At 37.3% G+C, this 72,089-nt stretch overlaps 2 protein-coding genes across 2 annotated transcripts in view; one reads left to right on the top strand and one right to left on the bottom strand.

Moving 5' to 3' along the window:
• Positions 1–12,807, bottom strand: part of GREB1L (GREB1 like retinoic acid receptor coactivator) — a 113,420-nt gene extending 100,613 nt beyond the window's left edge. Inside the window, 2 exon segments of the mRNA XM_053714969.1 lie at positions 11,840–12,046; positions 12,651–12,807. Coding sequence (XP_053570944.1) covers positions 11,840–12,046; positions 12,651–12,807 — 364 coding nt within the window.
• A 10,775-nt stretch (positions 12,808–23,582) lies between these two features.
• Positions 23,583–47,299, top strand: LOC128661635 (perilipin-2-like; the record flags this gene model as incomplete). The annotated part of the gene is made up of 3 exons (XM_053715867.1): positions 23,583–23,619; positions 39,790–40,886; positions 47,240–47,299. Coding segments are annotated over exons 1-3 (1,194 nt in total), but the record flags the coding sequence as incomplete, so codon positions are not given.
• Positions 47,300–72,089: the final 24,790 nt, after the last annotated feature.

Genomic DNA, 72,089 nt, shown 5'->3' with positions numbered 1-72,089 from the left:
ATGATTAACCCCTTAATGCAAAAAACAGATAAAAAAAACGACAGACGTTTTTAAAAACAGACACAACAAACTGCCACAGCCAACAGTGGGAAGCTTCAGTTAACTGTTTCTATGCAAAATTTAAGCCAGCCATGTGGAAAAAACTTAGGCCCCAATAAGTTTTATCACCAAACATATGTTAAAAAACGATTAAACATGCCAGCAAACGTTTTAAAACACATTTTTACAAGAGTATGTATCTCTATTAATAAGCCTGATACCAGTCGCTATCGCTGCATTTAAGGCTTTACTTACATTACTTCGGTATCAGCAGTATTTTCTTAGTCAATTCCATTCCTAGAAAAATATTTTACTGCACATACCTTATCTGCAGGAAAACCTGCACGCCATTCCCCCTCTGAAGTACCTCACTCCTCAGAATGTGTGAGAACAGCAAATGGATCTTAGTTACGTCTGCTAAGATCATAGAAAAACGCAGGCAGATTCTTCTTCCAAATACTGCCTGAGATAAACAGCACACTCCGGTGCCATTTAAAAATAACAAACTTTTGATTGAAGAATAAACTAAGTAGAAAGCACCACAGACTCTCACGATCTCCTATCTATGTTGAGGCTTGCAAGAGAATGACTGAATATGGCAGTTAGGGGAGGAGCTATATAGCAGCTTTGCTGTGGGTGGACTCTTGCAGCTTCCTGTTGGGAAGGAGAATATATTCCATAAGTAATGGATGATCCGTGGACTGGATACACTTAACAAGAGAAATGGATGACAGAACCTATTTGTAATAAGCTTTACACTATCTATTAAAGCTGCAGGAAATTCAGACATACTGATTACCTTGCACCAGTACTTCACTTTTTTCACAACTCCAGTAACTTATTTTCTATGCATAATGTAAATCTAAAGACACCAAGAATCTGTGGAAGCCAATAAAAAATATTCCTTATGCTATTTAATATAAAATATATATTTTAATACATTAACACAACATATTTGAATCCTTTTTAAACATATCATGTTGGGCTAAAGTGAAGCTATCACACCTTAAATGTTCTTACAAAAGAACTCTTTTTGCTGTACAATAAATAATTACTTTTCAAAGTGCTTCTAATTCCTGTGTTACATGGGTTATATAGACTATATAATGTTGTTTTGTTTTGTTTTTAACTTAGAAGCCAGTCATTAATAGAATGTTTTAAGATGCTGAAGAATAAATTGTATGTTGAAAATAAGAGTCCAAAAATTTGGAAACCAGAACTAGAAATAGATACCATGTCTCTGCATCTATTGGTATTTGCCAAGGCTTGCTACAGCATTATGATTCTTTATAAACACATGAAATGAAAAGTTATTTCTCTCTGGGAAGGGGGAATTATCTTAGATGTTGTTCAAAACATACTAGACAACATATACTAAGTGTAAAGACATCAGAAAAACTGTACACTGTACTCTTAGGTATAGTTTTGTGCATTACTGGAACAGGTAGAAACCTCCCAGAAGCCTTCATGGAGCCACTCATTCCTATACATAAGCTTCAACTTTTGTTCTGACAATAATATAGAGCACCCACTTAATAAATGTATATAGTTCTGGATACAACAACAAGCAAAATAGTCAGTTAAATAAAAAGGCAGTGTAAACGTGAACTCAAAGGGATTAAAAAGCAAATACAGAACAGTCAGAATCACATTTCCAAAAAATATCAAAATGTGCTAGGGCTTTTGTCTTTTTTCCCCTCCTATTAAAAGCAGCTAGGAGGTTTCTTAACAGTCATACTAAGTCATATTATGGGGAAGATTTATCAACAATGTGTATTAATGTGCCACAACGGGGCAGCTAATGTGTCCCACATCATAAATATGAAATTGCACAAGTATTCTAATATTTCTAAAAAAAAAATTTTTAGCAGCAATAAAGGCTGCATCGGAAAAGATGATAAAACGTGCGACTTGTTAGGAGCATATTATTTTATCTATTGAAAGTTACAGTGAATTATATAATAAATGCGGGATAACTTCTGTCTAGTTTTGTTGGGTGCAGATAAAAGAGATAGAAAAGTCGTAAATATTTTCTTAATAACATAATGAAAATATATCTCTCTAAAAATATAGATGGATATATTATGCAATTTTTAGGGCAGAACTATTGTAGCATTTCCCCCCCCCCCCCCACCCCATTTTTTTTTAATGTCCATTAGTTCTGTGTACATAATGCAACAATTATAATTGTAAAATTTAGTCTCAAACTTTTTTAGGGCAGAAATATTGTAGTTACATTTTCAAATAATCTACTGTATATTTATTAGCTAGGTGTCTGTGTCGCCAAATGCAACTTTATTGAAATTTACAAAAATAAGTCCTGCTTCTTTATTTCATTGAATAGCTTATGCCCTTTTTAGGAGACAAAAATTTATTGAGGAAACATCTATAAAGAAAAAGCTTTTCTGCCTAAAATCGGTCTCACCATCCAAACTGAGGAAAGTTGAATAGTTAGTTACTTTTATTTGTGAATAAGAGAGGGCATATTACGATAAATATTTGTGACATGCTATTTGTCACACACACACACAATCACAATGTACATTGAACTCAATACAGGCAGTAGGCATTTCCATTCAACAAATGTGCCGTTAGCGATTCCGCAAGAATGAACATAGAGTATGAGTTTATGTCCTTTTTTAGCAAAAAATATGTCCATAAAATCCAATGTAATTCCTGTCTGTTTTCAAGGCAGAAAAACTTGTGAGTTCTGTAAAAACAAATTGATAAATTGACCCCTATGGTTAATCTTTCGACATCTATTGGAAACTATAGTTGGGTTTTAAAAAGATAAATATCAAGGGAGCAGGGGATCCTGGTAGAGGATTTAATCTGTGCATATTTGGATAAAACATAGCAATTAAAAGGGACACTCAATCAAAATTAAATTTTCATTATTCAGATAGAGCATGCCATTTTAAACAACTTTCCAATTTACTTCCATTAACAAAATGTGCACAGTATTTTTATATTTAAACTTTTTGAGTTACCAGCTCCTACTGAGCATGTGCAAGAATAAGTGTGTATGCATTTGTGAATGGCTGATGGCTGTCACATGGTACATGTATGCATTTGTGATTGGCTGATGGCTGTCACATGGTACAGGGGGAGTGGAAAAAGACATAACTTTTAAAATTGTCAGAAAAAAAAATCTACTACTCATTTGAAGTTTAGACTAAGTGCTATTGCATTGTCCTTTTATCTTGCATTTGTTGATTATGCAAATCTACTGTGTTGACTGGTCCTTTAACTCCATAAATGTTTCAGCTCCATTAAAATTTTAATTCCCAAAATTCACTTTTAGATTGGCTTAAAGGGACATAAAAGGCCTTACAGAAGGCTTGCTCAATCTATCTACCCTCATATGTAGTATTCAGAATTCTGTCAAGTTTTTTGTTCATATAGCTGCAATGTCCATTTAAAGGGGCACTAAAATTACATTTTCATGATTTAGACAGTTTTAAGAAACTTTCTAAATGATTTTTTTTTTTTTTTTGCGCACACATTCTAAAGCACCAGCTCTTATTGAGCATGTTTAAGAGTTCACAGTGTATACTTAGGAGTCAGTTATTGGCCAATGGCTGTCATATGAAAAGGGGGACGGCAAATTTAAAAACATTTTGAAAATTTGTCAGACAAAAATCTACTGCACTTTTAAAATTCAGAGTAATTACTATTGCATTGTATTTTTATTATGCACTTACTGAGTATGCATTTCTACTGCATTTAAAATTGTCCTTTAAAGTTTGTTTATAAAAAAGAGGGGGGGGAAAGAATACAACTTAATTTAGACTAATATAATTAGTAAATGGGCCGTTTGTTTTCCACTTAAAAGGCTTGTGCACACTATTGTCCGACTGCTTTCGAGCAACAGAGAAAAAAAAAAACAGTTATAAAATAATTTCAAAACATTTAGGCAGTTTATCTAACAATTTTAAGTATTTATATTTAATCTGCCAGTCTTGCATTAAAACCCCATACAATAGGAAATAATGCTTGAAACTAAGCACTGGCTAAATTGGGTGCCGGACCCGTTGCACCTAAGAAATACCCATTAACCTATAGGAAAGTGCGCTCCTCCTGCATATTGGAAAGAGAGCAGACAGGACTGACAGGGGATTAAAACACTGGTTCCTCCTGCATACAGTTGTATCAAGTTTAGTCAACCGTAAACAAATAACATCTTTGTTACAACCTCTACAGTGAACAAACCTAGAAATATGTTAGCAAATCCTAATGCATATGTACTATGCATTTGCTGAATTCAACAGGAAAATAAAAATAAAACAGTAAATGTGGCCTGTGAAAAAGTTTGGGCACCCTTCCAGTTAATCCACAAGTAATCTCCTTTTAAGGTATTAGAACCTTAATTGTCCAAATTAACTCATTAGCCCCTGATCTAAATTTAGCTGCAACAGTTCCAAAGCTTAATAAATTACTTGATCCTTGGAACCTCTCAGGGTGTTGTGTTTACAGTCAACAATCATGGACTCCACTAAGCAGCTGACAGAGGATCAGAAAAAGATAACTGAATTGCAAATCAGAGGAAGATAATAAAAATATATACCTAAACTCTTCATATAGTAAAAAAAAAATCTGCACAACTGTCTAAAATGTCACAAGAACAAGATTACAATGTATTTTGAACATATTTAATATTGTTAGTGTGTGTTTTTTTTTCTAAACTAGACACATAGAGTGATGCAGATTGTTGCCACATTTTATAGTAATATAATTTAAAAAAAATTATAATGTGTCCCTACTGAATGAGAGGAAAAAAGTAAGTAGGGAGAAAACCAGCTTATGCTCAGTTTACAATGTAATACATCTGAAGCTACAGATACCATAAATAAATACTTTACCCAATCAGTTTATAAGAATTGAGTTTAAAGGCCTCATTTATCATCAGATTAAAGGACAAGGTTCCCATATAGGAAACCTGTCCTCTGATCTTCCACCCATTGTTTGCATTTACTATTGCGCAAGAAAGTTCTTACGCAGCAGTGCCTTCCTGCTCTTGCACAAGCAGGGCCTAGCAATAACCCTCATTTTGCATTTATCTCCACCACCTTTGAGGTGCATTTCCCTAAAAAGTCACATTAAAGGTAAACACATTTGAAAGTTTAAGTGACTGCCAGACTTTATTGTGTTTTACAGTGCTAAGCACCCTGGAAGGAGTATTAAAGGGACAGTCTACACCAGAATTTTTTAGAGATAGACAATCCCTTTATTACCCACTCCCTAGTTTTGCATAACCAACAGTTATATAAAACATAATTTATGTAAGAACTTACCTGATAAATTAATTTCTTTCATATTAGCAAGAGTCCATGAGCTAGTGACGTATGGGATATACATTCCTACCAGGAGGGGCAAAGTTTCCCAAACCTCAAAATGCCTACAAATACACCCCTCACCACACCCACAAATAAGTTTAACGAATAGCCAAGAAGTGGGGTGATAAGAAAAAAGTGTGAAGCATAAATAAGGAATTGGAATAATTGTGCTTTATACAAAAAAATCATAACCACCACAAAAAAGGGTGGGCCTCATGGACTCTTGCTAATATGAAAGAAATGAATTTATCAGGTAAGTTCTTACATAAATTATGTTTTCTTTCATGTAATTAGCAAGAGTCCATGAGCTAGTGACGTATGGGATAATGACTACCCAAGATGTGGATCTTCCACGCAAGAGTCACTAGAGAGGGAGGGATAAAATAAAGACAGCCAATTCCGCTGAAAAAAATCCACACCCAAAAATAAAGTTTAAATCTTATAAAGAAAAAAACTGAAAATATAAGCAGAAGATTCAAACTGAAACAGCTGCCTGAAGTACTTTTCTACCAAAGACAGCTTCAGAAGAAGAAAACACATCAAAATGGTAGAAGTTAGTAAAAGTATGCAAAGAAGACCAAGTTGCTGCTTTGCAAATCTGATCAACCGAAGCTTCATTCCTAAACGCCCAGGAAGTAGAAACTGACCTAGTAGAATGAGCTGTAATCCTTTGAGGCGGAGTTTTACCCGACTCGACATAAGCATGATGAATTAAAGATTTCAACCAAGATGCCAAAGAAATGGCAGAGGCCTTCTGACCTTTCCTAGAACCGGAAAAGATAACAAATAGACTAGAAGTCTTTCGGAAATTCTTAGTAGCTTCAACATAATATTTCAAAGCTCTAACTACATCCAAAGAATGCAATGATTTCTCCTTAGAATTCTTAGGATTAGGACATAATGAAGGAACCACAATTTCTCTACTAATGTTGTTGGAATTCACAACCTTAGGTAAAAATTTAAAAGAAGTTCGCAACACCGCCTTATCCTGGTGAAAAATCAGAAAAGGAGACTCACAAGAAAGAGCAGATAATTCAGAAACTCTTCTGGCAGAAGAGATGGCCAAAAGGAACAAAACTTTCCAAGAAAGTAATTTAATGTCCAATGAATGCATAGGTTCAAACGGAGGAGCTTGAAGAGCCCTCAGAACCAAATTCAAACTCCAAGGAGGAGAAATTGACTTAATGAACGGCTTGATATGAACCAAAGCTTGTACAAAACAATGAATATCAGGAAGATTAGCAATCTTTCTGTGAAAAAGAACAGAAAGAGCAGAGATTTGTCCTTTCAAGGAACTTGCAGACAAACCTTTATCCAAACCATCCTGAAGAAACTGTAAAATTCTCGGAATTCTAAAAGAATGCCAGGAAAAATGATGAGAAAGACACCAAGAAATATAAGTCTTCCAGACTCTATAATATATCTCCCTAGATACAGATTTACGAGCCTGTAACATAGTATTAATCACAGAGTCAGAGAAACCTCTTTGACTAAGAATCAAGCGTTCAATCTCCATACCTTTAAATTTAAGGATTTGAGATCCTGATGGAAAAAAGGACCTTGCGACAGAAGGTCTGGCCTTAACGGAAGAGTCCACGGTTGGCAAGAGGCCATCCGGACAAGATCCGCATACCAAAACCTGTGAGGCCATGCTGGAGCTACCAGCAGAACAAACGAGCATTCCTTCAGAATCTTGGACATTACTCTTGGAAGAAGAACTAGAGGCGGAAAGATATAGGCAGGATGATACTTCCAAGGAAGTGACAATGCATCCACTGCTACCGCTTGAGGATCCCTGGATCTGGACAGATACCTGGGAAGTTTCTTGTTTAGATGAGAGGCCATCAAATCTATTTCTGGAAGTCCCCACATTTGAACAATCTGAAGAAATACCTCTGTGTGAAGAGACCATTAGCCCGGATGTAACGTTTGGCGACTGAGATAATACGCTTCCCAATTGTCTATACCTGGGATATGAACCGCAGAAACTAGACAGGAGCTGGATTCCGCCCATACCAGAATTCGAGATACTTCTTTCATAGCCAGAGGACTGTGAGTCCCTCCTTGATGATTGATGTATGCCACAATTGTGACATTGTCTGTCTGAAAACAAATGAACGATTCTCTCTTCAGAAGAGGCCAAGACTGAAGAGCTCTGAAAATTGCACGGAGTTCCAAAATATTGATCGGTAATCTCACCTCCTGAGATTCCCAAACCCCTTGTGCTGTCAGAGACCCCCACACAGCTCCCCAACCTGTAAGACTTGCATCTGTTGAAATTACAGTCCAGGTCGGAAGAACAAAAGAAGCCCCCTGAACTAAACGATGGTGATCTGTCCACCACGTCAGAGAGTGTCGTACAATCGGTTTTAAAGATATTCTTTGTGTAATCCCTGCACCACTGGTTCAGCATACAGAGCTGAAGAGGCCGCATGTGAAAACGAGCAAAGGGGATCGCGTCCGATGCAGCAGTCATAAGACCTAGAATTTCCATGCATAAGGCTACCGAAGGGAATGATTGTGACTGAAGGTTTTGAAAGGTGATATCAATTTTAGACGTCTCTTGTCTGTCAGAGACAGAGTCATGGACACTGAATCTATCTGGAAACCTAAAAAGGTTACCTGTGTCTGAGGAATCAATGAACTTTTTGGTAAATTGATCCTCCAACCATGATGTTGAAGAAACAACACAAGTCGATTCGTATGAGATTCTGCTAAATGTGAAGACTGAGCAAGTACCAAGATATCGTCCAAATAAGGAAATACCACAATACCCTGTTCTCTGATTACAGACAGAAGGGCACCGAGAACCTTTGTAAAAATTCTTGGAGCTGTAGCTAGGCCAAACGGCAGAGCCACAAACTGGTAATGCTTGTCTAGGAAAGAGAATCTCAGAAACTGATAGTGATCTGGATGAATCGGAATATGCAGATATGCATCCTGTAAATCTATTGTAGACATATAATGCCCTTGCTGAACAAAAGGCAGAATAGTCCTTATAGTTACCATTTTGAATGTTGGTATCCTTACATAACGATTCAAAATTTTTAGATCCAGAACTGGTCTGAAGGAATTCTCCTTCTTTGGTATAATGAAGAGATTTGAATAAAACCCCAGTCCCTGTTCCAGAACTGGAACTGGCATAATTACTCCAGCCAACTCTAGATCTGAAACACATTTCAGAAATGCTTGAGCCTTCGCTGGGTTTACTGGGACACGGGAAAGAAAAAATCTCTTTGCAGGAGGCCTTATCTTGAAGCCAATTATGTACCCTTCTGAAACAATGTTCTGAATCCAAAGATTGTGAACGGAATTGATCCAAATTTCTTTGAAAAAACGTAATCTGCCCCCTACCAGCTGAGCTGGAATGAGGGCCGCACCTTCATGTGGACTTAGGAGCTGGCTTTGATTTTCTAAAAGGCTTGGATTTATTCCAGACTGGAGATGGTTTCCAAACTGATACCGCTCCTGAGGATGAAGGATCAGGTTTTTGTTCCTTGTTGTGACGAAAGGAACTAAAACGATTATTAGACCTAAATTTACCTTTATATTTTTTATCCTGTGGTAAAAAAGTTCCTTTCCCTCCAGTAACAGTTGAGATAATAGAATCCAACTGAGAACCAAACAATTTATTACCCTGGAAAGAAAGGGAAAGCAGAGTAGACTTAGAAGACATATCAGCATTCCAAGTTTTAAGCCATAAAGCTCTTCTAGCTAAAATAGCTAGAGACATATACCTGACATCAACTCTAATGATATCAAAGATGGCATCACAAATAAAATTATTAGCATGTTGAAGAAGAATAATAATGCTATGAGAATTATGATCTGTTACTTGTTGCGCTAAAGCTTCTAACCAGAAAGTTGAAGCTGCAGCAACATCCACTAAAGATATAGCAGGTCTAAGAAGATTACCTGAACACAAGTAAGCTTTTCTTAGAAAGGATTCAATTTTCCTATCTAAAGGATCCTTAAAGGAAGTACCATCTGCCGTAGGAATAGTAGTACGCTTAGCAAGAGTAGAGACAGCCCCATCAACCTTAGGGATTTTGTCCCAAAATTCTAATCTGTCAGATGGCACAGGATATAATTGCTTAAAACGTTTAGAAGGAGTAAATGAATTACCCAAATTATTCCATTCCCTGGAAATTACTTCAGAAATAGCACCAGGGACAGGAAAAACTTCTGAAATAACTACAGGAGATTTAAAAACCTTATCTAAACGTTTAGATTTAGTATCAAGAGGACCAGAAACCTCAATTTCTAATGCAATTAGGACTTCTTTAAGTAAAGAACAAATAAATTCCATTTTAAATAAATATGAAGATTTATCAGCATCAACCTCTGAGACAGAATCCTCTGAACTAGAAGAACCATTATCACAATCAGAATGATTATGTTCATTTAAAAATTCATCTGAAAAATGAGAAGTTTTAAAAGACTTTTTACGTTTACTAGAAGGAGGAATAACAGACATAGCCTTCTTAATGGATTTAGAAACAAAATCTCTTATGTTATCAGGAACACTCTGAGTATTAGATGTTGACGGAACAGCAACAGGTAATGTAACAGTACTAAAGGAAATATTATCTGCATTAACAAGTTTGTCATGACAAACAGTACAAACAACAGCTGGAGGAACAGATACCATAAGTTTACAGCAGATACACTTAGCTTTGGTAGCTCCAGCACCAGGCAGCGATTTTCCAGAAGTATCTTCTGACTCAGTTTCAACGTGGGACATCTTGCAATATGTAATAGAAAAAACAACATATAAAGCAAAATTGATCAAATTCCTTAAATGACAGTTTCAGGAATGGGAAAAAATGTCAGTGAACAAGCTTCTAGCAACCAGAAGCAATAAATAATGAGACTTAAATAATGAGGAGACAACAGTGACGCCCATATTTTTTTTAGAACCAAAAATGACGCCCACATTATTTGGCGCCTAAATGCTTTTGGCGCCAAAAATGACGCCACATCCGGAACGCCGACACTTTTGGCGCAAAAGAACGTCAAAAATGACGCAACTTCTGGCGACACGTATGACGCCGGAAACAGAAAAAAAAATTTGCGCCAAGAATGACGCAATAAAATAAAGCATTTTCAGCCCCCGCGAGCCTAACAGCCCACAGGGAAAAAGTCAAATTTTAAGGTAAGAAAAAAAATTGATTTATTCATATGCATTATCCCAAATATGAAACGGACTGTCTGAAATAAGGAATGTTGAACATCCTGAGTCAAGGCAAATAAATGTTTGAATACATATATTTAGAACTTTATAAAAAAGTGCCCAACCATAGCTTAGAGTGTCACAGAAAATAAGACTTACTTACCCCAGGACACTCATCTACATGTTGTAGAAAGCCAAACCAGTACTGAAACGAAAATCAGCAGAGGTAATGGTATATAAATAAGAGTATATCGTCGATCTGAAAAGGGAGGTAAGAGATGAATCTCTACGACCGATAACAGAGAACCTATGAAATAGCCCCCGTAGAAGGAGATCATTGAATTCAAATAGGCAATACTCTCCTCACATCCCTCTGACATTCACTGCACGCTGAGAGGAAAACAGGGCTCCAACCTGCTGCGGAGCGCATATCAACGTAGAATCTAGCACAAACTTACTTCACCACCTCCATAGGAGGCGAAGTTTGTAAAACTGATTTGTGGGTGTGGTGAGGGGTGTATTTGTAGGCATTTTGAGGTTTGGGAAACTTTGCCCCTCCTGGTAGGAATGTATATCCCATACGTCACTAGCTCATGGACTCTTGCTAATTACATGAAAGAAATACACTTTTTACCTCTGTGATTACTGTGTATCTAAGCCTCTGCAAACTGCCCCTTTATTTCAGTTCTTTTGACAGACATGCATTTTAGCCAATCAGTGCTTGCCCATAGGAACTCCACGTGTGTGAGCACAGTGTTATCTATATGAAACACATGAACTAACACCCTCTAGTGGTGAAAAACTGTCAAAATGCCCTGAGAGAAGAAGCAGCCTTCAAGGGCTTAGAAATTAGCATATGAACCTCCTAGGTTTAGCTTTCAACTAAGAATACCAAGAGAACAAAGCAAAATTTGTTATAAAAGTAAATTGGAAAATTGTTTTTAATTACATGCCCTATCTGAATCATGAAAGTTTATTTTGGACTAGACTGTCCCTTTAAATAACACTAATTTTACAGTGAGCAACTGGCACTCAACTTTGAACCGTGTACTCGGAAGGATGCAATGGATCGAAAGAGAACATTCATACTAATACATACAATGCTTAACTTGCTGATTTTGTATTAATCTATGCACAAACGAAATGTAATGGTTTTTTTTCCGTTTTTTTAATTTTTCTTTTAATTACTTGTTTCTGGAAAAAATATTTAATAAAAAATATTTCAACCTAAATAACACTATAATCGATTGTTATTTAAAAAAACCAAAAATAATTAAATAATTCATATTACCATCTATAGTGCAAGATCCTTCAGGAGCTGGTTTCTGAGCATAAGGAAGAGGAGGGCTGCTAGAATCTGACACATCTTCCTCCTCCTCATCTTCATCATCCATCCCAGTAACAGAGGGAATGGCAGAATAATCCACACTACCATTCTCTGTGTACCTTTGGACAAAATCTTTGTCAAGTTCTTCCAATTTAGGTTTCACATCAATGCCTGGAAAAAAGAAAAGAAAAATCCCATGAAAAGTAAAATTGAAAACAAAATGGAGCAGTAGGAATAGTCTATTAATTAAAGAAAACCAGAACATTACTCTTAGTTGAAATGTTTGGGCTTTTTTCCCCATATAGAATGTCAGAGAGAAATGTATTGTTTGCCACCATAGTACCAATTAAAAGGAGATATTTTGAATAGTTTATAAAACTTTGAATTTTTTCATGACCCTTTATCATCTTTCTTCATGCATTAAACTGTGAAAACAACCTTTCATCCTGGACATTTACATTCTCAATCATTACAATAACTACCTTTGACATTGTCCAGTTCTTAGCTAATTTGGAAACATCCTGAAACTTCCAATAAAATGAACAGCTATAATTAAACAACAAAAGGTAAATGCATGCATTATATCAATTCATGCTTAAACAGACAATGTTAACCACTTTTCTACAATATATTTATTTTAACTGTCAATGCCTGCTATAGATTGTCAGTAGAGTTAATTTGTTTTCCTTCAGCATGAAATGATGCAGTTAAAAAGGTAAGTCCTGATGTCATTATATACAGGTTATCCACCTAAGTCAACCTCAACTCCACTTACCATCAGGGGAAGAGGTGGGGCTGTCAGCATTCAGATACAGTTGTGAGAACACAGGCCGTGGTACAACATTATTACACCGAAGAGAGGCTTCTATTGAATTATGAAGAGCTTCTTCAAAACGGGCAGATTTCAACTGCCCTGCGTATGAATTGCCCATGACCTAAGAGCAGAGAAGAAATATAATCATTACAAATTGTAAGTTGTGATGTGTTTGACTGGTCTTCTATCAGCATTCTGCATGTGCTGTCTTTTCATCATGTATGCACAGGACATGGTTTATGGTTTATAAAGCTGAAAAAGTGACCACCACGTGTGAGGAGCAGATATAACCAGTGCCAGTTATCAAAGAACTGCTCAATAACCATGCCTACTTAAAGAGACAGTATACTCCAGAAATTGTATTAGTTTAAAAAGATACATAATCACTTGATTACCCATTCCTCAGTTTTGTATAACCAACAAGGTAACAATCAATGCAAAAAAAAGAAAAAAGAATTAGTAAGCTCAACTACACATAATACCAAATATATTATAAGCTTATTTCAAATCTTTAAATCAGGAGGTGCAGCCTGGTAAGTAGATATACCAAACAAGTAAGTAGAAAAGTGGATATACCGGTATTAGGTGTATCCAAAAAGACCAGGGGGTATATATGCAAGAATAAAATGTTTATATAAATGTGATCATAATTCAATAAATAAATACATACACAAATAGACACAAAGACACACATAAAAGACAACACATGGGCCCCTCATACAGCTCTAAAAGAAACTAAGCCAGCTAGTGGTAAAATAAATAGTGCTAAATGCACCACTACATAAAGTGCCAGATGCCGTTCAACTTGTACCAAATGGTAAAGGCTTGTAGTCACGTATCCTAATGATAGTACTTGGTGGCTGGTAACATGGAAAAAGACGTCAGTGGTCAGGTCACAGTTCGTATCATATAATAACGATTGCAGCAAGCACAGCAAGTTAAAGGTGAGCCAATAAGCAAACAAGCCAGTCGTGATGTACCCAGGCAGTTAGGCATAAGCAAAAGCAAGCAAAGTCACAGAAGGAGCCAAATGTAACTTTCCGCTATAGCCCTGTGTGGGGTATCCACATGAGTAGTGGTGGAATATAAGGTAAGGAGGATAGTATTCGTTAACAACATCCGTTAACAAACAAAAGTTAATACCACATTCAGGAACCGTTGTAGCCCATGTGTACTACCTCTCCTTTACAGATGAGCGCTGAGTGATGAAGATCCTACTCACTTCTCCTCCACACAGGGAAAGATAACATATAGAAGGGTAAAGTGGGGGAATTCCACGGTAGTTGTGCTGCGCACAATACACTTTTTACCTCTGTGATTACCTTGTATCTAAGCCTCTGCAGACAGCCCCCTTATTTCAGTTCTTTTGACAGACATGTATTTTAGCCAATCAGCACCGACTGCTAGGTAACTCAACGGAAGTGAGCACAATGTTCCCTATATGGCACACATAAACTAGCGCTGTCTAGCTGTAAAAAAATATGTCAAAATGCACTGAGATAACAGGTGGCCTTCAAGAGCTTAGAAATTAGCATAAGAGCCTACCTAGGATTAACCTTCAACAAAGTATACAAAAAAAACAAAGCAAATTTGATAAAAGTTGTTTAAAATTGCATGCCCTACCTGAATGATGAAAGTTTAATTTGGATTATGATAAAATAGATTCGCAGCACCTGTGATCATATTGTTGAGTTGCTCACTTATTTATGAATTCACCCCTAGTGTATGATACCTGCTTCAAATTTCATCACATCACAGTAGCCCCCAAAAGTTCCGTTTATACATACATACGACCTGCAATTTATATTCTGATGTAGCGCTGATTCTGGGGACCCACCTTGAACCTTCTTGGCTCCAAATCCCCTCTCTCCGAGTTCTGTGTATTCACAGCGATAGCCTGGAGGTCGAGCCACGGCGTGGGTCCCTACAGCGTCTCAGCGTGTGTGCGGTCGATCCGGAACTGTGTGACGTCACAACTGGGAGCGGAAGGATCCGCAGGTACAGAGAGTCCACGACCAAGGGAGACCGTTGTTACAGCGTGATGCTGTGTCTTTGCTGGGGTGATTCACTGCTGATCAGAAAGTGTGAGTACCCGTGCCTTTAATCATATCCATTCAAGTATTAACATCAAAAAAGAGTGGAGGCACCGGGTAGTTTCACAAACAAAATCGTCCTTTATTAAGGTGATAAAACAGGAGACACTTCGGAAAAAGCCTTAAACCTCTGGGGCAATGATGGAATGGAGGTACCCCACGTACCCTGGTGCTGACATGTTTCGGCAAATGCCGTAATCGTAGCTAAAGGGTGTAAGCTTGTTTGCTTATTTAAATACACAAATCACATGTGATAGGTTAAAAACTGATGTGCTACGTAGGTAACACCCACCTCCACCTGTAGTTAATATATCTGCCCTAATCTAGGATGTAATACCATACTATCCACTTTATGCACAATTTTATCTGTCATAAATATAAACCAGATTAATATGATATAAGTAATATCATTCACAGAACATTCCTTATCATGTTTATATGTATGAGATAATACAAAAATTGAAGAAACATTGGTAAATAATAAAAAATACAAATGAAAAATAAATACAAATGAAACTAAATAAATAAAGATAAAGATAAGGATCTGTAAACAGATACAATACTGGAGGCACCAGAGAGTTATCCTTAGCAACTTACACTAGTAGGCATTTTTGCATATAACTATATTTTAATCTAGTATGCATACACTAGGATATATTTAATCATTTTATTAGCCATGTGTGTAGTTGCCTAAGGGGAAATGTATCCAAAAAATATGTATATACATAAACTTGTAAGCATATATCAGCATTTTAATGCTATGTCTCGAATACACAGGCTAACACCAGAAATTAATTAAATCATATTCAGAATTAAGCCCATTCGGCACCCTGGTGTGCAACCTGTGTATCCAAAACACCTCCCTTTTGAGGAGCAAATTCTCCCTATCACCTCCCCTATTGTGTGTATTTACCACTTCAATAATTGTCCATGACAATGTCCCTGGATCCTTATTGTGTTTTATCTTGAAGTGGTTCACAAGGGGGGTAGTGAGTTTGCCTTGCTTAATGTCATTTATATGTTCCCTTATCCTGGTTCTGACTTGTCGAGTCGTTTGACCTGTGTATTGAATGTCACATGTGTCGCAGCTGAGGAGATAGACTGCATATGTGGACCTACAATTGAAGAGCGCCCTGTGTGCAAATGTTTCTCCTGAGTAGGCACTCCTAAATATATTTCCTAGTTTTACATGTCCACATGCTATACAGCTGCTGAAATTACACTTGTAAACCCCTTTATACCTTAACCAAGAGGATGTATTTATTTCATCTTGTTTTAATTGCGTGGGGGCTACATAATTGCCTATGGTTTTGCCTCTTCTAAAGGCAAACCTCACCCTTTGTGTGGCAATATGTGCAAGTTCGTCATCAGCCTTCAGCACTGTCATATGCTTGCGTATAATATTGCACACCTGATAATATTGCCTGCTGAACTGAGTAACAAAGGTTAACTGTTCAGATTTAGTGTCACATAAAGATTGTTTCTCACTAAGTAGGGTGGTCCTTTTTATGGCCCTTACTTCCTCACGTGCCCTATATATATCCTGCTTGGGGTACCCTCTCTCTTGAAAACTTGGTAACTAGTTCAGTTTCATGCTTGAAATGTTCACTATCTCGGGTACAATTCCTTTTAACCCTAGTGAACTGACCCTTCAAGACTGACTTGAATACCTGTTTCGGGTGACTACTATGGGCATGTAGGAGAGTGTTTCTGGTTATTGGTTTCCTATAAAGCTCAACCTTAACATGTTCTGATTTCACACCATGAAGGGTAACATCCAAAAAATTGATGCTAGTGGGCCCATATTCATGGGTGAACTGTAGGCCAGCCTTGTTAATGTTCAAATACTCTGCAAATATCTCAGCTTCCTCCTCACTTCCATCCCAGACAAATAGCAGATCGTCTATATATCAACGATAATATACAATTTTGCCTCTTTGTCTGTTTCTATCTCCATAGATGTGGCACAGCTCCCACCAACCCATATATAGGTTGGCGTAAGAGGGAGCAAATTTTGCTCCCATGGCCGTGCCACACCTCTGGAGATAAAATACGTTTTCAAACACAAAAAAGTTGTGTGTGAGGAGGAATTCGGTGACCCTGACAACAAATCCAATGAAATCATCACTGTATTCAGTAGATCTTCTTAGAAAGAAGGCTATGGCTTCCAAACCTGAACTATGTGGAATCGATGAATATAGTGACTTAACATCCACTGATAGCCAGCCATAGCCCTCCCTCCAAGAAATCTTTTCTACCTCTATAAGGAGTTGTTTGGTGTCCCTCAGGTGACTGAGGAGTTCCCCCACTAAGGGTTGTAGAAGGGAATCTAACCATCTGGATAGTGGTTCCAACATGGAACCAATCCCGCTGATAGGCCTACCTTCAACATTCTCCAAGGACTTATGTACCTTAGGGAGAAGGTTGAAGGTAGGAATTCTGGGGTTACTGTTATATAGATAATCGCTAGTGCCTTCATCAAAAAAAACCCCTTCCATCCCATCATCAATCAGGTGTGAAAGCTCCCTTTGGAACCTTGGTGTGGGGTCAAAATCCAGTATGGTATATTGTTTGGGATCATTAAGTTGCCGTAGGGCTTCTTTAATAAAGAATACCCTATCCATTAAAACAACAGATCCCCCCTTGTCTGCCGCCCTCACCACCAAATTTTTATTTTTACTTAAATCTTTGAGTGCTTTTCTTTCCTTAGCACTAAGATTATCCTTAGTTCCATAGCCAGAGGTGTATGCCAATTTATTTAAATCTTCTTCCACCCTTCGCTGGAATTTTTCCAGGATGGGTCCCCTCGACTGAATAGGGTAAAATTTGGATGCACCTCTGAATTTGGGACCAATGGTACTGGTGTGGGCAGAATTGATATCACCACAATAGTTTTCTCCATGTAGTGACTCTAGGTCCACCACATCACAACATTCTTCAAAAGTTAAAGGAAAGTTTCTTTGCTCTTTAGCTGAATCACCTATATAGATATCCTCAGCCTGGTCATTTTTGAAATGCTTCTTTAATGTTAGTGTTCTGATGAGTTTGTTTACATCAACTAATGTAGTGAATAGATCAAAGTTATCAGTAGGTACAAAATTAAGCCCCAAGCCCAGGACTTTTTCCTCAACCTTGCTCAATGTGTGGCTAGAAAGGTTAATCACTGGTGTTAGTTGTACTTCCTGCCCTGATGTCTCCTTCTGGACGAGGACCTTGTTTTTAAATGATCTCCACCTTTCCCCCCCCCTTCTTGTCCTATGGGGGGCCTGGAAAAAACCTGCTCAATCTCTCCCCTCTCCCGTTCCATAGACATGGCAGTAGTGGGTATGGGGGCTTCATTGGTACTATCCAGATCCTGATATCTGGATTGTCTACCCCTACCTCTTCCCCTACTACCTGTATTGGGCTGTACTGGGGCGGGAACTGTGGCCCTAGTTTTATTTAAGGTGACTGTGGGTATTTGTATATTCTCATCACCTGAAGAGGCACCAGTATTATAGTCCTCTTGTGACTCTACCTCACTGTCAGAGAAAGTGACTTTTTTGAGTGTGGAATGTCCCTTCTGACCCCCTTGTCCCTGGGATTTGAGTCTATTGTCTTTTTTAAATCTATGTGCATGTGACCTTTGTTTTTTGTTCCAAATATAGACTCTATTGTTGTCATAGTCACTTTGGTCCCTAAGGTATTTCTCATGCTTAATGCCCATAATATTATTTTTAGCCTCATCTAAAGTGCTTCTCAAAATACTATCATATTGTGAGTATTTGACACATGTACTGCGTATGCTTAGTTCTGACTGTAGTAATTCAATATCAACAGTTATATTCTGTAATAGCTTTCTCTTATAATCTATAAGCATATTAATCAAGCGTATCGAACAATCTGTTAATATGGCATTCCATGCAGTAATAAATTCTACATCCTCAACAGGAAAAGTGGGGAACTTGGCTATGCGTAGTCCCCTAGGTATAATCCCCAAGGAGAGATATTTTTGTAATGTCCAAATGTCCCATTTGAGACGACATTCTTTTGTCAAGAGAAATTCAGCCTCTTCAAAAAGCTTACTGAGTGGAAGGTGAGCTCTATCTGTGACAAACAAAGTCTCAAGTTCAAGTTCATTTAACCCTCTGTCCTCCAGTTTAGAGAGTGAATAGAAATGTGTGGATACATCCAAGCTTTGATTAGCCTCCATGTTGATTATATACGAAACAGCCAGTAAAGCAACAATATATATTAACAGTGCAAGCTTGTGTTTCACTGAGACATGCAGTGCAATATATATGATAAAATAGATTCGCAGCACCTGTGATCGTATTGTTGAGTTGCTCACTTATTTATGAATTCACCCCTAGTGTATGATACCTGCTTCAAATTTCATCACATCACAGTAGCCCCCAAAAGTTCCGTTTATACATACATACGACCTGCAATTTATATTCTGATGTAGCGCTGATTCTGGGGACCCACCTTGAACCTTCTTGGCTCCAAATCCCCTCTCTCCGAGTTCTGTGTATTCACAGCGATAGCCTGGAGGTCGAGCCGCGGCGTGGGTCCCTACAGCGTCTCAGCGTGTGTGCGGTCGATCCGGAACTGTGTGACGTCACAACTGGGAGCGGAAGGATCCGCAGGTACAGAGAGTCCACGACCAAGGGAGACCGTTGTTGCAGCGTGATGCTGTGTCTTTGCTGGGGTGATTCACTGCTGATCAGAAAGTGTGAGTACCCGTGCCTTTAATCATATCCATTCAAGTATTAACATCAAAAAAGAGTGGAGGCACCGGGTAGTTTCACAAACAAAATCGTCCTTTATTAAGGTGATAAAACAGGAGACACTTGTCATGGTGTGAAATCAGAACATGTTAAGGTTGAGCTTTATAGGAAACCAATAACCAGAAACACTCTCCTACATGCCCATAGTAGTCACCCGAAACAGGTATTCAAGTCAGTCTTGAAGGGTCAGTTCACTAGGGTTAAAAGGAATTGTACCCGAGATAGTGAACATTTCAAGCATGAAACTGAACTAGTTACCAAGTTTCAAGAGAGAGGGTACCCCAAGCAGGATATATATAGGGCACGTGAGGAAGTAAGGGCCATAAAAAGGACCACCCTACTTAGTGAGAAACAATCTTTATGTGACACTAAATCTGAACAGTTAACCTTTGTTACTCAGTTCAGCAGGCAATATTATCAGGTGTGCAATATTATACGCAAGCATATGACAGTGCTGAAGGCTGATGACGAACTTGCACATATTGCCACACAAAGGGTGAGGTTTGCCTTTAGAAGAGGCAAAACCATAGGCAATTATGTAGCCCCCACGCAATTAAAACAAGATGAAATAAATACATCCTCTTGGTTAAGGTATAAAGGGGTTTACAAGTGTAATTTCAGCAGCTGTATAGCATGTGGACATGTAAAACTAGGAAATATATTTAGGAGTGCCTACTCAGGAGAAACATTTGCACACAGGGCGCTCTTCAATTGTAGGTCCACATATGCAGTCTATCTCCTCAGCTGCGACACATGTGACATTCAATACACAGGTCAAACGACTCGACAAGTCAGAACCAGGATAAGGGAACATATAAATGACATTAAGCAAGGCAAACTCACTACCCCCCTTGTGAACCACTTCAAGATAAAACACAATAAGGATCCAGGGACATTGTCATGGACAATTATTGAAGTGGTAAATACACACAATAGGGGAGGTGATAGGGAGAATTTGCTCCTCAAAAGGGAGGTGTTTTGGATACACAGGTTGCACACCAGGGTGCCGAATGGGCTTAATTCTGAATATGATTTAATTAATTTCTGGTGTTAGCCTGTGTATTCGAGACATAGCATTAAAATGCTGATATATGCTTACAAGTTTATGTATATACATATTTTTTGGATACATTTCCCCTTAGGCAACTACACACATGGCTAATAAAATGATTAAATATATCCTAGTGTATGCATACTAGATTAAAATATAGTTATATGCAAAAATGCCTACTAGTGTAAGTTGCTAAGGATAACTCTCTGGTGCCTCCAGTATTGTATCTGTTTACAGATCCTTATCTTTATCTTTATTTATTTAGTTTCATTTGTATTTATTTTTCATTTGTATTTTTTATTATTTACCAATGTTTCTTCAATTTTTGTATTATCTCATACATATAAACATGATAAGGAATGTTCTGTGAATGATATTACTTATATCATATTAATCTGGTTTATATTTATGACAGATAAAATTGTGCATAAAGTGGATAGTATGGTATTACATCCTAGATTAGGGCAGATATATTAACTACAGGTGGAGGTGGGTGTTACCTACGTAGCACATCAGTTTTTAACCTATCACATGTGATTTGTGTATTTAAATAAGCAAACAAGCTTACACCCTTTAGCTACGATTACGGCATTTGCCGAAACATGTCAGCACCAGGGTACGTGGGGTACCTCCATTCCATCATTGCCCCAGAGGTTTAAGGCTTTTTCCGAAGTGTCTCCTGTTTTATCACCTTAATAAAGGACGATTTTGTTTGTGAAACTACCCGGTGCCTCCACTCTTTTTTGATTTTAATTTGGATTAGACTGTCCGTTTAAGCAGGACCAGTGTGACATTTTAAAGAGACCCTGTACTGTAACATTTCTTTCCCCTTAATGTCTTTTAAATGGCTTGTTATATTTACTGCAGATTATAAAATTCACATTTCATGTTAATTTTTATACTTGAATTGTCTGGCTTGGCTCAAAACCTTCAACAGTTCTCATGAACACTCCCATAAAAATGAGCTGAGCATGCAGGTAAAGCAGACCTGCTAATGTTAACTACAGTATGTCTAAACATAGGTGTTGACATGATAATTATGGCTGGGCACAAACAACTATTTCAGATACAAAAATCTTCCTATGTCCTACATCCCACTGGGAGATTACTTAGTGCTATTGTCTCCTGTTTACACATCTTTTCTACAGAGAATATGTTTGTTATTCATATTTTTAGTGCAGGTGGCAGTTTTTAAAGGCAAATGCAGCCGTTTCAAACAAAATATTAAATGCACTCCAGCAGGTAAAATGGGAAAACACTGAAAGGGAGAAAATTTTAGAGTTAAATGTCCATTTAACATAGAACTCTTCCTGCAAATACAAAACACTACAAGTGTGGACCAAAAAAAAAAAAAAAATCTACTTCCATACTAAAAAAACACTTATAAATGGATGTGTATTATATACAGTAATGAAAGTAGCGCTTAATTTCAGTAGTATTAACCTCTTAGCTTCAAGCAACTCATAAAACTGATATTATTGGGTTAAACCCCCCCACAAATAAATAAACCACAAACTAAACTGAGAAACAAGTAAGGGTGTTGAAGAATCAGCCATGCTTTTTAGGCCAAATTATTATACATATAGGAAGGTATACAGAAAACGTGGGAGTCAACCATACTACATTGAGTCTTCAGCTCAGTTGTGCATTTATTCCTTATCTAAATGTGCTTTCCAGTCTCAAAAAAATCCATACAGTATTACCACGAATAAGGAGACGGACAAAATGAAATTTCATATTACCAGCTGTGAAAGTGCATATGATCCATTTAAAACAGATATTTTGGGCTTGATTTATCATGCTACAGAGGACAGGGGAGTACATAAGCGCCCCTGTCCACTGCAACTCGTTGCTGGCGGGATTCAGCATTGCACAATAACACTGTTTTGCACTCTTGTGCAACGCCACCCCCGCCCGTGTACAGCCAATCACGTTGGGGCAAGAGCTGTCAATCTTCCTTGTCCAACGAGACCGGGGAGATTAAAATTCTCCACCTAAGAGGTAGAGAAGAGATTAGGGAAGCAGCGGTCATCAGATAAATACAGACTGCAGGTTCTCTTGTGAAAACCTGCAGTTGTCGGGGGGGGGGGGTGGTGAAGTCTTTGATAAATCAACCCCTTTAATCTTATTTTTCTGGAGATATCTGGTTTCCAAAAAAATTGCAATTTATCATTTTTCCTTAAAATTTTAAAGCCACGTATTCACCCAAATTGCCCCTGGACACAAAAAAAAAGATTAAAATGCAAGGAAGAATATGTGGAATAGTGAATTAAAGGAATATAAAACAGATCTTTATAGTAACAACAATTATTATTACTTTAGATTAAAGTAAATATAAAGCTATCTTGCAATATGAGCACTTGAAAAAACTCATTCTAGCCCCTGCCCACAGCTTTACAAGGAAGCAGACATTGAAAAACTTACGTTTTAGGTCACATGATTATTGAAGCAGAAGTCCTATATTGATCATGGGCAATAAACTGACTGGAGCTATTTTATGGTGTCTCCTAACAACGCTCCAAAAGAAGCACTATAGCTTTGCTTTCCTGTTGAGGCCTACTAGAAATAAAGGACACTGGAGAAATTAAGTTAAAAAGAAAAAAGAATTTAAAAAGGTAAAATCTTTATAAAATGATGAATAATACATAATGCAATGACTTCTATTAAGTATAAGCCACTGTTTTAGTGTTTTCTGTTTTGTTACTACAATGAAACAGACTATTTAAAATCCCTTTAATCCACACCAGGAGCGCCGCTGCCTTCGTCATATGTTAAGGTAGTCAACATGGGGCAATAAACAAAACCTTGTTTCTTCTTTAATAGAACATGAACATTTTCTGGCATGATTCAAATAGAGCATACCATTTTAATAAGTTTTTGAATTTACTTTGGTTATCTTTTGTTGATAAGCAGGGACGTAAACTCAGGAGCATGCACGTGTCTGGCGCACTATATGGCTGCAGTTTTGCAAGAGCACTAGATGGCAGCACAATGTAGCACTCCAGTCACTGACCAAGGTATTTCTTTAACAGAAGACCATCGGGAAGGGAAGCAAATTTGATAGTAGAAGTAAACATTTACAAAAATATATATTTTCTGTCTGAATCTCAAAATAAATGTTTGGGTTTCATAACCCTTGAAGAGACATTACACACCCAAACATCTATTAAAAAACATTTTAAAAATGCACTTACACTATTTACCTTAAGTGCTGTTGTATTGTAACTCTGAACAGTTACAATGCTGAAGTGAAGCACTGCCTGTGCTTCCAGAACCCTAATGCCCACAATATTACACACAATAACTGTTTGATCAGTGTATGAGCTATTTTTACACTACAAGATAAAAGTAAAACATTACTCATGACTTATCCTGCAAAACATTTAATGTATACACAGATATTTTCCAATTACTTGCTTAATTTCTGACATATACTACTTTTTTTATATATGCACACACACACATATACATACACACACATACACACAGTATATATACACACACATACATACACACACACACAGTATATATACACATACATACACACATATACATACATACACACACTGTATATATACACATACATACACACATATAAATACATATATATATATATATATATATATATATATATACATACATACACACACTGTATATAAATATATATATATATATAAATATATATATATATATATATATATATATATATATATATATATATATGTCTTTTAAGTGCTTTTAACTCTTTCCTCATTTGGTCCCATCTGTCAAGAATACAAGAGCAGTGGGAGGAATAAAACACATCTTAATACAACACAGGTGGCCGACAACATGAAGTCAGGGGATGGCACACTAAGTGACACAAGGAAACACATTGAAGCCAAGTCAATATGACAAAGAAAAAGAAGAATGGGGAAAAAAGGGGAGACACGTGTTTGGTGATAAGGAGCAGCACGAGTGACACATTGCTTTGGGCATCAAATCTATTTGTAACACAGCTGTTCTCTAATCTTCAGAAACCTTAGGGATGAATAATAATTAGGACAAAAATCCTTTGTACTTAGAAGAACTAGAATTCATGAATACAAAAACAGCTCCAACAGTGAAGGCGTTAATCTTACTCAATCAGCAAAACACTAGTGGTTAATTAAACAAAAAGTTCTAAATAAAAATCTTGCATAACATTTGAAATAAAGGAACCTCTATTCTTCATAAATACTATTACGGACACCTTAATTGCTTTTTTAATTATTATTTTTTTTTTATTAACATGATACAAAGATGGGAATTCAAAAACATTCTAGTCAATGAAAATTCTAATTTGAAACCACTGATACTTAAAGGGACACTGAACCCAATTTTTGTTCTTTCATGATTCAGATAGAGCATGCAATTTTAAGCAACTTTCTAATTTACTCCTATTATAACATTTTCTTCGTTCTTTTGCCATCTTTAATTGAACAAGAAGGCATCTAAGCTATTTTTTGGTTCAGAATACTGAACAATACTGGTTTATTGGTCAGTTAAATTAATCCACCAATCAGCAACAACAACCCAGGTTGTTCACTAAAAATGGGCCGGCATCTAAACATACATTCTTGCTTTTCAAATAAAGATACCAAGAGAATGAAGAAAAATTGATAATAGGAGTAAATTAGAAAGATGCTTAAAATTGCATGCTCTATCTGAATCACAAAAGAAAAAAAATTGGGTTCAGTGTCCCTTTAACAATATATAACTAAGATTTCAGGAGAGAGAGAGAAAAAAGACAAAACTTTAATTTAAAGTTTAATTAAAACAAATTAGTGTTTGTGTTTTTCACATTTTTTTTTTTTTTATGAAGAGTAAATGAGAGAGTACCTTGTATCATAACAGCACCTTTTACTGCCAATACAAGCTCTGTAAAAAGGTAGTGATCAATCTATCAGAGAAAGTCCAGGACCCTTCTTACTTTGAAGATTAGCACAAAGTAAATAATTGAGCATGAACATGTCTATGCTTTTGTATCTGCTCATCCTATGTCAATCCCAATAAATACTTTGCACAACATATATCAAAGTGAAAGTGCAGACGTTGATATAAATCTGTGCTGAGTCACTTCACTGCTAGACCGACACCCCTGCTGTGCCATCACTGATGATATTCAAATACTGCTGCTATCAGATTTACTGACAACTAAAACTAACCTGATTTATGGAAAAGAATTTTGCTGAACAATACTGTTAGATTTTATACTGGGAGTGGAGGATGCTAAATATTTGATACATTTTACTGTACATCATTTTGAGTGGCTAGCAGAGAATTCAGTGGGAATTAGCAACCCTGCTAAAGTGATTGTGTTACAATAAAAAAAAAACACTGTATTAAATTTAGACAGAAACCCAAAACTATCTGCTTGTAAATACTAATATCACAAAATATAGACTACTAAAACAATACATCAGCAACTCCCCTTGTGGTGTACCACCTTTGTATGCAGAGAAACACTGTGCTCTCCAGGAAATATGGACATCTATGCGTCTAATATAGAAGAGCTATAATAATCTTTTTTTCCTTTTGTGTGTGTATTCAGGCAAATTTCGGTGTATGGGTGGGGTTTAGGAAGAAAAGGGGGGATGTAAATTTATATTACAGCAAAGCAAACATTAAAAATAAAATATATGAAAGTTCAATAAATAATTTGACAGGTTCTCTAAGAACAAATTTGCCAAAACATTGTTTTTTATAGAGAGATTACTTAAAGAGACAGTCAAGTAAAAAAAAAAAAAAAACTTTCATGATTTAAATAGGGCATGTAATTTTAAACAACTTTCCAATTTACTTTTATTACCAATTTTGCTTTGTTCACTTGGTATTCTTAGTTGAAAACTAAATCTAGGAGGTATATATGCTAATTTCTTAGACCTTGAAGGCCACCTCTAATCTGAAAGCATTTTGACAGTTTTTCACCACTAGAGGGCGTTAGTTCATGTGTTTCATATAGATAACATTGAGCTCAGGCACGTGAAGCTCCTAAGAGCAAGCACTGATTGGCTAAAAATGCAAGTCTTTCAAAAGGACTGAAATAAGGGGGCAGTTTGTAGAGCCATAGATACAAGGTAATCACAGAGGTAAACAACATAATTTATGTAAGAATTTACCTGATAAATTCATTTCTTTCATATTGGCAAGAGTCCATGAGCTAGTGACGTACGGGATATACAATCCTACCAGGAGGGGCAAAGTTTCCCAAACCTCAAAATGCCTATAAATACACCCCTCACCACACCCACAATTCAGTTTAATGAATAGCCCAGAAGTAGGGTGATAAAGAAAGGAGTAAAAAGCATCAACAAAGAAATTTGGAAATAATTGTGCTTTATACAAAAAATCATAACCACCACAAAAAAAGGGTGGGCCTCATGGACTCTTGCGAATATGAAAAATGAATTTATCAGGTAAGTTCTTACATAAATTATGTTTTCTTTCATGTAATTGGCAAGAGTCCATGAGCTAGTGACGTATGGGATAGCAATACCCAAGATGTGGAACTCCCCGCAAGAGTCACTAGAGAGGGAGGGATAAAAATAAAAAACAGCCATTTTCCGCTGAAAAAAATAATCCACAAGCCAAAACTAAGTTAATTCTCATTAAATGGAAAGAAAAAAAACTTAAAAAACATAAGCAGAAGAATCAAACTGAATCAGCTGCCTGAAAAAACTTTTCTACCAAAAAACTGCTTCTGAAGAAGCAGATACATCAAACCGGTAGAATCTAGTAAATGTATGCAAAGAAGAACAGGTTACTGCTTTGCAAATCTGAACAACTGAAGCTTCATTCTAAAAAGCCCACAAAGTGGAGACTAATCAAGTAGAATGAGTTGTAATTCTCTGAGGCGGGGCTTGACCCGACCCCAAATAAGCTGTATGAATCAAAAACTTTAACCACGAAGCCAAGGAAATGGCAGAAGCCTTCTGACATTTCCTAGAACCAGGAAATATAACAAATAGACTATAAGTCTTCCTGAAATCTTAAGTAGCTTCAACATAATATTTCAAAGCTCTTACCACATCCAAAGAATGTAAGGATTTCTCCAAAGAAGTCTTAGGATTAGGACACAAGGAAGGGACAACAATTCCTCTATTAATGTTGTTAGAATTCACAACCTTAGGTAAGAATTTAAATGAAGTCCGCAAAACCGCCTTATCCTGAGGAAAAAAAAAATCAGAAAAGGAGATTCACAAGAAAGAGCAGATAATGCAGAAATTCTTTTAGCAGAAGAGATGGCCAAAAGGAACAACACTTCCCAAGAAAGTATTTTAACATCCAAAGAGAGCATAGGCTCAAATGGAGGAGCCTGCAAAGCCTTCAAAATCAATATAAGACTCCAAGGAGGATAGATTGATTTAATGACAGGCTTGATACAAACCAAAGCCTGTACAAAAACAGTGAATATCAGGAAGCTTATCAATCTTTCTGTGAAATGAGACAGAAAGAACAGAGATTTGTCCCTTCAGGGAACTTGCAGACAAAACCTTATTTAAACCATCCTGAAGAAACTGTAAAAAATCTAGGAATTCTGAAAGAATGCCAAGTGAACTTATGAGAAGAACACCATGCAAATAAGTATTTCAAACTCGATAATAAATCTTTCTAAAAATAGACTTCCGAGCCTGTAACATAGCATTAATCACTGAGTCAGAGAAACCTCTGTGACTAAGCACTAGGCGTTTAATTTCCATACCTTCAAATTTAATGATTTGAAATCCTGATGGAAAAACGGACCTTGAGACAGAAAATTCGACCTTAATGGAAGAGGTCCGAACAAAATCCACATATCAAAACCTATGAGGCCATGCTGGAACTACCAGCAAAACAAATGACTGTTCCATGATGATTATGGATATCACTCTTGGAAGAAGAACTAGAGGCGGGAAATATAAGCAGGTTGGAAGCACCAAGAAAGTGTCAACATATCCACTGCTTCCGCCTGAATATCCCTGGACCTGGACAGGTACCTAGGAAGTCTTGTTTAGATGAGAAGCCATCAGATTTATTTCTGAAAGACCCCACATCTGAACAATCTGAGAAAACACATCTGGATGTGTTCCATAGGAATAGCAGCAAGAGTAGAGATAACCCCAACTTTGGGGATCTTTTCCCAAAACTCCAATCTAACTGCTGGCAAAGGATACAATTTTTAAAACCTTAAGGAAGGAATAAAAGAAGTACCAGGCCTATTCCATTCCTTTGAAATCATATCAGAAATAGCATCAGGAACTGGAAAAACCTCTGAAATAACCACAGGAGGTTTATAACAGAATTTAAAAGTTTACTAGCTTTAAAATCAAGAGGACTAGTCTCCTCAATATCCAATATAATCAACACTTCAACAAAGAACGAATGTACTCCATTTTAAATAAATAAGAAGATTTGTTAGTGTCAATATCTGATGAAGGATCTTCTGAATCAGATAGATCTTCACCAGAGAAGGATAATTCAGTATGTTGTCGGTCATTTGAAATTTCATCAACTTTATGAGAAGTTTACAAAAGACCTTTACATTTATTAGAAGGCGGGATAGCAGACAAAGCCTTCTGAATAGAATCAGAAAAATATTCTTATAAATTCACAGGTATATCTTGTACATTAGATGTTAAAAGAATAGCAACAGGCAATGCATTATTACTGATGGACATAATTTCTGCATGTAAAAGTTGATCATAATAACTTATTACAAACCACAGCTGAAGATATAATCTCCATAACATTACAATAAATGTACTTAGTTTTGGTAGAACTGATATCAGTCAACAGGATTCCAACAGTGTTTTTTCTGAGACAGGAACAGTTTGAGACATCTTGCAAATGTAAGAGAAAAAAACAACATATAAAGCAAAATTATCAATTTCCATATATGACAGTTTCAGGAATGGGAGAAAAGCAAACAGCATAGCCCTCTGACATAGAAAAAAGGCCAGAGGCAAAAGGAACAGGGTCTTAAATAATGAAAATATTTGGCCCCAAGTATGACGCACCACAAACCGAAAATATTTTTTGCCGCCAAAAACGTCCGTAAACGAAATACTAGCGTCATAGATGACGCAACCTTGTGAAGGACTCGGCGCCAACTAAGACGCCGGAAATGATGAATTTGTGTCAACGAACGTAACTTTCGTGCCAAAAAATCTCACGCCAAGAATGACGCAATAAATTTTGGCATTTTGCGCCCTCGCAAGCCTAATACAGCCCGCAATTTAAAAAAGAGTCAGTTTGAAAAAGACTTAACCCCAGGTAAGAAATTTTTTTTTCTTAAAAATGCATTTCCCAGATATGAAACGGACAGTCTGCAAAAAGGAAATATACTGAACCTGAATCATGGCAAATATAAGTACAATACATATATTTAGAACTTTATATAAAGTGCCAAGCCATAGCTGAGAGTGTCTTAAGCAAATGAAACATACTTACCAAAAGACACCCATCCACATATAGCCAAACCAGTACTGAAACGGTTATCAGAAGAGGTAATGGAATATGAGCGTATATCGTCGATCTGCAAAGGGAGGTAGGAGATGAATCTCTACTACCGATAACAGAGAACCTATGAAATAGATCCCTGTGAGGAAAACCATTGCATTCAATAGGCGATACTCCCTTCACATCCCTCTGACATTCACTGTACTCTGAGAGGAATCGGGCTTCAAAATGCTGAGAAGCGCATATCAACGTAGAAATCTTAGCACAAACTTACTTCACCACCTCCATAGGAGGCAAAGTTTGTAAAACTGAATTGTGGGTGTGGTGAGGGGTGTATTTATAGGCATTTTGAGGTTTGGGAAACTTTGCCCCTCCTGGTAGGATTGTATATCCCATATGTCACTAGCTCATGGACTCTTGCCAATTACATGAAAGAAAGTATATTATAACTTTGTCGGTTATGCAAAATTTGGGAATGGGTAATAAAGGGATTATCTACCTTTTTAAACAACAAAAATTCTGGTGTTTACTGTCCCTTTAAGAACACAATGAACAATTTACAGCTCTATGTGACAACATTAAGAAAAAAGTAAACCTGCTAAAAACATTTAAATGGTCCTACAGCTCAAGAGACATCACAGCTAAGTTACACTCAAGGAATTTAAATGTTTGTGGCTAATAGTCATGAACTAGAACTTATAAAGAAATGATCAAAACAAAGATTTAAAGCTCATATAATATAAGTGGTAGTCTGTATGAACATTTAATTTAATAACTTTTGTAAAACTATCAAGTAACGCAATTAATTGTCAAGAGCATTTTATTATGCCTCTTTAAAAAATTGTAGGAAATTCAAACACAAAATTATAAAAATAAGATAAAAAATAAATAAGTATAATTGTCAGAAAATGCAGTGAAATGTCTAAATTCAGTATTTGCTAATAAGAATTCAAAACAAACTCAGTGCCTCTTCAAACAAAATAATAAAAATAAAAAGTAGGATTTAGTTGTGAAAAGACAAAAAAAAAAATGCAGACTTTGCATTCAGCCCCTCCAGATGATGGAAGCAGAGTATAAGATCTGAATGACCATCCTATATTATAAAAGACAAGTGTTTGTCTGAAGCCGTCATGCGCAGTTCAGACAAACACTTGGCCTTAGACAGCAGCTGATCGCACGCGCCACCCCCTGCAGATGAAACCAGCAGCGCGAGGACCGGCAAGTGAAGGCGCAAGGAGAGAGAGAGAGAGAAAGAGAGAGAAAGAGAGAGAAAGAGAGAGAAAGAGAGAGAAAGAGAGAGAAAGAGAGAGAAAGAGAGAGAAAGAGAGAGAAAGAGAGAGAAAGAGAGAGAAAGAGAGAGAGAAAGAGAGAGAGAGAGAGAGAGAGAAAGAGAGAGAGAAAGAGAAAGAGAAAGAGAAAGAGAAAGAGAAAGAGAAAGAGAAAGAGAAAGAGAAAGAGAAAGAGAAAGAGAAAGAGAAAGAGAAAGAGAAAGAGAGAGAGAGAGAGAGAGAGAGAGAGAGAGAATGAATATTAAATATAACACAACACAGCCCGTGTGAACGGGCTTTAGGACTAGTTACATAATAATTCATATAAAACTAAGGAGCTAGGCGGCTTTAAAAAAAAAAAAACTCACCCTTGAACATGTGGATTTATTACGACTTCCTGAAGTAAATACTATACAAAAGCTGGATAATATCTATTAAGGAATTCCTTACCATTATTTTGGGTTGTTTTTTTTTTTCTGGGGGGGAGGGTTGAACAGATACGTCAAATGCCAGGGATCCGAGTAAAACTTTCTCTCTTCCTTAAAGGGACATTACACCCAACATTTTTATTATTTCATGATTCAGATAGAGAATAACATTTTTAAAAAGATTACAATTTACTTCTATTATCAAATTTATTTAATTCTCATGTTATTCTTTGTTGAAGAGATATCTAGGTAGGTAGCGTGCACATGCCTGAAGCACTACATGACAGGAAATAGTGCTGCCCTCTAGTGCTCCTGCTAATGTATAATTTTTGCTGCAAAACTGCTGCTATATAGAGCTCCAGACACGTGTACACTGTTGAGCTTACATTTCTGCTTTTAAAACAAAGGATAACTAGAAAAAGAATAACATTTGATAATAGAAGTAAATTAGAAAGTTGTTTAAAATTTTATGTTCTTTCTAAATTATGAAAGAAAAAAAATAGGTTTTATGTCCCTTTAATTTCAGAAATTCTTTTGCAAAACAAACAAAAACAGTCAACAATTTGCAGAGCTTGGGTATTAGCAAGAGGCAAAATATGTGCCGTGATGCAAGGCTTTGTAGGCCAACCAAGACTCCGATAACTAAAGCAAGAGAAAACATAATTTATGTAAGAACTTACCTGATAAATTCATTTCTTTCATATTAGCAAGAGTCCATGAGCTAGTGACGTATGGGATATACATTCCTACCAGGAGGGGCAAAGTTTCCCAAACCTCAAAATGCCTATAAATACACCCCTCACCACACCCACAATTCAGTTTAACGAATAGCCAAGAAGTGGGGTGATAAAAAAGTGCGAAAGCATATAAAATAAGGAATTGGAATAATTGTGCTTTATACAAAAAATCATAACCACCACAAAAAAAGGGCGGGCCTCATGGACTCTTGCTAATATGAAAGAAATGAATTTATCAGGTAAGTTCTTACATAAATTATGTTTTCTTTCATGTAATTAGCAAGAGTCCATGAGCTAGTGACGTATGGGATAATGATTACCCAAGATGTGGATCTTTCCACGCAAGAGTCACTAGAGAGGGAGGGATAAAATAAAGACAGCCAATTCCTGCTGAAAATAATCCACACCCAAAATAAAGTTTAATGAAAAACATAAGCAGAAGATTCAAACTGAAACCGCTGCCTGAAGTACTTTTCTACCAAAAACTGCTTCAGAAGAAGAAAAAACATCAAAATGGTAGAATTTAGTAAAAGTATGCAAAGAGGACCAAGTTGCTGCTTTGCAAATCTGATCAATCGAAGCTTCATTCCTAAACGCCCAGGAAGTAGAAACTGACCTAGTAGAATGAGCTGTAATCCTTTGAGGCAGAGTTTTACCCGACTCAACATAGGCAAGATGAATTAAAGATTTCAACCAAGATGCCAAAGAAATGGCAGAAGCTTTCTGGCCTTTTCTAGAACCGGAAAAGATAACAAATAGACTAGAAGTCTTTCGGAAAGACTTAGTAGCTTCAACATAATATTTCAAAGCTCTAACAACATCCAAAGAATGCAACGATTTCTCCTTAGAATTCTTAGGATTAGGACATAATGAAGGAACCACAATTTCTCTACTAATGTTGTTGGAATTCACAACTTTAGGTAAAAATTCAAAAGAAGTTCGCAACACCGCCTTATCCTGATGAAAAATCAGAAAAGAAGACTCACAAGAAAGAGCAGATAATTCAGAAACTCTTCTGGCAGAAGAGATTGCCAAAAGGAACAAAACTTTCCAAGAAAGTAATTTAATGTCCAATGAATGCATAGGTTCAAACGGAGGAGCTTGAAGAGCCCCCAGAACCAAATTCAAACTCCAAGGAGGAGAAATTGACTTAATGACAGGTTTTATATGAACCAAAGCTTGTACAAAACAATGAATATCAGGAAGATTAGCAATCTTTCTGTGAAAAAGAACACTGAAGAAACTGTAAAATTCTCGGAATTCTAAAAGAATGCCAAGAAAAATGATGAGAAAGACACCAAGAAATATAAGTCTTCCAGACTCTATAATATATCTCTCTGGATACAGATTTATGAGCCTGTAACATAGTATTAATCACAGAGTCAGAGAAACCTCTTTGACCAAGAATCAAGCGTTCAATCTCCATACCTTTAAATTTAAGGATTTGAGATCCTGATGGAAAAAAGGACCTTGCGACAGAAGGTCTGGTCGTAGCGGAAGAGTCCACGGATGGCAAGAGGCCATCCGGACAAGATCCGCATACCAAAACCTGTGAGGCCATGCCGGAGCTACCAGCAGAACGAGCATTCCTTCAGAATCTTGGAGATTACTCTTGGAAGAAGAACTAGAGGCGGAAAGATATAAGCAGGATGATACTTCCAAGGAAGTGATAATGCATCCACTGCTTCCGCCTGAGGTTCCCGGGATCTGGACAGATACCTGGGAAGTTTCTTGTTTAAATGAGATGCCATCAGATCTATTTCTGGAAGCTCCCACATTTGAACAATCTGAAGAAATACCTCTGGGTGAAGAGACCATTCGCCCGGATGCAACGTTTGGCGACTGAGATAATCCGCTTCCCAATTGTCTATACCTGGGATATGAACCGCAGAGATTAGACAGGAGCTGGATTCCGCCCAAACCAGAATTCGAGATACTTCTTTCATAGCCAGAGAACTGTGAGTCCCTCCTTGATGATTGATGTATGCCACAGTTGTGACATTGTCTGTCTGAAAACAAATGAACGATTCTCTCTTCAGAAGAGGCCAAGACTGAAGAGCTCTGAAAATTGCACAGAGTTCCAAAATATTGATCGGTAATCTCACCTCCTGAGATTCCCAAACTCCTTGTGCCGTCAGAGATCCCCACACAGCTCCCCAACCTGTGAGACTTGCATCTGTTGAAATTACAGTCCAGGTCGGAAGCACAAAAGAAGCCCCCTGAATTAAACGATGGTGATCTGTCCACCACGTTAGAGAGTGTCGTACAATCGGTTTTAAAGATATTAATTGAGATATCTTTGTGTAATCCTTGCACCATTGATTCAGCATACAGAGCTGAAGAGGTCGCATGTGAAAACGAGCAAAGGGGATCGCGTCCGATGCAGCAGTCATAAGACCTAGAATTTCCATGCATAAGGCTACCGAAGGGAATGATTGTGACTGAAGGTTTCGACAAGCTGAAATCAATTTTAGACGTCTCTTGTCTGTTAAAGACAGAGTCATGGACACTGAATCTATCTGGAAACCCAGAAAGGTTACCCTTGTCTGAGGAATCAATGAACTTTTTGGTAAATTGATCCTCCAACCATGATCTTGAAGAAACAACACAAGTCGATTCGTATGAGATTCTGCTAAATGTAAAGACTGAGCAAGTACCAAGATATCGTCCAAATAAGGAAATACCACAATACCCTGTTCTCTGATTACAGACAGAAAGGCACAGAGAACCTTTGTAAAAATTCTTGGAGCTGTAGCTAGGCCAAACGGCAGAGCCACAAACTGGTAATGCTTGTCCAGAAAAGAGAATCTCAGGAACTGATAATGATCTGGATGAATCGGAATATGCAGATATGCATCCTGTAAATCTATTGTGGACATATAATGCCCTTGTTGAACAAAAGGCAAGATAGTCCTTACAGTTACCATTTTGAACGTTGGTATCCTTACATAACGATTCAATATTTTTAGATCCAGAACTGGTCTGAAGGAATTCTCCTTCTTTGGTACAATGAAGAGATTTGAATAAAACCCCATCCCCTGTTCCAGAACTGGAACTGGCATAATTACTCCAGCCAACTCTAGATCTGAAACACAATTCAGAAATGCTTGAGCTTTCACTGGATTTACTGGGACACGGGAAAGAAAAAAATCTCTTTGCAGGAGGTCTCATCTTGAAACCAATTCTGTACCCTTCTAAAACAATGTTCTGAATCCAAAGATTGTGAACAGAATTGATCCAAATTTCTTTGAAAAAACGTAACCTGCCCCCTACCAGCTGAGCTGGAATGAGGGCCGCACCTTCATGTGGACTTAGAAGCAGGCTTTGCCTTTCTAGAAGGCTTGGATTTATTCCAGACTGGAGATGGTTTCCAAACTGAAACTGCTCCTGAGGATGAAGGATCAGGCTTTTGTTCTTTGTTGAAACGAAAGGAACGAAAACGATTATTAGCCCTGTTTTTACCCTTAGATTTTTTATCCTGTGGTAAAAAAGTTCCTTTCCCACCAGTAACAGTTGAGATAATAGAATCCAACTGAGAACCAAATAATTTGTTACCCTGGAAAGAAATGGAAAGTAGAGTTGATTTAGAAGCCATATCAGCATTCCAAGTTTTAAGCCATAAAGCTCTTCTAGCTAAAATAGCTAGTGACATAAACCTGACATCAACTCTGATAATATCAAAAATGGCATCACAGATAAAATTATTAGCATGCTGAAGAAGAAGAATAATATTATGAGAATCATGATCTGTTACTTGTTGCGCTAAAGTCTCCAACCAAAAAGTTGAAGCTGCAGCAACATCAGCCAATGATATAGCAGGTCTAAGAAGATTACCTGAACACAGATAAGCTTTTCTTAGAAAGGATTCAATTTTCCTATCTAAAGGATCCTTAAACGAAGTACCATCTGACGTAGGAATAGTAGTACGTTTATCAAGGGTAGAAATAGCCCCATCAACTCTAGGGATTTTGTCCCAAAATTCTAATCTGTCAGACGGCACAGGATATAATTGCTTAAAACGTTTAGAAGGAGTAAATGAATTACCCAATTTATCCCATTCTCTAAAAATTACTTCAGAAATAGCATTAGGAACAGGAAAAACTTCTGGAATAACCACAGGAGATTTAAATACCTTATCTAAACGTTTAGAATTAGTATCAAGAGGACCAGAATCCTCTATTTCTAAAGCAATTAGTACTTCTTTAAGTAAAGAACGAATAAATTCCATTTTAAATAAATATGAAGATTTATCAGCATCAATCTCTGAGACAGAATCCTCTGAACCAGAAGAGTCATCAGAATCAGAATGATGATGTTCATTTAAAAATTCATCTGTAGAGAGAGAAGTTTTAAAAGATTTTTTATGTTTACTAGAAGGAGAAATAACAGACATAGCCTTCTTGATGGATTCAGAAACAAAATCTCTTATGTTATCAGGAACATTCTGCACCTTAGATGTTGAAGGAACTGCAACAGGCAATGGTACATTACTAAAGGAAATATTATCTGCATTAACAAGTTTGTCATGACAATTAATACAAACAACAGCCGGAGGAATAGCTACCAAAAGTTTACAGCAGATACACTTAGCTTTGGTAGTTCCAGCACTAGACAGCGATTTTCCTGAAGTATCTTCTGACTCAGATGCAACGTGAGACATCTTGCAATATGTAAGAGAAAAAACAACATATAAAGCAAAATTGATCAAATTCCTTAAATGACAGTTTCAGGAATGGGAAAAAATGCCAATAAACAAGCTTCTAGTAACCAGAAGCAGAGAAAAAATGAGACTGAAATAATGTGGAGACAAAAGCGACGCCCATATTTTTTAGCGCCAAATAAGACGCCCACATTATTTGGCGCCTAAATGTTTTTTGGCGCCAAAAATGACGCCACATCCGGAACGCCGACATTTTTGGCGCAAAAGAACGTCAAAAATGACGCAACTTCCGGCGACACGTATGACGCCGGAAACAGAAAAGATTTGCGCCAAAAAAGTCCGCGCCAAGAATGACGCAATAAAATGAAGCATTTTCAGCCCCCGCGAGCCTAACAGCCCACAGGGAAAAAAGAGTAAAATATTTTAAGGTAAGAAAAAATGATTGATTCAAATGCATTATCCCAAATATGAAACTGACTGTCTGAAAATAAGGAATGTTGAACATCCTGAGTCAAGGCAAATAAATGTTTGAATACATATATTTAGAACTTTATAAATAAAGTGCCCAAATGTTATCATATATTTACATATATTGAAAAAAAATTAGGTTTATAAATACATTTGAATTGATATACTGACAGTAATGACAGACACTGTACAATAAACTTTCCGAATGGGCAGAGCGATCTTGCGAGTGAGTCACTGACAGACTTGCGTAGCAATGATTGCTACAAATTGTTTAGTTTACTGCATACACAGTTACGGCAGTTAATGAAACGCATGCGCTATTGTGCTGACCATACGCATGCGCATTTCAAACATCACAAGGGTGCACGAGCGTAGTCCTCTTGTAATACACAAATCAACGTCATCAAAGCAGAATCAGGAAGTCTGGTATGGGCGGAGATAATTGCGGTAACGGAGGAACATTATAAATACATATTTTTGGAAAAGGGTTAGTTTTTTAAATATATAAAGTCAGCGATTTTAATGTTTTAAACATAATCTTCAACATAAGATATTTAAAGTGAAGGTCAATTTTTCTGCTGTTAAATACATTGATTGTTTTTTTGTTTTGTTTTGTTTTAACAACTTTGTGAGTAGTGGAGAAAGAAATATGGAAACAAATTTGTACATATTAGGATTTATTTCATTTTGCTGCATTTTAAAGTAATTATATCTACAGACGCCTCTTGTTATTACTGAGCAATCTATTTTAATATTTCTTAAAACAAAAAAAATGTTTCTTTTAAATGCCACAATGGTAGATAATTTGATGCTAGAAACACAAAATTCTCATGCTGAATAGAGATGCCATTCCAGATTAAAAAACAAATAAAAAAAAATACTTGATAGTATTAAAGCAAATTAAAGATAGCATAGAAATAGTCTTTACAAAAAAAAAATTTCTATGATGTAAGCCCAGTCTCATTTCAAAGCCCCTGGTGCACTGCAAAACTATTTAAGGTAAATCTCTGAAGAAAGGAGGATGCCGTGGGGGTTGTCAAATTAAAGTCCCAAGGTATGAAATAAGGAAATCTTTACTAACATTGGGCATGAGTATCTTTAAAAGCAGCTTATTGTTTAACAATATTTAAAGGGACACTGAACCCAAAAAAAATATTTTGTGATTCAGATAGAGCATGAGATTTTAAGCAACTTTCTAATTTACTCCTATTATAAATTTGTATTCGTTCTCTTGCTATCTTTATTTGAAAAAGGCGGCATCTAAGCAAATTTTTGGGTTCAGTACCATGGACAGCACTTGTTTATTGGTGGGTGAATTTATCCACCAATCAGCAAGAACAACCCAGGTTGTTCACCAAAAATGGGCCGGCATCTAAACTTACATTCTTGCATTTCAATTAAAGATACCAAGAGAATGAAGAAAATTTTATAATAGGAGAAAATTAGAAAGTTGCTTAAAATTGCATGCTATATCTGAATCACAAAAGAAAAAAATTGGGTTCAGTGTCTCTTTAAGTGAAGCATGTGGCATTGATTTCACTCAACAAACGTGGAATTGTAATTAAAAGTAAAAGAATAGTTAAAAATTAGATGTTAATTCATATAAGCATGCAATTAAAAAAATCTATCCCATTTACTTAAATTATCAAATTCACTTAGTTCTCTTGATCTCCTTTGTTGAAAAGGTAGGTTGATAGGAGCATGCATTGTGTGTGTGTGTATATATATATATATATATATATATATATATATATATATATATATATATATATATATATATATTAGAAATAAGCACTTGCTGGACTTCAGCCAACTGTGACAATAAATGTGTTCTTTAATGTGACGTTTCGGGACACAAACAGTCCCTTCCTCTGACAAACAACAAGTGAACAAACCAAGCCTTTTATATACATTTGTGGCCCTCCCATGATATTACAGCCAATCTAAGCTGTCCTAGTGAATGTTCAATTAGTGACATCATATGTTAGAGTTATACACATCGTTAAGTATATAAAAAACATCAAATACTGTGAAATTGCTGTAGTGAATACATATACAGTGAGCAAAATAATATAATCTAGATAGCCATCAGGGTTTATCAGCCTTGATCACTTGAAAACAGTTTATTAAAGAGAATTTAGTGATAGCATGAACTTCAAAAGATGAGTTACATCTGTAGCCATCACCAGTGCTATGCCAATCATCCAGAAATTGGAGCCACAAATTGCTATTGCCAACAACTATGCCTGCATCGGACTGGATAAAATTGAAGAAAAGCTACCAATTCTCTATCAGCCTAGCAACAAGATTGTGTCCAATGCATCTGATGCAGTTACTGAAGCCAAGGAGACCATTATTCAAAGTATTACAGGTGTAGTGCATAAGACAAAAGAAGCTGTCCATGAAAGTGTTGAAATGACCAAAGCAGTTGTGAATGGCAGTATAAATACTGTCTTGGGAAGCGGTGTAGTGCGTATGGTGAGCAGTGGAGTTGACACTGCACTTTCAAAATCTGACACTTTATTGAATGAATACCTACCACCAACTGATGAAGAATTAGCCATTGAATTAACAAATACTGAAGGATTTGAAGCAGCCACCCAGAAGCCCAACTACTATGTCAGACTAGGGTCCCTCTACTCAAAGACTTGTAAGCGTGCTTATCAGCAAGCTTTAGTTTGGGTCAAAGATGCCAAATGCAGAAGCCAGGAAGCTATTTCTGAGCTAAATCATACAGTTGATCTGATTGAATATGCAAGGAAGAATGTGAATAATGCCAACCAAAAGATTCATGATGCACAAGAGAAGCTCTACAACTCATGGGCTGATTGGAGGAAGAGCACAGGCCAAACTGAGGGTGAAGCTGAAAGTGTTGAGCATATTGAGTCACGTACTCTCTCCATTGCCCGGAACCTGAGTCAGCAACTTCAGACCACGTGCCTTTCCCTGGTGTCCAGTGTGCAAGGCCTACCTCGAAATGTTCAAGACAAAGCTGTGCGTGCCAGTGCTATGGCTGGAGAAATATACCAAAATTTCCGTACTGCTTCCTCCTTCGGAGAGGTATCAGACAGTTTCCTAACTACCAGCAAAGGGCAAATAAAAAAAATTAAAGATTCAATGGATGATGTAATGGATTATCTAGTCAACAACACACCACTTAACTGGCTGGTAGGTCCTTTTTACCCCCAGCTGGCTGGGTCTCCGCATGAGAAAAAAATGTGTTGGGGCAGAGGCAGCCAGCCAAAAGGAATGACCAAAGTTAATGTAGAGTGATCATTTTCTATTATACTTTCAAACACTTCTCACTAACTTAATAGCCCACATACGTATACATGAGAACTGAAAAGTATGTCCTAGTAATGTCTGCTGTTCTGCAAACTTCTATAAAGTAGTCCACCAGAAGAAGCAAACAATTAATCAAAGCACTTTAAAATTTTACAAGAATATAATTTTTTATATTTTTTTTTTGTTCCACTAACTCAGCAAATGTTTCTTGCAGTAACAGTTGCTATAACAAGGCGTTTTTTGTTCCCTGCATACTACACACTGTGCACTAACTATTTTGTAATATTTTTTTGTATTTGCAATAAATAAAATATCTTGACAAAAAAAAAAAAAAAGAGAATTTAGTGAAGTGTAAACAAACGTAGTGGGCAACCAATCAGGAGCTGACAACCTTGTCACACCCCTCAGTATGATCACAAATAAATATCCATCCACATTCTACTCGGATATACATATATTATGACTAATATAGATATGTGTCCTCACCGTTTATGACCTTTGGCAGCCAAATCAACTGTCAGCAAAGCCCAAAGGGCATTATATTACAACCGTGCAACTGGGGGGTCACTTATGACTTCCCCCAATGTTCATCTGACGTTCCATGAAGCCGCCTACAATGGGTGTGTATAATGTACCATAACAATCCGTACCAATACGAACCAACCGGTCATCCTGCACATAAACGCTAGCATCTATATTAGCATAATCAGGAGATAAACGTCCTCCTTACTATCTAACTGTAGTATCAACTGTTTACAAAACTCAAGCAATATGTCACCAATGTACAACTGATCACCTTTAAATCAGTCTGCCTCTTCTGGGCATGTATATTCTCACAATAACCCCTACTTATCATACTACACAAACATGTTACTCTCTCTGATGCGATATGGCCATTCTTGGAAGCCCAAAACGCTCATATGCTCCTAGTGTGAACATCACCTCATTTCATATAAGTTACAAAATACATCTACAACAGTGAAATCACGCATAACTACAGTTACTATGGCATCCCAAAATGTCAATCCTCACAAAAGGCACCGGGTACACATGTATAAAGATCCACTTCCCTAACTATATTATAACCCAGATCAAGCTGTAAGGATCACCCACAGCAATATGGTCAAGTCTGTCACTAAGCACTATGTAACCCGAAGTCCAAAAATTCCCCATCATTGCCTCCTATGGATAACCAAACACAATGGCATATCAACCAGCATCTCATGAATGAAAAGGCTTGCACTTACTGGATTTATGAAAAACAGTGCTTTCATTGGCACATCAAAAAACAAGTGACGTTTCGGGGAGCAATCACCCCTTCATCAGAGCAAGTGAATAGTGAACAAACCAAGTGTTTAAATCAAGTGTAAACCCCTCCCACCAATCAGAACAAGCCCCCTGTTAGAACATGTGATACAATTAATTCATTAGAGTATTGACATCTCACAATTTCTGTCAATCTAACTTTATAATAATAGTGGCATCCCACCACATATTTCAATTAAATTCATTCAAAAAATTAATAATAAACAAAGTGTATATTATATTCGCATAAACAAAAAACAAAATAAATATTGTTAATACAAATGATGTGGTACAATAAGTAATAATGCGAATGATTATACAGGAGCTGAGGTAATGCACATATCTAATATAAACCGTGATAATACCCTTGTGTTTATACATAAAGTTGAGAGAGCAGATGGTGCCCTAATGTGTAGGGGAAATTGGAGTAATCAGATTACATACTGATGCACACTGCAGCAAATGTGCCAATAAAAGCAGACACTACTAATGAATTGATTTTGCCAGCCATCTATAGGAAGCCTATATCTGGCAATAACCTATAACATGGAAAAAGTTGCCACCCCAGGAGGGTACCCTTTGCCATAGCAAAGAGACCGTTCATATGAACGAAGAGAAACTGTTCCAAATGCTACAGACTGAGTTACAGAGTCAAGATCTGGTATCAAGACTTCAAACAAAGAGGTTATAAAAGAGAGGTTATTCATAAAGCCAAAAGCGTAGTGGATGGTATGGACAGGGAATTATTGTTAAAAGATAAAGAAAAAGATAAACAAAATAAAGCTACCAAAGGAAAGCAACCAATTTAATTTGTTACACAGTACACCACAGATCTTGAGCAAATATGTAAGATCATTAGAAAGCATCTACCTATGCTCACAATCGATGATCAGCAAATTCATGTGGTCAAACGTGGCTGTCATTTTTCCTATCGGAGATGAGTTACTCTAGGAAATATCCTATCTCCAAGTGAATTGCGTACAAAGAAAAGTGGTAGCGCGTGACTTGATAACAGAGGGATGTACACATGTGGCTATGGACCATGTATCCCATGTAGTTTCATAGAAAAAAAAAAAAAAGACAGTTTCACCAGTTTTGCGACGGGAAGAGAATATCAACTGAGTTCTAGTGTTAACTGTCACAGTAAAAATGTGGTATATTTGTTATGGTGTAGTTGCAATAATAAGTAATATGTTGGTTGCACTACACGAGAGGTGAGAGAGAGAATCCGCCAACATCTCTCAGATATCAAGAAGTCCAAACACAGTTCTGATTTTGCTATACACTTTATTGTAGATCACAACAATGACAACAGAACATTTAATTGTATGGTCATTGAACAAGTGAGAGTACCCAAAAGGGGTGGAAACATCACCAAATTGGTACACAAACATGAGGCTTTTTGGATCTTTACCCTAGGGACTAGGATTGCCTTTGGGGTTCAATAGTGTATATGATATCATTAAAGGGACACTGTACCCAATTTTTTTCTTTTGTAATTCAGAAAGAGCATGAAATGTTAAGCAACTTTCTAATTTACTCCTATTATCAATTTTTCTTCGTTCTCTTGCTATCATTATTTGAAAAAGAAGGCATCTAAGCTTTTTTTTGGTTTCAGTACTCTGGAAAGCACTTTTTTATTGGTGGATGAATTTATCCACCAATCAGCAAGGACAACCCAGGTTGTTCACCAAAAATGGGCCGGCATCTAAACTTACATTCTTGCATTTCAAATAAAGATACCAAGAGAATGAAGAAAATTTGATAATAGGAGTAAATTAGAAAGTTGCTTAAAATTTCATGCTCAATCTGAATCACGAAAGAAAAATTTTGGGTACAGTGTCCCTTTAACTATTGGGAGTCACTACTGAGTAACAACATTTGATTTTTTCATGCTATATATACTCAAGTGACAGTGTAATCACATACTAAAAGTTAGTATACTGCAGTATGCTACAGCAACATCTCTTCTTTTACTTTATTTTTAATTATATTTTGTTGAATGTAATTGCATTTCTCTAGATACTGGTTATGTCTTGTACTACCACTACATTATTTGACACAGATACACAATTGAATATAAAGGGTTAATACGGATAAAAACATGATATAACAAGTTTGTGGTTATTGAGGCTGTTTTATTACAACTTTCTATATTAGTTATGGAGTAGTTTTGGGGTACCTAATTGTTACTTACATCTGCAAGTTTTCTTTAAAATTGTTCCCACTGCTGTGGCATACATACATTAGTTATGTGAGCCCCCCTCCCAAATAAAAGTTCAGCTGTTCTAGTAGTTCTTTCCTGACATTTTCTTAGTCGCAACCTACAGCAAAAGCCATGGTCCACAGAGAGCTTCCAAAGCATCAGAGGGATCTCATTGTTAAACGGTATCAGTCAGGAGAAGGGTACAAAAGAATTTCCAAGGCATTAGATATACCATGGAACACAGTGAAGACAGTCATCATCAAGTGGAGATAATATGGCGCAACAGTGACATTACCAAGAACTGGACGTCCCTCCAAAATTGATGAAAAGACAAGACGAAAACTGGTCTGGGAGGCTGCCAAGAGGCCTACAGCACCATTAAAGGAGCTGCAGGAATATCTGGCAAGTACTGGCTGTGTGGTGCATGTGACAACAATCGCCCGTATTCTTTATGTCTGGGCTATGGGGTAGAGTGGCAAGACGGAAGCCATTGCTTACGGAAAAAAACATCCAAGCCCAGCTAAATTTTGCAAAAACACATATGAAGTCTCCCAAAAGCATGTTGCAAAAAGTGTTCTGGTTTGATGAAACCAAGATTAAACTTTTTGGCCATAATTCCAAAAGATATGTTCAGCGCAAAAACACTGCATATAACCAAAAGAACACCATACCCACAGTGAAGCATTCTGGTGGCAGCATCAAGCTTTGGGTCCGTTTTTCTTTAGCTGGAACTGGGGCCTTAGTCAAGGTAGAGGGAATTCTGAACAGTTCCAAATACCAGACAATATTGGCACAAAACCTTCAGGCTTCTGTTAGAAAGCTGAACATGAAGTGGAACGTCATCTTTCAGCATGACAACGCCCCAAAACATATATCCAAATCAACAAAGGAATGGCTTCACCAGAAGAAGATTAAAGTTTTGGAATGGCCCAGTCAGAGCCCAGACCTGAATCCAATCGAAAATATGTGGGGGTGATCTTAAGTGGGCTGTGCACAAAAGATGCCCTCACAATCTGACAGATTTGGAGTGTTTTTGTCAAGATGTGCCATGCTGAAAAACTCATACCCAAAAAGACTGAGTGCTGTAATAAAATCAAAGGGTGTGTCAACAAAGTATTAGTTTAAGGGTGTTCACACTTATGCAACCATATTTTAGTTTTTTATTTCTACTTCCCTCCACCTAAAATATTTTAGTTTGTTTTGCAATGGAGTTGTACAGTTTAAAGGTCACATTAAAAGATGGAAAAAGTACTGAAATCATTTATATTTTTTTACATCACAGAAACATGACATTTTAACAGGGGTGTGTAGACTTTTTATATCCAGTGTGTGTGTATATATATATATATTATATATAGTATATATATATATATATATATATATTATATATATTATATATTTTTTAAATAGAATATATTCTGCAATGTGCAGAACAATGGAATGTGAAATATTCAGATTTTCATGTCGGGTTGGCGAATATGAGTTTGGGTTTAAGCGAGAATCAAGTGTTCTTCTCCATTGACTTTTATGGGGAAGAGGTTATCTTTTGCATAACAGTCTAATTGCTCTAGAAGTAACCTGTTTGCACTTGTCTGGTTAGTGCGAGGGCGATACATTTTTACTTTCAACTGATAATACCAGCGCAACCTGACAAGCACAAAAAGTTTACTTCTAGCGCATTAGCACTTTAGTGGAAGCGGTAAATACGGCTCCACTTGTCATCTGGCCATATATGTTTGTTTATTTTTGTTCTATACCAAAGGTAATCCTTGCTCGTGAAAAAATAGGTTGCACTTGATTTTATAGGATGCTGAGCCTTCACTTTCACATACAATTTAAATATGCGTGTTTCATTTGCAGAGTGTCCTATAAGCTCATTTTCAGAGCCAGGCCACATAAGGCAGAGCAATAAATATTTTAACCTCTATAATATAAATGGTTTCTTCAGATGTTCATATTGCTTTTATTCACATTCACAATTGCTAGTCAAGAGTCAAGTTCAGCACGATCAAATAGAAAGTCATTTTGTGCAAACAAAGCATTCCTTGTGTCAAACAGGGCATCAAGTCATAGGATATTTTGACTAGTCATTAGGACAAACTAAAACATGCTTTTCATACACGGAGGGTTACAGAATGCATTGTACAGCTTCCATCTATAAAACTAAGCCTTGTCAATGAGAACAAAAACTTATATGATTTGGGGTATCCTTCCTGAGGGGGTAAATCTCAAATAACTGCTAAAAACACACCATCTTCATAGAGCATCTAGACTCTAGATGTTGATATGCTGCTATGAAGTAAGCAAACTTTTAGCAAGGCACTGTTATTTTTATAGCAAACTACAAGAATAATTTGCTACAAAAAACATAATTTATGCTTACCTGATAAATTCCTTTCTTCTGTTGTGCGATCAGTCCACGGGTCATCATTACTTCTGGGATATAACTCCTCCCCAACAGGAAATGCAAGAGGATTCACCCAGCAGAGCTGATATAGCTCCTCCCCTCTACGTCAGTCCCAGTCATTCGACCAAGAATCAACGAGAAAGGAGTAACCAAGGGTGAAGTGGTGACTGGAGTATAATTTTAAAAGATATTTACCTGCCTTAAAAAACAGGGCGGGCCGTGGACTGATCGCACAACAGAAGAAAGGAATTTATCAGGTAAGCATAAATTATGTTTTCTTCTGTTATGTGCGATCAGTCCACGGGTCATCATTACTTCTGGGATACCAATACCAAAGCAAAAGTACACGGATGACGGGAGGGATAGGCAGGCTCATTATACAGAAGGAACCACTGCCTGAAGAACCTTTCTCCCAAAAATAGCCTCCGAAGAAGCAAAAGTGTCAAATTTGTAAAATTTGGAAAAAGTATGAAGCGAAGACCAAGTTGCAGCCTTGCAAATCTGTTCAACAGAGGCCTCATTCTTAAAGGCCCAAGTGGAAGCCACAGCTCTAGTGGAGTGAGCTGTAATTCTTTCAGGAGGCTGCTGTCCAGCAGTCTCATAGGCTAAACGTATTATGCTACGAAGCCAGAAAGAGAGAGAGGTAGCAGAAGCTTTTTGACCTCTCCTCTGTCCAGAATAAACGACAAACAGGGAAGAAGTTTGGCGAAAATTTTTAGTTGCCTGCAAGTAGAACTTGAGGGCACGAACTACATCCAGATTGTGTAGAAGACGTTCCTTCTTTGAAGAAGGATTTGGACACAAGGATGGAACAACAATCTCTTGATTGATATTCCTGTTAGTAACTACCTTAGGTAAGAACCCAGGTTTAGTACGCAGAACTACCTTATCTGAGTGAAAAATCAGATAAGGAGAATCACAATGTAATGCTGATAACTCAGAGACTCTTCGAGCCGAGGAAATAGCCATTAAAAACAGAACTTTCCAAGATAACAATTTTATATCAATGGAATGAAGGGGTTCAAATGGAACCCCTTGTAAAACGTTAAGAACTAAGTTTAAACTCCATGGCGGAGCAACGGCTTTAAACACAGGCTTGATCCTAGCTAAAGCTTGACAAAAAGCCTGGACGTCTGGATTTTCTGACAGACGCCTGTGTAACAAGATGGACAGAGCTGAAATCTGTCCCTTTAATGAACTAGCCGATAAACCCTTTTCTAAACCTTCTTGTAGAAAAGACAATATCCTAGGGATCCTAACCTTACTCCAGGAGTAACGTTTGGATTCGCACCAGTATAGGTATTTGCGCCATATTTTATGGTAAATCTTTCTGGTAACAGGCTTCCTAGCCTGGATCAGGGTATCAATAACCGACTCAGAAAAACCACGCTTTGATAAAATCAAGCGTTCAATTTCCAAGCAGTCAGTTTCAGAGAAGTTAGATTTTGATGTTTGAATGGACCCTGTATCAGAAGGTCCTGTCTCAGAGGTAGAGACCAAGGTGGACAGGATGACATGTCCACTAGATCTGCATACCAAGTCCTGCGTGGCCATGCAGGCGCTATTAGAATCACAGATGCTCTCTCTTGTTTGATTTTCGCAATCAATCGAGGAAGCAGCGGGAAGGGTGGAAACACATAAGCCATCCCGAAGTTCCAAGGTGCTGTCAAAGCATCTATCAGAACCGCTCCCGGATCCCTGGATCTGGACCCGTAGTGAGGAAGTTTGGCGTTCTGGCGAGACGCCATGAGATCTATCTCTGGTTTGCCCCAACGTCGAAGTATTTGGGCAAAAATCTCCGGATGAAGTTCCCACTCTCCCGGATGAAAAGTCTGGCGACTCAAGAAATCCGCCTCCCAGTTCTCCACTCCCGGGATGTGGATTGCAGACAGGTGGCAAGAGTGAGACTCTGCCCAGCGAATTATCTTTGATACTTCCATCATTGCTAGGGAGCTTCTTGTCCCTCCCTGATGGTTGATGTAAGCTACAGTCGTGATATTGTCCGACTGAAACCTGATGAACCCCTGAGTTGTTAATTGGGGCCAAGCTAGAAGGGCATTGAGGACTGCCCTCAATTCCAGAATGTTTATTGGAAGGAGACTCTCCTCCTGATTCCATAATCCCTGAGTCTTCAGAGAATTCCAGACAGCGCCCCAACCTAGCAGGCTGGCGTCTGTTGTTACGATTGTCCAGTCTGGCCTGCTGAATGGCATCCCCCTGGACAGGTGTGGCCGATAAAGCCACCATAGAAGAGAATTTCTGGTCTCTTGATTCAGATTCAGGGTAGGGGACAAATCTGAGTAATCCCCATTCCACTGACTTAGCATGCACAATTGCAGCGGTCTGAGGTGTAGGCGTGCAAAAGGTACTATGTCCATTGCCGCTACCATTAAGCCAATCACCTCCATGCATTGAGCTACTGACGGGTGTTGAATGGAATGAAGGACACGGCATGCATCCTGAAGCCTTGTTAACCTGTCTTCTGTCAGGTAAATCTTCATTTCTACAGAATCTATAAGAGTCCCCAAGAATGGAACTCTTGTGAGAGGAAAAAGAGAACTTTTCTTTTCGTTCACTTTCCATCCATGCGACCTTAGAAATGCCAGAACTAACTCTGTATGAGACTTGGCAGTTTGAAAGCTTGAAGCTTGTATTAGAATGTCGTCTAGGTACGGAGCTACCGAAATCCCTCGCGGTCTTAGTACCGCCAGAAGGGCACCCAGAACCTTTGTGAAGATTCTTGGGGCCGTAGCCAATCCGAATGGAAGAGCTACAAACTGGTAGTGCCTGTCTAGGAAGGCAAACCGTAGATACCGTTGATGATCTTTGTGAATCGGTATGTGAAGGTAAGCATCTTTTAAATCCACTGTGGTCATGTACTGACCCTTTTGGATCATAGGTAAGATTGTCCGAATAGTTTCCATTTTGAACGATGGAACTCTTAGGAATTTGTTTAGAATCTTTAAATCTAAGATTGGCCTGAAAGTTCCCTCTTTTTTGGGAACCACAAACAGGTTTGAGTAGAACCCTTGTCCTTGTTCCGACCGCGGAACTGGATGGATCACTCCCATTAATAACAGATCTTGTACACAGCGTAGAAACGCTTCTTTCTTTATCTGGTTTGTTGACAACCTTGACAGATGAAATCTCCCTTTTGGGGGAGATAATTTGAAGTCTAGAAGGTATCCCTGAGATATGATCTCCAGCGCCCAGGGATCCTGAACATCTCTTGCCCAGGCCTGAGCGAAGAGAGAAAGTCTGCCCCCCACTAGATCCGGTCCCGGATCGGGGGCTCTCGGTTCATGCTGTCTTTGGGGCAGCAGCAGGTTTTCTGGCCTGTTTGCCCTTATTCCAGGACTGGTTAGGTTTCCAGCCTTGCCTGTAACGAGCAACAGCTCCTTCCTGTTTTGGTGCAGTGGAGGTTGACGCTGCTCCAGGTTTGAAATTCCGAAAGGGACGAAAATTAGACTGTCTAGCCTTAGCTTTGGCTTTGTCTTGAGGTAGGGCGTGGCCCTTACCTCCTGTAATGTCAGCGATAATTTCTTTCAACCCGGGCCCAAATAAAGACTGCCCCTTGAAAGGTATATTAAGTAATTTAGACTTAGAAGTAACATCAGCTGACCAGGATTTTAGCCACAGTGCTCTACGTGCCTGTATGGCGAATCCAGAGTTCTTAGCCGTAAGTTTGGTTAAATGTACTACGGCCTCCGAAATGAATGAATTGGCTAGTTTAAGGACTCTAAGCCTGTCCATAATGTCGTCTAGCGTAGATGAACTAAGGTTCTCTTCCAGAGACTCAATCCAAAATGCTGCCGCAGCCGTAATCGGCGCGATACATGCAAGGGGTTGCAATATAAAACCTTGTTGAACAAACATTTTCTTAAGGTAACCCTCTAATTTTTTATCCATTGGATCTGAAAAAGCACAGCTATCCTCCACCGGGATAGTGGTACGCTTAGCTAAAGTAGAAACTGCTCCCTCCACCTTAGGGACCGTTTGCCATAAGTCCCGAGTAGTGGCGTCTATTGGAAACATCTTTCTAAATATTGGAGGGGGTGAGAACGGCACACCGGGTCTATCCCACTCCTTAGTAACAATTTCAGTTAATCTCTTAGGTATAGGAAAAACGTCAGTACTCGCCGGTACCGCAAAGTATTTATCCAACCTACACATTTTCTCTGGTATTGCAATGGTGTTACAATCATTGAGAGCTGCTAAGACCTCCCCTAGTAATGCACGGAGGTTCTCCAATTTAAATTTAAAATTTGAAATATCTGAATCCAATCTGTTTGGATCAGAACCGTCACCCACAGAATGAAGCTCTCCGTCCTCATGCTCTGCAAGCTGTGACGCAGTATCAGACATGGCCCTAGTATTGTCAGCGCACTCTGTTCTCACCCCAGAGTGATCACGCTTGCCTCTTAGTTCTGGTAATTTAGACAAAACTTCAGTCATAACAGTAGCCATATCATGTAATGTTATCTGTAATGGCCGCCCAGATGTATTAGGCGCCATAATATCACGCACCTCCCGGGCGGGAGATGCAGGTACTGCCGCGTGAGGCGAGTTAGTCGGCATAACTCTCCCCTCGCAGTTTGGTGAAATTTGTTCACATTGTACAGATTGACTTTTATTTAAAGTAGCATCAATACAGTTAGTACATAAATTTCTATTGGGCTCCACCTTGGCATTGGAACAAATGACACAGATATCATTCTCTGAGTCAGACATGTTTAACACACTAGCAATAACTTGCAACCTGGTTATAATCTTTTTTAACAAAAACGTACTGTGCCTCAAAGAGGTACTTAAACGATTAAATGACAGTTGAGATAATGAACTGAAACAGTTATAGCATCAAGTTTAAAATAACACAACTTTTAGCAAAGGTTTGTTCCCATTAGTAAATAACTAAATTTGACATAAAAAGAGTAACGTTTTTATTCACAGTCAATAAAAATTCTCACAGCTCTGCTGAGAGAATGTACCTCCCTTCAAAGAAGTTTGAAGACCCCTGAGATCTGTCAGTGAACCGGATCATGCAGGAAATATAATAGTAGCTGACTGGAATTTTTTGATGCGTAGCAAAAGAGCGCCAAAAACGGCCCCTCCCTCTCACACACAGCAGTGAGGAGAAACGAAACTGTCACAATTTAAAGCATACAACTGCCAAGTGGAAAATAATGCCCAAACATTTATTTACTCAGTACCTCAGCAATGTAAACGATTCTACATTCCAGCAAAAACGTTTAACATGACAATATTTATTAAAAGGATTAGTGACCTTTAACAGAGTAGTTCCGGTGAAAAACCATTCCCAGAATACTGAAGTGTATACATACATGTCATTATAACGGTATAGCAGGATTTTTTCATCAATTCCATTCAGAAAATAAAAACTGCTACATACCTCAATGCAGATTCATCTGCCCGCTGTCCCCTGATCTGAAGCCTTTACCTCCCTCAGATGGCCGAGAACAGCTATATGATCTTAACTACTCCGGTTAAAATCATAGTAAAAAACTCTGGTAGATTCTTCTTCAAACTCTGCCAGAGAAGTAATAACACGCTCCGGTGCTATTGTAAAATAACAAACTTTTGATTGAAGTCATAAAAACTAAGTATAATCACCATAGTCCTCTCACACATCCTATCTAGTCGTTGGGTGCAAGAGAATGACTGGGACTGACGTAGAGGGGAGGAGCTATATCAGCTCTGCTGGGTGAATCCTCTTGCATTTCCTGTTGGGGAGGAGTTATATCCCAGAAGTAATGATGACCCGTGGACTGATCGCACATAACAGAAGAAATAACAGTTTCATGCTCAAATTTAGTAAACTAGATTATATCATTTAATAAAACAAATAAAAAAAGTAATTTACTTGTAAATTGGGTACAATATTACTTTAGTTGCATCTTTTGAAATATTGTCATTTACCATTTTATTAAACAAATATTTTAACAAGAAAGTTTACCTATTTAAAGGCTCCAGTGTTATGGTCAGCAGTGTAAAGTGTTTACAGATTTTTTCCCCCCTCCTTAACAGCTTTACTGAAGTTTCCAAACATAACAAAAAAGGTCATTGCTTGAAGTAACAATCCCAGAGGAAGACCTGGAAAGAGGGCAGAAAAAGCAATATTCAAATCACATATATATTGTAGTGATGTTTTTCAATGCTTTAAACTTTATAAAAACTGACAATATAAATACAAAAATCAGATGCTGTGCATACATTGAACCAGTGAAATTCCTCTTCATAGTAAAGTATTAAAGGTGCAATCCTATTAGATAGTTCCGTTCCAAATCAGTCCTTATATAAAATGATATTTCCTCCAACCACATAACAAGGACCACAATCTTTTTTTTAATACTTAACATAAAACTCAATTTTTTTTTATTCCTTTTATAATTCAGATAGAGCATACAATTTTAAACAACAACTTTTCAATTTACTTCTATCTAATTTGCTTTGTTCTCTTGGTATCCTTTGCTGATAAGTATACCTAAGTAGGCTCAGGGGCTGGGAGTTAGATGTTAATTGGTGGCTTCCAATATTTCCCTCTTGTCATTGGATTACTGATGTGTACAGCTAGCTCATAGTAGGGCATTGCTGCTCCTTCAATAAAGGACATAAAGAAAATAAAGCTTAATTGATAATACAAGAAAATTGGAAGGTTTTTTAAAATAATTTTGAGATTTGTGTTCCTTTAAAGCTTCTTGCAACTGTGTGCTTAAAGGGACAGTCAACACCAGAATTGTTGTCGTTTTAAAACATAGATAATCCCTTAATTACCAATTCCCCAGTTTTGCATAACCAACACAGTTCTAATTATACACGTTTTACCTCAGTAATTACCTTGTATCTAAGCCTCAGCAGACTGCCTCCTTATTTCAGTTCTTTTGACAGACTTGCATTTTAGCCAATCAGAGCTATCTCCATGGTAAATTCACGTGCATGAGCTCAATGTTATCTATATGAACTAATGCCCTCTAGTGGTGAAAAACTATCAAAATGCATTTAGATAAGAGGCGGCCTTCAAGGTCTAAGAAATTAGCATATGAACCTCCTAGGTTTAGCTTTCAACTAAGAATACAATAGAACAAAGCTAAATTGGTGATAAAAGTAAATTGGAAAGTTGTTTAAAATTAAATGCACTATTTGAAATCTGAAAGTTTTTTTTGGACTTGACTGTCCCTTTAATCATGTAATACATTTATATTAAACATTCAAAGAACAAAAACAAAGTCTTATACGTTATGACACCTAATATTCAAACTTTTTTTTCAAAGACATAAGTGAAAAATACATTGTAAATTAAAATTTGACCCCTCATATTCAAACACGCATTGCTCTATACAATCTATAAAAACTCTGGGGTACAGAAAATCTATAACTTGTAACGAGGGAGCAGCGAGTAGTAGTAAATGGATCATACTCAGATTGGACAAAGGTCATCAGTCGAGTACCCCAAGGATCAGTACTGGGCCCTGTTCTTTTTAATATTTTTTTTAAAGACTTGGAGCAAGGATTAAATAGCAACATCTTTTTTGCAAACGATACAAAGTTGTGTAAAGTCATTAGGTCAGAGCAGAAATAATTTGCTTTACAAGGGGATCTGCAAAAATTAGAAATATGGGCAGGTAAATGGAAAATGAGATTTAATACAGGAACATGCAAAAACACAATTTATGCTTACCTGATAAATTTATTTCTCTTGTGGTGTATCCAGTCCACGGATCATCCATTACTTGTGGGATATTCTCATTCCCAACAGGAAGTTGCAAGAGGACACCTACAGCAGAGCTGTAATATAGCTCCTCCCCTAACTGTCATAGCCAGTCATTCGACCGAAAACAAGCCGAGAAAGGAGGAACCATAGGGTGCAGTGGTTACTGTAGTTTAAATTTAAAAATTACCTGCCTTAAAATGACAGGGCGGGCCGTGGACTGGATACACCACAAGAGAAATAAATTTATCAGGTAAGCATAAATTGTGTTTTCTCTTGTAAGGTGTATCCAGTCCACGGATCATCCATTACTTGTGGGATACCAATACCAAAGCTAAAGTACACGGATGAAGGGAGGGACAAGGCAGGAACTTAAATGGAAGGAACCACTGCCCGTAAAACCTCTCTCCCAAATATAGCCTCCGAAGAAGCAAAAGTATCAAATTTGTAAAATTTTGAAAAAATATGTAGCGAAGACCAAGTCGTCGCCTTGCAAATCTGATCAAAAGAAGCCTCATTTTTAAAGGCCCAAGTGGAAGCCACAGCTCTAGTGGAATGAGCTGTAATCCTTTCAGGAGGTTGCTGTCCAGCAGTCTCATAGGCTAAGCGGATTAAGCTTCTTAGTCAAAAAGAAAAAGAGGTTGCCGAAGCCTTTTGACCTCTCCTCTGTCCAGAGTAGACAACAAACAAAGCAGATGTTTGACGAAAATCTTTAGTAGCTTGTAAGTAAAACTTTAAAGCACGGACCACGTCCAAATTGTGTAACACAAGGATGGAACAACAATATCTTGATTGATATTCTTGTTAGATACCACCTTAGGTAAGCATCCTTTAGATCCACTGTAGTCATATATTGACCCTCCTGGATCAGTGGTAGGATGGTACGAATAGTTTCCATCTTGAACGATGGAACTTTGAGGAATTTGTTTAAGATCTTGAGATCCAAAATTGGTCTGAAGGTTCCCTCTTTTTTGGGAACCATAAACAGATTTGAGTAAAAACCCTGTCCCTGTTCCTCCTTTGGAACTGGATGGATCACTCCCATAACTAGGAGGACTCGTACACAGTGTAAGAATGCCTCTCTCTTTATCTGGTGTGCAGATAATTGTGAAAGGTGAAATCTCCCTTTTGGGGGGAAGCTTTGAAGTCCAGAAGATATCCCTGGGATATAATTTCCAACGCCCAGGGATCCTGAACATCTCTTGCCCACGCCTGGGCAAAGAGTGAAAGTCTGCCCCCTACTAGATCCGTTCCTGGATAGGGGGCCGTTCCTTCATGCTGTCTTAGAGGCAGCAGCAGGCTTTTTTACCTGCTTACCTTTTTTCCATGTCAGGTTTGGTCTCCAGACCGTCTTGGATTGAGCAAAGGTTCCCTCTTGTTTATTATTAGAGGAAGTTGATGCCACACCTGCCTTGAAGTTTTGAAAGGCACGAAAATTAGACTGTTTGGCCCTAGATTTGGACCTGTCCTGAGGAAGGGCATGACCTTTTCCTCCAGTGATATCAGCAATAATCTCCTTCAACTAGGCCCGAATAGGGTCTGCCCCTTGAAGGGAATATTAAGTAGCTTAGATTTTGAAGTCACGTCAGCTGACCATGATCTAAGCCATAGCGCTCTGCGCGCCTGTATAGCAAAACCAGAATTCTTAGCCGTTAGTTTAGTCAAATGAACAATGGCATCAGAATAAAAGAATTGGCTAGCTTAAGTGCTCTAAGTTTGCCAAGTATGTCATCCAATGGAGTCGCTACCTGTAAAGCCTCTTCCAGAGACTCAAACCAGTACGCCGCAGCAGCAGTAATAGGGGCAATGCATGCAAGGGGCTGTAGGATAAAACCTTGTTGAATAAATATTTTCTTATGGTAACCTCTAATTTTTTATTCATTGGATCTAAAAAAAAAACACAACTGTCCTCGACAGGGATAGTAGTACGCTTTACTAGAGTAGAAACGGCTTCCTCCACCTTAGGGACTGTCTGCCATAAGTCCCATGTGGTGGCGTCTATTGAAAACATTTTTATAAAAATAGGAGGGGAAGAGAACGGCACACCTGGTCTATCCCATTCCTTATTAATAATTTCTGTAAACCTTTTAGCTATTTGGAAAAACATCAGTACACACCGGCACTGCAAAGTATTTATCCAGTCTACACAATTTCTCTGGCACTGAAATGGTATCACAGTCATTCAGAGCAGCTAAAACCTCCCTAAGCAACACGCGGAGGTGTTCAAGCTTAAATTTAAATGTAGAAATATTAGAATCAGGTATCTTTCCTGAGTCATTAACATCACCCACTGACTGAAGCTTTCTTTCCTCAGCTTCTGCATATTGTGAGGCAGTATCAGACATGGTTCTTAAAGCGTCAGTATGCTCTGCATTTTGTCTCACCCCAGAGCTATCTCGCTTACCTTTAAGTTCAGGTAGTCTGGCTAATACCGCTGACAGTGTATTATCCATGACTGCCGCCATGTCTTGTAAAGTAAACGCTATGGGCGCCCTAGATGTACTTGGCGCCATTTGAGCGTGAGTCCCTTAAGCGGGAGTCAAAGGGTCTGACACGTGGGGAAAGTTAGTCGGCATAACTTCCCCCTCGTCAGATTCCTCTGGTGATACATTTTTTAAAGACAGAAAATGATCTTTATTGCATAAAATGAAATCAGTACATTTGGTACACATTCTAAGAGGGGGTTCCACCATGGCTTTTAAACATAATAAACAAGGAGTTTCTTCTATGTCAGACATGTTTATACAGAATAGCAATGAGACTAGCAAGCTTGGAAAACACTTTAAATCAAGTTAACAAGCAAATATAAAAAACGGTACTGTGCCTTTAAGAGAAACAAATTTTGTCAGAATTTGAAAAACAGTGAAAAAATGCAGAAAATCAAACAAAATTTTTACAGTGTGTATAATAGGCTAACAGAGCATTGCACCCACTTGCAAATGGATGATTAACCCCTTAGTTAAAAAAGCGGATCAAAAAAACGAAATAGACGTTTTTTAACAGTCACAACCAACTGCCACAGCAAGCTGTGGCCCTACCTTCCCCAATAAATGACTTTGGAAAGCCTTTGGGCCCTTTAGAGATGTCCTATAGCATTCAGAGGGCCTTTGAGGGAAGCTGGATGTCACAGTTTGTAATTTTAACTGCACCAACTGTAACTTTTATACTACAACAGTGGAAATTGTTTCTAGTCAAAATTTAAGCCAGCCATGTGGAAAAAAGTAGGCCCCAATAAAGTTTTATCACCAAAGCATATATAAAAACGATTAAACATGCCAGCAAACGTTTTATATTGTAAATATCATAAGGGTATTACCCCTGGGAGTAAGCATGATACCAGTCGTTATTAAATCACTGTATTCAGGCTTAATTTACATTAATCCGGTATCAGCAGCATTTTCTAGTGTTTTCCATCTCTAGAAAAAATTATAACTGCACATACCTGATAGCAGAATAAACTGCACGCCATTCTCTCGCTGAAGTTACCTCATCTGTGTAATCCCCTCAGACATATGTGAGAATAGCAATGGATCTTAGTTACAACCTGCTAAGATAATAGAAACCTCAGGCAGATTCTTCTTCTATTTACTGCCTGAGATAAAATAGCACAACTCCGGTACTATTTAAAAATAACAAACTTTTGATTGAAAAAAATTAACTAGCTATATTTAACCACTCTCTCCTACAACGTCCTTGCTTGTTGAGAGTTGCAAGAGAATGACTGGCTATGACAGTTAGGGGAGGAGCTATATTACAGCTCTGCTGTGGGTGTCCTCTTGCAACTTCCTGTTGGGAATGAGAATATCCCACAAGTAATGGATGATCCGTGGACTGGATACACCTTACAAGAGAAAGTTCTACATTTTGGAAGTAAACATAAGAAGACTATGTTATTTAAATGGGACTAGACTTTGGAAATAGTAATAGATAACAAGCTAAAATTGGGTGCACAATGCAGGGCTGCGGCTTTTAAGGATAATAAGATACTAGCATGTATTAAAAGGGAGGAGCGCATAATTCTGTCACTATATAAATCCCTGGTAAGACTTCACCTTGAGTATGGAGGGCAGTTCTGGGGACCGATCTCAAAAAAAGACATTGCAGACAAAAAGTTCAGAGAAGGGCCGCAAAGCTAATAAGGGAATGGAGAATTTAAGCTATGAGGAGAGAGAGGTAAGCCAAACTGGGTCTGTTTTCTCTAGGTGCTTGAGAGGTGACATGATTACTTTATATACATATATTCAAGGCCCATATACAGATGGCAGAAGCTCTGTTTATTCCAAGAAAATTGTGACAAGAGGTCACAATTAAAGGCTGGAGGAAAGGAGATTTAATCTCCTGCAATAGAAAAGTTGTAAGAGCAATACAATTCTGGTACTCATTACCAAAGGAGGTAGTGAATGCCAATACCTTAGATACATTTAAAAATGGTTTGGATACATTTCTGGCTTTATGTATTTTTATTTAAGGAGACTTGTTTGTGGCCTTACCAGCTGTTTTAGGGCCTTTTAAATGTACATGTTATGCATTTGTGTTATTTGTTTATTCCTCCCATTTAAATGGAGTCTTAAATGAATACTTGACATCTCAGTACTGAATATGCAAACTTTTTCTTATTAGTCTTAGCTTCCGCCTCCAAACAAGTGGATGAAGTTTTATAAGTGGACAGCAATCCTATGTATCGGATATGTAGTGTTCTAGTTAATACCATCTCTATGTGAAAGAACATGCTTTATTTTGTCCCATTTTCCTGTGATGTAGGTGAACAAAGAAGTTGTTACAAGCCTTACTGTAAACTGTCCTAAGCAGAGGTGAACCGATAAGGGAATGCAGACAATGCAAGTTTTACAAACAGAATGACAGTTGTCCGCTTGCTAGCTTTGTGTATACCAGTAAAATGTTAAGGTAAGGCTTCTCCAAATAAGGGATGTTCTCAGTGTGCTGCGAGGGGTGTGTGTGTGTGTGTAGGGCAGGGTAGGCCATAGTACATCATCAACATATAGGTTGATATGTTAATCTACTGCAAGGCAACAAATAGTCTTGTAATAAAAAAGTTTTTCAAAGTGTTTTATACCCCTTTAAATAGTCATGAAACCCAACTTTCAAGGTTCAGATAGAGCATACAATTTTAAACCACTTTCCAATACATATATATTATCAAATTTGCTTTATTCTATTTTTTTTTTTTTTTTTTTGAAGGAGCAGCAATGCACTACTCAGAGCTATCTGAACACATCTTGTCTCTAATAATTTAATTAGGTGGGAAAGGCTGAGGACAGAAAGTTAGTCATATGACTCTTCTCAACCACATATCCATTTAATTAATGTGTTGAATATATGAAGGGACTTAATAAAATAGAAGCTGAAAGCATTTTTCACAAAAAAATAAATGCCAAAACAAGGGGTCACAATCTAAAGTTAGAGGGTAGTAGATTCAGGAGAAATTTGAGGAAGCATTTTTTTACAGAAAGGGTGGTGGATTCATGGAATAAACTTCCATTTGAGGTGGTAAACACAAAGACTGTAAAGGAATTTAAAAATGCCTGGGACATGCATAAGGCTATCCTAAGGAAAAAGTAACATGTAATATGGGTAGACTTGATGGGCCTTTTTGGTTCTTATCTACCGTCAAATTCTATGTTTCTATGTTTCTATGTGTTACTATAAAATTAGGAATACCCTTGATGTGGTTCCCAGAAAAGTGTGAGCCATAATTTGTAGGAAAACTAAACAGGAGCTTCTTGGAACAAATAGTAGCCTACCATGGGATTTACTCGTTAATCAAGTTTAGCAAGTTTCTCCCAAAACAAAGACAAAATGTGGATGCAACTTAGAACAAGGATGAGCAAACCTGTCCCCAGGCTCCCACAGGAGATGGAATAACCTTTTGTTGATAATTGGTTAATCATTAGCTGATACACTTATTATGCACAGACAAGTAGACCTAACTCTGTTAATACTGTTTTGAAACTTAAATGGACAGTAAGCCCCTTGTAATTACAAGACATTTGTGTTGTGTTGCTATAGAACATCATAATCAGTAAAGTTTTTTTACTACAATTAGTTTTCAATAACCAAACTCCACCCAGCATCTGCCTTATTTGGAGGAGCCGATCTGGGCTTTAGTCCACATATAAATAAGGCAAGTCACTGTCAGTCAGTATAAAATCAACTGTTTTGCAGTTATCTGATAAAGCCACTAAGGGGCAGATATATAGCAGATTTAGCCTTAAGAAGTCAGCAGGTGCTTCCAAAATTTAGCTTTTTTGAGAGCTAAATTATATAAAAAGGGGGCAAAATAGCTAATGAAAATATATTGCAAAGTTGTTTCATTACACATAACAAGTTATTTTATATAAAACATTTCAATGTGTTCCTGGCTGATGGAACACTTATAACTCATCAGAAATTGGCTTCTAAAGAAGGCCTACCCTACTTTTCATGGTTCACACAGACAACTCTCCCACTACATCAATACACACAAACACAAAAAATCTTTTACAAGATCACTAACAGTGTTGGAAGTATAATGTACATCCAGTCACCAGCCACGCACACCATATCATCACTATATAAAATGCTACTTAAAGGGACAGTCTAGTATAAATTAAACGTTCATTATTCGGATAGGACTTTTAATTTTAAGCAACTTTCCAATTTACTTTTATCATCAAATTTGCTTTTTTCTCTTGGTATTCTTAGTTTAAATTAAACCTAGGTAGGCTCATATGCTAATTTCTAAGCCTTTGAGGGCTGCCCCTTATCACGTGCTTTTAAATCTCTTTTCAACACAAAGAGACAGAAAGTACATGTGGGTCATATAGATAACACTGTGTTCAGGCACAGGGAGTTATTTAAGATTTAGAACAACACAATGCTAAATGAAAGACAATAGATAATAAAAACAGTCACAGTCATGTGATCAGGGGGCTGGAAGAAGGTTCTTAGATACAAGATAATCACAGAGGTAAAAAGTATATTAATATAACTGTGTTGGTTATGCAAAACTGGGGAATGGGTAATAAAGGGATTATCTATCTTTTAAAACAATAACAATTCGATGGTAGACTGTCCTTTAATTGGGGAGTAGAATCCCTCCCCTCCTATAGTTATAAATGGAGTAAAGATCTAGGGATAGACATCACACCAAAAGTATGGCAGAAGATCTTATATAACCATAAAAACTTCAGTATCCACCAGAAGCATAGAAATGAATTACAAATGCATGTTGCGATGGTATCTCACCCCCTCAAGAATTATACAAACACACTGATGGTAGCTGTTGGAGAGGCCGTGGGGAGAAAGCAGACTGTCTACATATCTGGTAGAAATGCAACAAAATAAAATTACCAGGCAAGAAGTAATAACACACAAACAAAACATTATCCTCACAAGTCCCACTTGACCCGTGTATTCTACTCTTTCACAGATTACCGAACCTCAAAAATGAAATCAAAAACGTCACAACTATAGATTATGCTCAACAGCGCTAAAATACTTATTCCACAGAGGTGGAAGTCCCCGGAGGTGCCCACCGTAACCCACTAGAAGCAGTAAGTGGAAGTGCTACTCTCACTGGAAAGATAACACTACCTTACAATTGGAAAAAATCAAAACTCACGAATACATGACTAAGGTGGAACTCAATGAACGACGACTAAAACCACAAAATCATGTAACACGAGAACCCCTCCTATTAAACTTGCAGATATCCCTAACCCCCCCCCCAAAAAAAAAAAAAAAGATTAACCCTTGACTAGGTCACCGGATCACTTATGTATGTTCTGATTATTTAGTTCACTATCAAAATGTATAGTCTAATAACCTATATGTTCAGTTACATTTAAAACAATGTTTAAAAATATTTGTTCTGTTAGCACTCCTGGAGGTAGAGCACCTTCTATGAAAACATTCCAAAGTTCATACGCGGACCTCCTCTTGTTTATATGGATATAATATGATTTAAATACAACTAAGAAACTTTGAGAGCCATATGGAACTTTGAACCTACTTCAAACGAGAAGTTATTCTGTAGCATACCCTCCCCACGTGCCTTATATTGTTATACCATGTTCTTTATTTGTAATATTGAAAATACTTCATAAAAACAAAAAAAATCTCAAGGTGTTGTTTGTCCATTGAAGTTTCATAACAGTATTAAGAGAGTTAAAAATGACTGAGCAGTGAGTTAAAATGATAGTGTAAAGTTGTCTCCCTTTTATTAGGTTCACATTGATCCACTGTACCAGTTGGAGAGTAAATAGTTTACAAAAAGCCCATTTACCTTTATTTTGTCATCATTGTTTGTTATAAAGGGACAGTCAACACTAAAATTGTTATTGTTTAAAAAGATAAATAATGCCTTTACTACCCATTACCCAGCTTTGCACAACCAACATTGTATATCAATATACTTTATAACATTTTAACCTCTAAATTTCTGCCCGTTTCAAAGCCACTACAGCCAGCCTCTTATCACATGCTTTTTTATTAGCTTTTCACAAATGACTGCTAATCCATGCGGTCCATATAGATATCATACCGAGGTCCGTTGAGTTAATTAAAAGTCAGCACAACACAGCACTAATTGGCTAAAATGCAAGTCAACAGATAATAAATACAAAGTCATGTGATCAGTGGGGCTGTCAGAAGATGCTTAGATAAAAGTTAATCACAGAGCTAAAAAGTGTATTAATATAACTCTGTTGGTTATGCAAAACTGAGGAATGGGTAATAAAGTGATTAGCTATCTTTTAAAACAATTAAAATCCTGGTGTAGACTGTCCGTTTAAAAAGAGACAGTCAAGTCAAAATTAAACTTTCATTCAGATAGAGCACACAATTTTCCAATTCACTTCCATTATCTAAATGTGCACAATCTTTATATGCACAGTTTGAGGCATCAGCTCCTACTAAGCATGTGCAACATTCACAGCATATACGTATAGGCATTTTGTGATTGGCTGATGGCTGTCACATGATGCAGTAGGAGGGAAAATAGAACTTTAAAATTTGTTAGAAAGAAATCTACTAATCTGAAAGTCAAACTAAGTGATTTTGCATAGTTTTTTTATTATGCATTTACAGTTTATAATATTTACTGTGTTTAGTGGTCCTTTAACGGGATATGAAACCCAACAGTACTGAGAAATGACGCCGCTCCTCTCCGGATCAAAAGAGCAGGTCACGTGACCGGCGAAGCCAACACAGAAACAGGAACTGCGCAGCAAACAGAAACCGTGCTTTCTACTGCCGGGGAAAAAATGTCACACAGTTTCCCTTGCCTGCTGAACCTCTTCTGATAACGGCTTAAAAAACAGCTGTATAGAAACACCACCACCATGCCCTTCTAAAAGCTCAATTGTATTACATGCGCAATATCCTTACATTTTAGCGTTGAAAAGTAAAGAGACACTTTCACCCATAATAAAGGATTAACCCTCTTTACCTTAAACTTGCCACATACAAAAGTGCCTGCACCTATCCCATATCAATCCTCACCATAAAGTATTATAAAGTCCCATATTAAAAGCAGTGTTAACCATTTGCAGGATATAACCTCTGATAGCAGAGTTAACTTCATAAAGTGCATTTCTTCATACCTAGAAGACAAACTTCACTTACCTGCATCTAGCCGTCCAGCAGAAGGAAAGCTTACAAGGCGTGAAAGGACACATACTCCTTACAGAGACCTGTAGAAAAAAAGAAAGAACAGAGTAAACCTACTCTGGTTTTCTGTACTAGGGCAGCAATATGTTAGGAAGTTGTGAGGTGGGCCTTGCTCCGATTCCTAGCTGTTTAAAAGCAACCACTACTCTACTGCAGAGATAAACGTGGACTAAGCTAAACCCCAAATCCTTGCTTGCAGGGAAAAGTACCCAAAAAAGGAATTAATTTCTTCAGACACCAAACTTCACCTCCTCCATTGACAGAGGCAAAGAGAATGACTGGGGATTATGGGTAGGTGAGTGACACTTAACAGTTTTGCTGTGGTGCTCTTTGCCTCCTCCTGCTGGCCAGGAGTGATATTCCCACTAGTAATTGATGTTGTGAACTCTCCATATCTTAGGAAAAAAATTAACATTTTATTACCTTATCTCTTCTATAACCCACTGGGAGTGTAATTTTTTCTACTGGCTGTGTTAACACAGCTTGGCCTTGAAGCCCAAAACTTTCAGGATGGGTAGGGATACCACAGGCTAAAACTATTTCAAATGCCATAAGGGTAATGGAAATACTTGTAAACAATTTAATACACTCCAGCAGGTAAAGTGGGTCATTGGGAACAAATTAAAGGGGAGAAATTTGAGTAAACTGTCCCTTTAAAGCTATGTAAACATGAAGCTGCCAAATAATTTACACTTGCAATAGAGGGGGAGGGAGATATTTGTAATAAAATATGTATTTTCAAGTGCAATCAGTTAAAGATAAGGAAGCATTGTTTATATAGAGAGAAACAGTTTAAGGATCACCGATCTCCCAGCAAACAGCCGTTTTGGATAGGGCGTGATTTCAACTAAAAAAAAAAAAAATAACTTATTTCATATACAAAAATAAAACTAAAAGGTGCAATTTTACATACATTTCATACTCTGCAACTGATCCATCAGTAACACATTAAAAGGACCACTTGACACAGTAGCATCAATAAAAGCATAAATAAGACCATCCAAAAGGATTCAGTTTGAATTTCAAATAAATGGTAGACTTTTTTTCTGTCCCAGATTTCAGTAATGCATCATGTGGCAGCTGTGTGCTTTACCTGAATCAAAAAAGTTTAAAGGGACACTGTACCCAAAAATTTTCTTTCGCGATTCAGATTGAGCATGACATTTTAAGCAACTTTCTAATTTATTCCTATTATCAAATTTTCTTCATTCTCTTGGTATCTTTATTTGAAATGCAAGAATGTAAGTTTAGATGCCGGCCCATTTTTGGTGAACAACCTGGGTTGTCCTTGCTGATTGGTGGATAAATTCATCCACCAATAAAAAAGTGCTGCCCAGAGTACTGAAACCAAAAAAAAGCTTAGATGCCTTCTTTTTCAAATAATGATAGCAAGAGAATGAAGACAAATTGATAATAGGAGTAAATTAGAAAGTTGCTTAAAATTGCATGCTCTTTCTGAATTACAAAAGAAATTTTTTGGGTACAGTGTCCCTTTAATTTTGACTTGACTGTAAAATGGGTCTTCCGTTAAAAGGACACTGTCCGTTTAAGGGGTTTAAGGCTTATCAGAACACTGATCTTTCCTAAAAATATACATATAAAGTTTTCTGTAACAATGTATATTGTTTCAATATTAAAATGTTGGACCTTGGGTATAATTATAGTGATTGCCACTGTAAATGCTCTAGGTGGTTATAGTGGCATGGGGTTTGGACTGTTTTTGTGATGTCACAATGCTGGAAAGTCATGAAAACAGAGCAATCACACTGCAGAGGTCAGGTGTGAATGCTTAAAGGGACACTCAAGTCAAAATTAAACTTCATGATTCAGATAGAGCATGCAATTTTAAACAACTTTCTAATTTACTCCTATTATCAAATTTTATTCATGCTCTTGGTATCTTTATTTAAAAAGCAAGAATGTAGGTTTAGATGCCGGCCCATTTTTAGTGAACAACCTGGGTTGTTCCTGCTGATTGGTGTATAAATTCACTCACCAATAAACAAGTGCTGGTACGGAATCAAAAATTGTCTGGCTCCTTAGCTTAGATGCCTTCTTTTTCAAATAAAAATAGCAAGAGAACTAAGAATAATTAATAGGAGTAAATTAGAAAGTTGCTTAAAAATGCATGGTTTATCTGAATCACGAAAGAAAAAAAAAATTGGGTTCAGTGTCCCTTTAAAGGACCAGGCAAGACAGTAGATTTGCATAATCAGCAAATGCAAGATAATAAGACAATGCAATAGCACTTAGTTTGAACTTCAAATGAGTAGTAGATTTTTTTTCTGGCAATTTGAAAAGTTATGTCTATTTCCACCCCCCCTGTACCATGTCACAGCCATCAGCCATTCAAAAATGCATACACATTTATTCTGCACATGCTCAGTAGTTGCTGGTGACTCAAGTTTAAACATAAAAAAAACTGCACATTTTGTTAATGGAAGTAAATTGGAAAGTTGTTTAAAATTGCTGCTCTATTTGAATCATGAAATTTTAATTTTGACGAGTGTCCCTTTAATGGTTCTTTAAATACACCATTCCTGGCCTTTAAATAAAAATAAAAAAAATTATTAATATTCTCTTCCATACTTGTTTTCTGAACATTACTTTGTTGACTTTATTGCCTACAAAGTATTTTCCTGAATTTATTTATTAATGGATTTTGTTTACATCAAAGATTTAAAATAGTTTTACATAAGATTAAAAACACCAACAAATATAAAATAATAAGCACACCTTATTCATTTGAGATTTCAAAGCACTCACCTTTCTGCTTTTAGTTGTGTAAAATTATTAATACATATTTACAGAACACACGGCAAGTAAAACTGTCTAAAAAAAAAAAAAAAAAAAGAAGAAGAAAAAAATAAATAAAATTTCCCACAAAAATGTGTGTTGCAATGTGTTGAGTATCTCCTAACAGGCACAATGCTATAAATAAATAGATATACATTTATAGCCAAATACACATCAAGCCATCAATTTAGATCAGATAGGCATGGCAAGCAAATACATACATACATACACAACGTGTTCAACCAAGCTACAAAATAATAATTAACATAGTTCTTTCTTATGATATCCCCACTGTTTTTAAGAATGAAATATTAACAGTGAAGTTATACAACATTTTTTTATTTAACAATATCAGCAACGTGTAAAAAAAACAAACCACTATCATAGATTTTTAGAATGTTTTGTAGGTTTTTTTTGTTTGTTTTTTTTTAAAAATAAATTAAAAAAAATACCAATTATTACCAAAAAAAATAAAAAAAAAATATTATTAAAGTGTGTAAAACAAACCATAAGAATTATTTAAATAAAATCCTGCGTCAATGAACCAAAAAAATAGCACCACATTACAGCTTTAAATTAGAAGTGCTTGCAGAAATATATATATATATATACATACATACACACACACACACATACACACATCATACAAACACACACATATACACACATACACACATACACAAATCATACATACACCATACATACATACACACACACCATACATATACACACATCATACATACATAAACACACACACCATACATATATACACATCATACATACATACACATCATACATACATACACACATCATACACACACACACATCATACATACACACACACACAGCACAAACAGAAAGAACATTCACAACAAGGATTGAGGTTTATGCACAGTTAATTCTCTAGACAGACATCTTCCCCTGAATTGGGTGGCCTTGCTACTTCATCCAACACAGTCACAGATGGTCGGCAAGGTCAAACTTATATTGCTCCTAACAAAATGATAAGCTTCCACAAGGACCTTAAAGAGACAGTACACTGTAAAATTGGTTTTATATTAATGTATTTTCAATGACTTGTTATAGCAGCTGCAGAGTATAACAATGTATGAGAAATTGCATTTTCAGGTTTGTGTATATGATGTAGCTGGTTTTGTGCTTTTAAACCACAGCATATTAAAATGGGTTGAGCTTCAGATAATCATATCTCATTATGTTATCACTTTGTGTACACACACTTGCTTCCTTATCTTATATTTGTCTGGAAAAATAAAGCTCAATATATAGAGCGAACAATGGCAAATTATTTTATTACTCAACTATCCTGCACCCCACTGTGAGTTTAATTTCTTCTGCTGGCTTTCTTTACTTAGGCTATTTAATAGGGGTAAAGGAGCTACTTGTAAACAATTTAATACACTACAGCGGGTAAAATGGATTATAAGAAACAATTTAAATGGGAGAAAATGTTTGGGTGAACTGTCCCTTTAATCATGAAAAAGCTGCACATCAGTAATTGAATCCAAAACCAAAATAACATAATTTATGTAAGAACTTACCTGATAAATTCATTTCTTTCATATTAGCAAGAGTCCATGAGCTAGTGACGTATGGGATATACATTCTTACCAGGAGGGGCAAAGTTTCCCAAACCTTAAAATGCCTATAAATACACCCCTCACCACACCCACAATTCAGTTTAACGAATAGCCAAGAAGTGGGGTGATAAGAAAAAAGTGCGAAAGCATATAAAATAAGGAATTGGAATAATTGTGCTTTATACAAAAAAATCATAACCACCACAAAAAAAGGGCGGGCCTCATGGACTCTTGCTAATATGAAAGAAATGAATTTATCAGGTAAGTTCTTACATAAATTATGTTTTCTTTCATGTAATTAGCAAGAGTCCATGAGCTAGTGACGTATGGGATAATGACTACCCAAGATGTGGATCTTTCCACACAAGAGTCACTAGAGAGGGAGGGATAAAATAAAGACAGCCAATTCCTGCTGAAAATAATCCACACCCAAAATAAAGTTTAATGAAAAACATAAGCAGAAGATTCAAACTGAAACTGCTGCCTGAAGAACTTTTCTACCAAAAACTGCTTCAGAAGAAGAAAATACAACAAAATGGTAGAATTTGGTAAAAGTATGCAAAGAGGACCAAGTTGCCGCTTTGCAAATTTGATCAACCGAAGCTTCATTCCTAAACGCCCAGGAAGTAGAAACTGACCTAGTAGAATGAGCTGTAATCCTATGAGGCGGAGTCTTACCCGACTCAACATAGGCAAGATGAATTAAAGATTTCAACCAAGATGCCAAAGAAATGGCAGAAGTTTTCTGGCCTTTCTAAAACCGGAAAGATAACAAATAAACTAGAAGTCTTTCGGAAAGACTTAGTAGCTTCAACATAATATTTCAAAGCTCTAATAACATCCAAAGAATGCAACGATTTCTCCTTAGAATTCTTAGGATTAGGACATAATGAAGGAACCACAATGTCTCTACTAATGTTGTTGGAATTCACAACTTAGGTAAAAATTCAAATGAAGTTCGCAACACCGCCTTATCCTGATGAAAAATCAGAAAAGGAGACTCACAAAAAAGAGCAGATAATTCAGAAACTCTTCTGGCAGAAGAGATGGCCAAAAGGAACAAAACTTTCCTAGAAAGTAATTTAATATCCAATGAATGCATAGGTTCAAATGGAGGAGCTAGAAGAGCCCCCAGAACCAAATTCAAACTCCAAGGAGGAGAAATTGACTTAATGACAGGCTTTATACGAACCAAAGCTTGTACAAAACAATAAATATCAGGAAGAATAGCAATCTTTCTGTGAAAAAGAACAGAAAGAGCAGAGATTTGACCTTTCAAGGAACTTGCGGACAAACCCTTATCTAAACCATCCTGAAGAAACTGTAAAATTCTCGGTATTCTAAAAGAATGCCAAGAAAAATGATGAGAAAGACACCAAGAAATATAAGTCTTCCAGACTCTATAATATATCTCTCTGGATACAGATTTACGAGCCTGTAACATAGTATTAATCAGAGTCAAAGAAACCTCTTTGACCAAGAATCAAGCGTTCAATCTCCATACCTTTAAATTTAAGGATTTCAGATCCTGATGGAAAAAAGGACCTTGAGACAAAAGGTCTGGTCTTAACGGAAGAGTCCACGGTTGGCAAGAGGCCATCCGGACAAGATCCGCATACCAAAACCTGTGAGGCCATGCTGGAGCTACCAGCAGAACAAACGAGCATTTCTTCAGAATCTTGGAGATTACTCTTGGAAGAAGAACTAGAGGCGGAAAGATATAGACAGGATGATACTTCCAAGGAATAGATAATGCATCCACTGCCTCCGCCTGAGGATCCCGGGATCTAGACAGATACCTGGGAAGTTTCTTGTTTAGATGAGAAGCCATCAGATCTATTTCTGGAAGTTCCCACATTGAACAATCTGAAGAAATACCTCTGGGTGAAGAGACCATTCGCCCGGATGCAACGTTTGGCGACTGAGATAATCCGCTTTCCAATTGTCCATACCTGGGATATGAACCGCAGAGATTAGACAGGAGCTGGATTCCGCCCAAACCAAAATTCGAGATACTTATTTCATAGCCAGAGGACTGTGAGTCCCTCCTTGATGATTGATGTATGCCACAGTTGTGACATTGTCTATCTGAAAACAAATGAACAACTCTCTCTTCAGAAGAGGCGAAGACTGAAGAGCTCTGAAAATTGCACGGAGTTCCAAAATATTGATCGGAAATCTCACCTCCTGAGATTCCCAAACCCCTTGTGCCGTCAGTCAATTTTCCTATCTAAAGGATCCTTAAATCAAGTACTATCTGCCGTAGGAATAGTAGTACATTAGCAGGAGTAGAGACAGCCCCATAACCTTAGGGATTTTTGTCCCAAAAAACTCTAATCTGTCAGATGGCACAGGATATAATTTGCTTAAACGTCTAGAAGGAGTAAATAAATTACCCAAATTATTCCATTCCCTGGAAATTACTTCAGAAATAGCATCAGGGAGATAAAACACTTCTGGAATAACTACAGGAGATTTAAAAACCTTATTTAAACGTTTACATTTAGTATCAAGAGGACCAGAATCCTCTATTTCTAATGCAAATAACACTTCTTTAAGTAAATAACGAATAAATTCCATCTTGAACAAATACAAAGATTTATCAGCATCAGAATGATGATGTTCATTTAAAAATTCATCTGAAAAAAAGAGAAGTTTTAAAAGACTTTTATGTATACTAGAAGGAGAAATAACAGACATAGCCTTCTTAATGGATTTAAAAAATAAAATCTCTTATGTTATCAGGAACACTCTGAAAATTAGATGTTGACGGAACAGCAACAGGTAATGTAACAGTACTAAAGGAAATTTTATCTGCATTAATAAGTTTGACATGACATGCAATACAAATAACAGCTGGAGAAACAGATACCAAAAGTTTATAGCAGATACACTTAGCTTGGTAGCTCCAGCACTGTGCAGTGATTTTCCTGAAGTATCTTCTGACTCAGTTGCAACGTGGAACATCTTGCAATATGTAAAAGAAAAAAACAACATATAAAGCAAAATTGATCAAATTCCTTAAATGACAGTTTCAGGAATGGGAAAAAATGCCAGTAAACAAGCTTCTAGCAACCAGAAGCAATAAATAATGAGACTTAAATAATGTGGAGAAAAAAATGACGCCCATATTTTTTAGCGCCAAAAAAGACGCCCACATTATTTGGCGCCTAAATGCTTTTGGCGCCAAATATGACGCCACATCCGGAACGCCGACATTTTTGACGCAAAAAACCGTCAAAAAATGACGCAACTTCCGGCGACACGTATGACGCCGGAAACAGAAAAAAAATTTTGCGCCAAAAAAGTCCGCGCCAAGAATGACGCAATAAAATGAAGCATTTTCTGCCCCCGCGAGCCTAACAGCCCACAGGGAAAAAGTCAAATTTTTTAAGGTAAGAAAAAATGATTGAAACAAATGCATTTATCCCAAATATGAAAATGACTGTCTGAAAAATAAGGAAAGTTGAACATT

This window comes from Bombina bombina, chromosome 5, assembly GCF_027579735.1.
Source record: "Bombina bombina isolate aBomBom1 chromosome 5, aBomBom1.pri, whole genome shotgun sequence".
NCBI lineage: Eukaryota > Metazoa > Chordata > Amphibia > Anura > Bombinatoridae > Bombina > Bombina bombina.
The sequence above is the reverse complement of the archived record's forward strand: the minus strand, read 5'-3'. Positions and strand labels throughout refer to the sequence as shown.